At 35.5% G+C, this 71278-nt stretch overlaps 8 protein-coding genes and 1 pseudogene across 9 annotated transcripts; 3 read left to right on the forward strand and 6 right to left on the reverse strand.

Annotated features, from left to right (window-relative positions):
* Positions 1-7008: 7008 nt before the first annotated feature.
* On the reverse strand, positions 7009-7560 carry LOC125833382 (succinate dehydrogenase assembly factor 1, mitochondrial). The gene has a single exon (XM_049512520.1). The coding sequence runs from the start codon at positions 7528-7530 to the stop codon at positions 7228-7230; it is 303 nt and encodes a 100-aa protein (XP_049368477.1). The 5' UTR covers positions 7531-7560; the 3' UTR covers positions 7009-7227.
* Positions 7561-10948: 3388 nt separating this feature from the next.
* On the reverse strand, positions 10949-13026 carry LOC125833369 (E3 ubiquitin-protein ligase SGR9, amyloplastic). Its single transcript, XM_049512508.1, has 3 exons — positions 12516-13026; positions 12167-12309; positions 10949-11345 (listed from the first exon to the last, which is right to left on the reverse strand). Exons 1-3 carry the CDS (start codon positions 12908-12910, stop codon positions 11005-11007), a joined length of 879 nt encoding a protein of 292 aa, XP_049368465.1. The 5' UTR covers positions 12911-13026; the 3' UTR covers positions 10949-11004.
* Positions 13027-16012: 2986 nt separating this feature from the next.
* LOC125833351 (pentatricopeptide repeat-containing protein At2g37310) lies at positions 16013-18032 on the reverse strand. The gene has a single exon (XM_049512492.1). It carries the CDS (start codon positions 18030-18032, stop codon positions 16068-16070), a length of 1965 nt encoding a protein of 654 aa, XP_049368449.1. The 3' UTR covers positions 16013-16067.
* A 6243-nt stretch (positions 18033-24275) lies between these two features.
* LOC125833370 (protein IQ-DOMAIN 14-like) lies at positions 24276-24830 on the forward strand. Its single transcript, XM_049512509.1, has one exon. It carries the CDS (start codon positions 24276-24278, stop codon positions 24828-24830), a length of 555 nt encoding a protein of 184 aa, XP_049368466.1.
* An 8586-nt stretch (positions 24831-33416) lies between these two features.
* Positions 33417-35720, forward strand: LOC125833436 (pentatricopeptide repeat-containing protein At3g53360, mitochondrial). The gene has a single exon (XM_049512586.1). It carries the CDS (start codon positions 33417-33419, stop codon positions 35670-35672), a length of 2256 nt encoding a protein of 751 aa, XP_049368543.1. The 3' UTR covers positions 35673-35720.
* Positions 35721-37409: 1689 nt separating this feature from the next.
* Positions 37410-44152, reverse strand: LOC125833435 (kinesin-like protein KIN-5D). 2 transcript variants are annotated; one of them, XM_049512585.1, is made up of 22 exons: positions 43986-44152; positions 43372-43501; positions 43097-43255; positions 42225-42701; positions 41837-41934; positions 41591-41747; positions 41446-41515; positions 41115-41191; positions 40963-41016; positions 40795-40875; positions 40582-40693; positions 40331-40417; positions 40070-40245; positions 39823-39984; positions 39634-39741; positions 39394-39552; positions 39232-39315; positions 38881-39086; positions 38678-38779; positions 38496-38605; positions 38246-38397; positions 37410-37728 (listed from the first exon to the last, which is right to left on the reverse strand). In XM_049512585.1, exons 1-22 carry the CDS (start codon positions 44141-44143, stop codon positions 37558-37560), a joined length of 3090 nt encoding a protein of 1029 aa, XP_049368542.1. In that variant the 5' UTR covers positions 44144-44152; the 3' UTR covers positions 37410-37557. The 2 variants fall into 2 exon arrangements, with proteins under 2 accessions (XP_049368542.1, XP_049368541.1); XM_049512584.1 differs by having other exon boundaries at positions 37458-37728; positions 38246-38406.
* A 1708-nt stretch (positions 44153-45860) lies between these two features.
* On the forward strand, positions 45861-49606 carry LOC125833371 (G-type lectin S-receptor-like serine/threonine-protein kinase At1g11330). Its single transcript, XM_049512511.1, has 7 exons — positions 45861-47118; positions 47785-47892; positions 47994-48184; positions 48299-48509; positions 48587-48833; positions 48906-49056; positions 49316-49606. Exons 1-7 carry the CDS (start codon positions 45861-45863, stop codon positions 49604-49606), a joined length of 2457 nt encoding a protein of 818 aa, XP_049368468.1.
* Positions 49607-54750: 5144 nt separating this feature from the next.
* Positions 54751-55429, reverse strand: LOC125833345 (pathogenesis-related leaf protein 4). Its single transcript, XM_049512488.1, has one exon. The coding sequence runs from the start codon at positions 55365-55367 to the stop codon at positions 54888-54890; it is 480 nt and encodes a 159-aa protein (XP_049368445.1). The 5' UTR covers positions 55368-55429; the 3' UTR covers positions 54751-54887.
* Positions 54751-58740, reverse strand: LOC125833346 (pathogenesis-related leaf protein 6-like; annotated as a pseudogene).
* Positions 58741-71278: the final 12538 nt, after the last annotated feature.

Below are 71278 nucleotides of genomic sequence, written 5' to 3' on the forward strand. Positions count from 1 at the left end.
TATGAATATGGTATGAATTTTGTTTAATGTTGGCATGAATTGGTGTAAAATTTGGTATAAAAATGGTATGATGTATTACTTATATTTGGTGTGAAACTAGTTTAAATCTGGTATAAATTGGTACACAGTTTAGAGGAAATCTATTTTTTTTTCAAATTATTCTCATTATGTCTACTAATCTGGCATGAAACATGAATTATATTGGTATGAAAGCTGACTTAATATACGATTTATGAATATGGTATGAAATGTGTTTTAACATTGGTATGAAATTGAATTATTGCTGGTATGAAAGCTGACTTAAGTTGTGTATTATTTTTATCAAAAAATGGTATGATATTAGTGGTCCAATTATGTGAATTGATTGTAGTTTGTTAAATCACCCATTTTTTTTTTGTATAAATTATGACTAAAGTTGGTATGAAATTGGTATTTTCTTATAATACCTATTTTTTTTATAATAAGAAGGTTTCTTTTTCAATTTCTCCAACTAGGTTGATGGCAATGCGGAAACACAAAGAACGATGATGGCGCGATCACTGAGAGTGAAATTACTGGGATTGTTGCTAGCAAATTTGATGAATCCCGCATAGCAAAAGAACATGCTCCAAATACCAGCAATTATCCTACACCAAGACTACGAAGATCAAATTTGAGATAGTTGATTGCAGCTTAGACTCTTTTGTATTTCATGTTTTTTTAACTTTTGAACGATATATATTTGTTTTTGATACAGTTTTAGGTATTGAATGATATAGAATATGCATTGTTTTCTTCAAGTCAGTTTTCAACTACATATGAATTACAGATCGACTCTCATAATTTCAGGATACTAGTTATATACAAACTGCATATCAATTGGATATAAATTTCTGGATATCAGTTATATACAAACTACATAGCAATTGGATACATACACAGTTTAGTTTTGATATTTAATTGGAGATCAAAATGAACACCATATAATTGGTATCCAAACTGTATATAGTTGACATCCATCAGATTTTTAAATTAATTTTAACAAATTAGAGTGAATTAAGGAAACTGAATATTTTTAATTAGTTTGAGATTCCTTAATTCATGCTAATTAATAATTATCTTAAATTAATTCAAATTTAATTGACACCCCTATTTCTGTTTTTTTTTATCATTTTTTCCTTATTAATTACATATTATTAATTAATAATAAAAAACCATAAATAGATTAATCATTTATTAAATAAATGGAAATTGATTTTTAAAATCAGATTTTTGAATTAATTTTAACAAATTAGAGTGAATTAAGGAAACTGAATATTCTTAATTAGTTTGGATCCCTTATTTCATGCTAATCATTCATTATCTACACTAAATTCAAATTAAATTACAGCCCATAATTTCAATTTTTTACTTTATTATTTCTAATTCCATTTTTTTTTTAAATTTTCGTTTATCTTTTTATTTATTTTTTAAGTTTTTTCCAATTAATAAAAATATATTATTTTTTTTTAACTTGTTATAACCTGAAATTTTTAATGCTATAGCTTGAAAGTCTAAATCTACTGTTATAGCTTGAAAATAGTACTATAACATATGTCATATATGAAATTTACACTTAATTTGGATTGGGGGTATGAAAATATAATTATTTTGAATTTTATGGCTCATTTATATAGTTTCCTTAAATAATATCACAATTTTTTTACAAACCTTTTGACTTGACATGACGTTTAATATTTGACATAACACAAGAAAAAAAATTAGAAAACTTTTGAAATTTGCGGTCTAAAACACGCCTTAGACATTTTTGCGACTAAAAATCATTTCACTAAGGTAAAAGAGAAATTTTAGAACTAAATTATTTCTAATTATAGAAAAATAACATTCTTTTTTAGACAGACTAAAAGGAAAGTGGGTCACATAAATTGGGGAAAAAAAGAACATTAATTAAGTACTACAATGGTTTTTAAATATATGTGTTTGTACTATGCTTTACTTTGATTTATTACACTTGAGTTGTGTGTCTTTCGAAAATAGTTTTTCTATCTCTATAAGGTAGAAATAAGATATGCGTACACTAACCAACAAGGATTGTGTTAGAGTGGTAAATATTTCTTCATCCTTAACCAGAGATTTCAAGTTCGAGTTGTCTAAGTATGGAGTCGCCTTTGTTAGGAAGCACTTTACCCTCTAATGTGAGACTTCCTGACGCAAATGAACACCATATGAGAAACCAAAAGAAAGATATACGTACACTCTATCCTTTTTAATTTCACTTATAAGATTATACTAAATATATTGTTATATGTTTGTATTGCTAACTTTTTTAAAAACTATTATTATTTTGGCTAGTCACACTAGAATATGAACTAGAAAGTCGATCACCTATTTCCTTATTATCACACAATGGCAAGCTGTCAACCTTTATTTACAAGAAAAAAAACAAGTACCAAACTCAAAATTTGAAATGCACCAACCAATTCAAAATGCAAGCTCAACTTAAATGCTTCATTAACCTATATGTAGAACTTTTTTTGTACGACAATACCACACTCAACAATCTTGCAACATACACTTAGCCATGAGAGGCGGAGTTGAAATTTAAAGTTTATGAATTCAAGAATTGAGATTCTAATCTTTTTTCTTTCATTACTGATTTTTAAAGTAATAAGATACATATTCAAAACAAATTCAAAGTTAGGAACAAAATTATTGAATCAACATGTAAAGAGCAGAAAAAAGAGACTTTGGTGGGACATGAGCCACATTATGCATGCCATATGACACCTATAAAAAGCAAAATTAATTAATGGATATTGAAGCTTAACTAATAATGTTTATTCCGACTCTTTAAAAATATTGTTATATCTATATTAAATTTTTCAAGAATACACTAGGTTTTGGAAGAATATCCGACACAAACCTGGTAGTACTTTTGAAAAGTCCGAGTAACATGGAGTTAGGAGAGGAATTCGGCTAAACTTAGTCACTTTGGTTCCTAATATTTATATTTGAAAAATCCAGTAAATATACTCAAATTATTAATATAGAACCTATTAACTTTAAAGGACTAAAAACATAAGCTCATAAACTTCATATTCTGATTCCGCGCCTCTGCATAAAGATTAACTAGCTTTAATCAATTGCCTTCTCTCCATTTGAGTCTGAAGTTTCTCTCTAGCATGCCTCAGTGCATCAAGAACTTCTCTCACAGTAGCATCAAGAACAATTGGATCAATATTTTGCTTTGTCTTTGGATTCTCCATAGGAACTAATGCCAATGAATTGTCCACTTGATTTCCTTCATCTTTCTCTTCCTCCTCAATTGAAGATTTCAAACTAGAATCATAATAACAATAATGTTATGAGATTTTGATTGTTTTCACATGAAAAAAAAAACCTTAAAAAAGATACATTATGCTTTATTTGCAAGTTAAGTATGACTTTAACTTCTATGCATCGATGATCTAACACTATTAGGTAAGTCAAAAGTTATGTTGGTTTGATTTTTCAAAAATGCTGATGGTTGCTTTGTTGCTCGTACCCTTTAAAAATATCGTTAGGTGTATGTCAGTTTAGGATCTTTCATAAACTATGTATTTTTTGAAGGATCTGACAAAGGTTTTGCGACAAATTTCTTTAAGGTTACCAACAACATAGGTTGGTGTCTGGTGGATCCTTCAAAAGTTATGTTTTTTTGGAAGATCTAATACTGATGCAACAACATTTTTAGAGGTCTCAAGCAAACATAGTTTAAAAGATAACTATAGGTAACCGATCTATAACAAATGAGATTTATAACATAAAAAATAATGTAATTTGTATGTTAAAACAAACTAATAGTGAAAACAATTTTAACAATATCAGTGTAATATTTTCTTTGTCCCAGTTTATATGATTCACTTTTTTTTTAGTCAATCCAAACAAGAATGACACATTTCTAAATTAAGTAACAGTTTAACTTTAAAATATTCATTCTACGCCACACAAATATTTATCACTTATTTTAGATCACAAGTTTCAAAAAATAAAAATTCTTAAATTTTGTGTCGAGGCAAACTAACTCTTATAAAATGAGAGAGAGTCACAGTGAGAGTAACAAGTTGAAGAGTATACATACCTATTGCCATCTAATATTGAGAATTCAAATTCCCTTGATTTTGCACAATGTTCTTTTCCTGTAGTATTCTCATTATCCTGGCAAGAAGCTATGTTACTCGGATTCTTCAGTGTCTTTGAATACATGTCGAATTCTTTAAAAATAGTGTAGTTTTGAAAAATCTGATATGAGTGCGACAATATTTTTTGAGAATCCAAACAACATAGACTAGAACAATTGTTTCCAACATTTTCATAGCTGGATTTTGTACTCCCAACAGATTCTTGACACTCATTATCATCTGAAATATTATAAGATATACTTTTGGACTCAAGTTTCTTTATCAGAAATTTAATCTTCTTCTCAGCTTTGTTTCTTGATTTTGTCTCTTCTTTCAACTTAGTCTCTAGCTCAATCATCTGAAATTTTACAAAGAATTATACTAATGTTACTCCAAATTGCCCAAAAAAAAAATTAGTTTTTTTCTGAATTTGAAAAAAAAAAGTTTGTTTGATATTTTAGTAGGCGTTTGGACATAAAAATTGTAATATTTAAAAAATAAATAGTATTTGAAGTTGAATTAAAAAAAAGTATTTAAAAATTAAAGTTGTGTTTGGACTGTATTTAGTCATCGTTTGACCATGAATGTTTTATACTTTTTTCTAGAGTTGAATTCAGAAAATCATGTTTGGCCATAAAATTTTGAAAAATTTCAAAATTCAACTTCACATTATAAAGTTGACGTTTCACTCCAAATCACTTACAAAAAATCAGAAATAAATCTAATTTGTATTCATGATCAAACATAACTTTAATTTTTAAATATCATTTTTTTTATTTTTCAAACAAAAACTTATTATTTTTTTTTCAAATTTCACATTTTTCATGAGTTGTCATCTTCAAAAATCACTCCAATGTATGGACCAACCATTTTTTTTTTTTGGAAAAAAATATGGAAATTAATTTAGAAACCTTGTTTCCCATATTTTGTGCCTCTTGTTTTGCAATTCTTGAAGCCACTCTTTCAGCAAGCAATCTCCCTCTTAGACATTCCACTTTGCTTAAACTATCTTCTTCTTCTATTTTCTTCTCACTGAGGAAAAAAAGAAAGAATTAATCTAAATAGCCGTCCACCAAAATATTAAAATTAAACATATTCAATAAAGATATGATATATGTATATCAATTAAAAATAAAAGTACATGATAACTTTGACCCACTATTTGTGTAAAAACACTTAAAACAGTTTTAGGATAAAATCTGCGTACATCTAAAACCTCGACTATACTGAAAATGTTGTTGTTGTATTTGTGTAAAGATCTTAAACCCTATAACAGAAATGTGCACAAGAAACTCAAAAAAAGAAACAAAAATAATGAGTTTAAATTATATACCTCAATTTTCCATTTGTATTTTCTTCAAATGCCATCTTCTTATCTTTTTCTCTAAACCAATAAAATCAAGAAAGTAATTTGTTTGTACATTTGAATATCTTTTAATAAGAGGAGTAGAACATAAAAGGAAAACTGAGGGAAATAACTTCTCTTTCTTTTTTACAAAAATGGTCACACTATTAGTGACAAGTCAGGAAATGTTAGGGATGTATTTATTTTTTTCATTCAGTGTTTGGTACTTATATTAGAACCCGATTAAATTTGAATTTGCGTTGAAAAATTTCACATTGGGGAAACGCTCTCTAACAAAGGCAATTCCGTATCTAGGGATGTATTGACAACATGTTAAAGCGCTCCCTAACAAAGTCTGGATTTCGAATTTCGAGAACGATTTAAGTTTTATGTGAATTTAGACATGAAATATTTAAGTTTCTTAAAAAATAAAAATTATATACTTAGAAACTAAGTAAAAAGTATTATAAGTCACATTAGTTAATAATTTAAAATATTTAGAACGACATATAAAAAGATTGTGGTTAAAACTAAATTTATTTAAATTTCAAAATATAAGAAATACCACATAAATTGAAACGAATAGAGTAACTTTTTTTAAATTTATGATCTAAAATAAAATTTTGATATTCTGTATAAATATAAATTTTAAAATTAAATTATTTTTAAATAAAAAATATAATATTCTTTTTAAAACTGACTAGGAAATAAAACATTGACATAAAAATTGGAACACAGGAAGTAGTAAAAAAAAGAAGATTTTTCTTTCCTAAATGACTTTTGAGGTGCAGAATTTTGTTTATTCAAAAGAAAAAAAAAGTGTGCAAGTTTGAAATAATTACTGTTTAGAAATAAAAACTCCAAAAGAGTCAGAGACAGAGTTTTGTGCATTAGGCCCCCACCATAAATTGCCTCTTCTGTTAATTTCACATTAACGTTGCAGTGACAGTACACATTAATAAGTTCAGTTAAAAAAATATTTCATTCATAAATTGTTGAATTTATTCTAAAGTATAATTGCTAAACGACGATTAAATGATGTGGTGCAGTGTGGAGCTACTCCTCCTTAATCAAAATTTTCGAATTTGAGCTATGAGTATGAATAAATCCTTGATAGAACACACTTTTCCCAAATGGGGCCCTACACAACGCAACTTTAACCAAAAGTATTGTCCCTCCCTCTCGATAAGTGATCCTTTTAACTTCAGACTCCATACATACTTTGTTACTCATGATCTAGTATGTATAGAATGAAAATTTCTTGCACGAGTCTACGAGAATCATTATGAAAGCCTTTTACTTGCTTCTCTTCTATGAAAGTTTGAATTTCCCGGAATGTATCCTAATTCTTCTTCTGATGATCGATTCAACTTCTAATCAAAAAGTGTTGTTGTTGTGATGGTAAGAACATTTGAAGAAAAGTAAAATAGATAAAATGCTAACCTATACATGTTATCTTACATTATGAAACAAATCCGCTATTACAAAAACTATCATTCAAGCATGGGATATGCATGATTTTTTCTAAAGAATTTTTACACTATCAAGTCGAGCTTGAATTTTTATTGAAGAAAAGTAAATGTAATTTATTCCATCTCTCGAGCCTCGATGAAAATCCCCTTTAACGCCATATAAATGTTTCTGAATCCTAGTAGTAATACCCTACGATAATCCCAGTAAAAGAGATGTTATAATCAACCAACTCCTGTAAAAGTTGAAAAAGGAGTGGTTTCTTTACAAAATCTAGGAGGATGAACCTGTTGTTTGTGAAGAAGAATCAACACTTAATGATGACAATCCAACTGTATCAGGGCTTTTGAGTTGATCAAGTTGTTTGTTACCACGACGAAGTAAGTACTCGATATAAATAAAATTCTTACGATCAACTTGCTTGGAATTTTTGCGGAATTCACTGGATACAACTGACTCAATTTGCCTCCTCTCTTCAGCAGGCTTGGAGCGGGCTGCTCTTAAGAATCCTCTATATAGAGCAAGTGCTTGCTTCTGCATACCAGATAGCCGCCTTGGTCCACTGGAAGCTCCCATTGCATCTTCAGGACGAGCAGGGACGGATTCTGGATTTGACAATTATGGATTCCTTAAAAAATCTCAAGTTATACTACTACAACAATAACTGGATTCATAGTCAAATATGTATAGATATTTAATATATTTCTATATATATACACAGTTTCGCAAAAGCTATTGGATTCATGTGAAACTGTAACCAAGCCTCTAGATCCGCCCCCAAGGGTGAGCACTCTTATACTTGGTTCAGTTGTACATAAGGAAAGGAAGTTTGCTACTGTTTTGGCAATCAGCTATGAGCTATATACGAGAAAAAAGAGATTGTACAACTAATTACAAGGCAGCCATTATTTTCCTTTCTATCCTTCTTTGATTGCAATCTTTTGAGTCAAGGACCTGTCGAAAACAATCTATCTTCGCACAAAGGTAGGGTTAATGTCTACGTACAATGTACCCTCCCCAGGCCCCACTTGTGGAATTACACCCGGACATGTTGTTGTGGTTGCAGTAGTTTATTGAAAGAACAACTAAAGAAAACCACGATTTGAATAACTAGTCCTTAGAATCTGAACACAATTATAATATACCAAGTTTGGAAGATGTCTGGCCTCATTCCTACTGGTAAAACCGAACAACGACCATTGTTGCAGCTCCACCTCCTTTAGATATCAGGAAGGACGGGTTATTCTAATTCTAGAACTGAGGACCTCGTGTGGAATGGGCACAACCTTGTGTTTGTGAACACACTGTTCTGGATATCCAACAAGAAAGAAAACAAGAGGGCCACATGAGGAAATTAGCTTCTTCTTTTTCTAACATTGAAAAACAGCAGATTCTCTTTCCCCATTTCTCTATATTCATCATCAAAACAAAATATCTCCTCCCTTCTTTATATAAAAAACTGACATTTGGTTGTACGGATCTCTTCCAGGAAATTATTCATGTTATATAAAACTTCAACACATTGCTGGATTACCAAGGACGGTCATGTTTAATTAAAACAAAATATATGAACCGGAAAGATAGAATCAATTTATTAACACAGTAATTATATCGAATACATGGCAGACCTCTCTTTTTTTCCGGTTGTATGTGACCTAAGTTACTCAGACTCAGCACTTTTGCCTCTGTAGCCATGCCAACTCAACACTGACACTATGATATCGCACACAAGTGGATTTAGGATTTGAAGTTTATGGTCTGGTTCATATTTACAGATACAACAACATCATATCCTGTAGTGCCACAAGTAGGTCTGAGGACGATAAAATGTACATAGACATTTCCAATGACTCAGTATCATTTGATTTTAGCGTAGGTAAATTGCTTACTGCTCCGCCGAGTGAGACCTCTTGTACTCCTTAAGCTGATTAAGAGCCGGATGAGAATCCTCTCAAATCCTCGAATGAGAACTTCCCTCAAGGAAGGAAGGCATCTAGGGAAGAAGTCGCAAGGATAGTTCCATTTCACCTTTCTCCTATCTTTGTGGGATCGAGAGATGGATTTCGATTGACCCTAGCTCAAAAGAGAATTTTTCGAAGCAGGAAAAATACTATAGCAAAATAAGCTGATAGTATCGCACATCGAACTAGAACTACTAATAGAAGGGAAGGGGATGAGGCTAGTTTCCTGCCTCTCCCAGCAACACTTGACTACCAGTAACCATCCACTAGAATCATCGATTTCCATACCTTCCTATTTACGAATCTTAGCAAAATTATTACTGAGTTAACGTGAATTTGTTTGTTATAATCTAGATCCGGATCTGGATATGTACGGGATCCAGTCAATCAAATTCTAGCTAGCTTTCGCCCTACATTTTAGATCAGATTTTGAAAATTTCATCTTCAAATACCTGTTTGATCGTGAAATTAGATCAGATTATCAACAGTTTTAGGGATAAATTTCACTTTCATTCACAAAAATTCCAAAAATTATACGTCCAAACATAACATCAAGTTCTAAAAATCACAACATCGAAAACACAAATTTTCAAATTTCAACTTCAAAATCAATAGCTAAACGGAAAAAATGTACCTTTGTTTATTCCGCCATCGTTGAGGTAGAAATTCCTTCTCAGGCCGAACTGAACGAAAACCAGAAAATTTGAGGCGTTGTGGGGAAGATGAAGAAAAATAACAAAAATGGTCCCTTATTTTTAGTAGTAGGTTGTAAATAGTCCTTTAAGTATCACTTAAAATAATTTTGATCCTTCAACTTATCTAAAGTAAACATTTTTTTTTTTATCTTAATTAAATATTTTATACGCATGGTGGTCTTGTCGGTCCTTATTTAATTTTCTTGTATTTGTCGTTGTTATAAAGATCATGGTGGTCTTGTCGGTCCTTATTTAATTTTCTTGTATTTGTCGTTGTTATAAAGATCATGGTGGTCTTGTCGGTCCTTATTTAATTTTCTTGTATTTGTCGTTGTTATAAAGATCATGGTGGTCTTGTCAACTTGTATACTGATGAGATTATCTTAACCTACAAAACTCTCTGAGCATTCATGTCTTATCTTCTGTAATTAACATGTCTATTTGTGTATGTCTAGTAACATATATGCCAAGCTATGTCTGCTCAAGTTCAAGTTAATACCGGAAAACCGAAAAATTGAACCGAATCGAACTAATTCGGTTCTTCGGTTTCGGTTTTTCGATTCGGTGTCAGTGTTATTTTTTCGAAAGTTCAGTTCTTTGGTTCGATGTTCGGTGTAAGGGTCTCAAAATTTCGATGCACCGAAAAACCGAACTTTTATTTTAAAAAAATTAAAAATTAAAATATTATTTTATATGGGCATTCTCTTAACTAAAAATTAAAAATTCAATCAACAACTAATCATTCATGAACAAATCAAAGTAACACCAAATGTACAATTCAATAGTTAATTTGAAATATTAATTTCCAATTGAAACTCAAACATATTTCTACCATCTTCATACTTGTTTTCTCGATAAATTGTTGGAGGCTCAATGTTCTTGATAAAAATAAATATAGTCTCTTAGTTAGCACAATAAGTGTTCCACTGTAATACGCATCATTCCTTAACATAGTTTTAAATTTCTAAGTATCTTATACTTTATCCTTATTTTATTTTTCATTCACACCAAAAAACCGATTTAAAAACAACACTGAACTAAACCAAACCGAACCAAATTAGTTTGGTTTAACATACGTTGCACACTTTTCTAAAACTGAAAACTGAAAAACCGAACCGAATAACCAAACGCCCACCCCTAATTCAAGTAAAGTACGGAGTGCCAATCACGTCTTCCGAAATTGGGGCGTGATAACTTATAGACTTAACCAAACAAGTTTTTTCATTAATATAAGTAAATTCTCAACCAATTTTGGAACTTGAGGTATAACTGATAATGTATATAGTATTGATTTATAACATATGATAAATGTAGTGTTTTATTACTTGAAGAAAAAAAAACATAAGTAGCTATATTGTGCTAATTTTATAAGATTATTTTTACTTAATTAAAAACTAATTACAATTACTAATTCCTAAAAACTTTGCACTATCACTCATCTTGGCCACAACTTCCCACAACCGTTGGATCTCAGCGAAAACATCATCGGACGGCAGCTGAAACCGGCAACATGGACACGTGTTCCTTTTTTTCAACCAAGGCAATATACATATCCAATGAAATGTATGATGACATGGCAATTTACAAACATCTCTCCCTTCTTTCATCTCTTCTTTACATATAACACATTCCTTCCTCCCGTCGTTGTCGTTGCTCGCTTCTACTGATGGTAGTGCTACCACTATTGCTATTGATGTTGCCACCTCCTTCCTATCTTTTCCCCCAATACCATTACCTGCATTAGAAGCGGATTCAATATTTAATATATGTAAATTCAAGATTCTGATTAGTTCTTTGAAATGATAAGTTCAATTTATAATATTATTAATTAAGCTTTTGGACCATCTTTTCTAACCAGATAACGAGCAGTCACTCATTAGTTATTTTCTAATGTAAAATGACTTAATTTGCCCTAATTACTCTTCGAAGCAAAGTGGAAGAAAAAGGATTCTCGAACATGGAAAAGGATGCAATGAATTTGAAAGAATTGAATGAGAAGTCGTATGAATTGAAAATCTCATGTACGATTCTACAACGTGGCAAGGTGACGTACTTGCCAACTTTTTCACTATCAACCCAAGAAAATCAACCTCTTCTATATGTAAAGTTGCCAAAGTACGATTAACCTTTGGATTTGAATCACTGGTTATATACCCAATATTGGCCATAATTCACAAGAACCCCAGGAACTTATGTCTTACGAGAATTGGACCCGTGTCTTCGACATAAAATAAACTAATGACATCCTAACCATTGGACGAATGGGACTAAAAAGCTATACTTCATATATCTCATTTTCGAGAATAGAAGTAGTTCGTTTTGGTCCTATACGCAATTCAATCAAGACTATTTTTTTTTTACACTATCATGTGATCACCCAAAAAATATATCTACAAGCAAGCCTTCTTATTTGTAATGTTGAAAATAAGACTCGTCAATAATAACCTGTTACAATTGATAAAAATGACCTAATAATATAAAAATACCCGACGAATTCAATTCAATCCATCTCTTTCTTTAATAAATAAACATAAATATGTCACTATACATATATACCTGTATGAATCATGGCATTGACAAAATTCTTGCACTTTGCCAGCAGCTCAATAAACTTCATTATGACTTCTCTGTTGGAACAACTAATGCTAGAGAATTTTAGTGCATCTTTAGCTATGTATTGACAAATAACAACGCGCCACCTGCTAGGATAAAAATAAATTGAATCAATAGAAGTTTTTGAAGTAGGTAAAAAATCAATGTCCTTAAAGAGATATTATAGGATGACAAAAGATCTATAGATTTTTATAACCAATAACAATTTTTATTGTTTTAAACGATAGAAGTTGTCTGTTGCTAATTTCTGTTATTTTTATAACATATATATTACAAACTATCTAACACGTACCTTGATGGAGGTATATCGAGTGCTTCCGGATCATGTTGGCGTAGTTCACATAGAAGAAGGAGGAGGAGAACCGCGTCTAAATCGCGGTGTTTCATAGAGGTGGTTGATGGTGGTGGCAAGATTGTATCATTATGCATGAAATGAGTGAAAATTGCTAGTTTAGACAAAAGGTGTTTGGCTATGAGGAGGGATTTGTTGTGTAGAGAGAGAGAGTGAAGGTGGTGTAAGGTGAGAGAAAATAGCATCGGAGAGGAGAGGAGAGAGAAAATACGGCGGTGATGGTGGTGGTGGAGGGAGGAGAAGTAAAGTGTTAGATCTGAAAGTTGATGAGAAGTGAAGGTGGAAAGTGTAGACATGAGTATGGTTTCTAACGGAATTTGATCTAATTTTTCCATGATGGGAGATCATGTGCTTTGTTTGGTGGGAAAGTTTTGGGAGTTTTTTGGGATGTGTGGGATTTATAGGGACTCAAATTGCTTGGACAAATCACATAGGATTATTATTATAGATCTAAGTGAAATATGTTCTGAATTTATGTGGTATTGTTTGATTAAGTGTGGAGATTAAGAATAAACCGAGTGTTTGACCATAAATATATGTTTGACCATGAAATTTGATCAGATTTTAAAAATTCGATCTTCATATATTTTCAAGTTCCCCAAAAAACTAAAACTTTCCCTCACAAAACTTCAATTTTCTCCCAAGAAAATACAAGTCTAAATACAACTTCAAAAACTCAAATATTCATGTTACAAGTTTCTACTTCAAAGTTTATGGTCAAACTAGAGCGAAGACTTCTGAAATTGTTGTTAAAACTCAAATATTCGTGTTCTAAGTTTCAACTTCAAAATCTATGATCAAACTAGAGCGAAGACTTCTAAAATTGTTGTAAAAACTCAAATATTCATGTTCCAAGTTTTAACTTCAAAATCTATGATCAAGCTAGAGCGAATACTTCTAAATTGTTGTTTACAACAAGGCTTAGATATTTTTGTGGCCAAAATCATCTCATTAAGTATAAAATTGAAATTTTTTAGAGTTGAATTATTTTTTAAGACATACAAGAAAATATTTTTAGGGAAGGGAGTAAATTTATTGATATTTTGTGGCAAGCAACACCAAGAAAAGGAGATAAAATAAATTGTCAAACAAATCTTGCAAATTGCAATGATGGTTAGTCAATTAACAAAAGTTGTTCTTCTAAAGCTTTTAACTAAAGCAAAGAGTTATATAGAAAAGGAAAAAGTAAAGGCAAAAGAAAAAGAGGAACATGGATTGGAACCTATAGTGGTGCAATCACTTTTAGACTAAAAATAGAGTAAACACAGCCAGTGGGCTTCACACAATCAATTGAAGATCCCAAGTATTAGTACTAGTTTTCTAGTTCTTTTTTTTTGGGGTGGGGGTGGGGGTGGGGGTGGGAGGTGGTTGAGAAATGGTTCTAGTAATTTCTTTTAACCTTTTTAAGATGTCTGAGAAATCTGTTTGGAGCCGTCCAACCACAACCTTCGAAATTCGAGAATGATGGACTGATCCTCTACCCTTCTTCACTTATATACAAAAATTAGTTCATTTTACAACAATATTATCTTTTTCGTAGTAAATATAGAATCGATCAATCAACCAATTGTGCCTCAATAAAAAAACTAATCAAGATCAGCCATATAGACCTTTGTATTCATTCTGATCTGTTTAGGCTTAGTGAAAAAGTAAATGGCATTTTTGTAGTACATCAATGGATTTGACATTTTCAGCATATCATGGGACAAGAGGACAGTAAGCTAAAAAAATTGGTTAGAAAAGAAAGGTGCATGATTAAATTGATAAGAATAGAAACTATACTTGATCTTTAGCGAAATGGCCGAGAAAGGTATATTCTCATCTGTTCAAGTCTTGGTGGACATAGTTATTATATATTTGTGCTGGCGGAAATAGTCGAGGTGCACACAAACTGAACCACTGGTTATCAAAAAAGTAATAATGAAAGATGCATTATTAAGTGAATGTATTGGGGACAGAGATGTGGTTTTGGAAAAGTCTAGGGAGATGAGTTAGGTAGAGTAGAATGGAAGGGAATGACTGGGAATATTAGCCTTTGTCCAGAAGCATGTGTCCAGTTTATACAACTACAATAATTCCTTTCTTTTCATTATCTCTGTTTAACAACATGGTGAAAAACAACAAGCATAAGAGCAAAAATATCAATTTGGCCCATTCATGGAAAAATATGTACACCTTTTGGCCCTACAAACAAAGTTATAATAATTTAGTCAGGTGCAAGTTATTCCCCACTGTAGCCTGCACTTATCAAGGGCTCTTGTCACTTACCCTTTTCATCTCTCACAGCTGCTTTTTGGGCTCTGTGCACCTTCTTGTGAAAAAGAATGGTAAATACAACTTGTGAAACATTCCCTGCATAAAAAGCTGAAATCTTTATACTTGCTAGGTTGCACGTAGACAGAGCTTAGGATCACGAATTGTCTGATGCATCAGTCACTTGGATGAATAATTATAATTGTTGGGATGGGCGTGGCGGTGCAGCAACTGCAATGAAGAATTTCCAAATGTGAGATTCTGAAGGATAAACAACTTTCAGATATTCGAGTAGTATAAACAAAGGTCAAGCAACTTGGTAATTTAAACAATATAAGATAAGTCAAATCAAATAAATAAGCACTTTGATTGTATCTTGAACATGTAAAAACGCCATACGAGGGAAGAAACATAGATGGTAACAACCTTCCCCACTTCCCAACAGAGAAAATGAAAGAATATTCAACTTGCATTATAACAAATTTTCCATTAACTTACATTACTTGTGTGATCATACTAAAGGAATAGTCTCACAGAAAGGTAGTAGATGAAGCTCCTGCTTCAAAAATGTTCCCCATTAACCTAACAGTTGTAAGATCACATATTTCTAGGGAAACATAGAAAAATCATCACAGAAATTGGAGTTCATGCTAGTTTACACTGGTTTTTGTATGTTATACTTCCGTTAAAAAAAGAAATCAGGGGACACACATGTACACGCTGAAAGTATCAAAGCCCATCAGAAAAGGTAGTTACTACTCAATGTGTATACTGTATAGTACATTATTGATACCAGCATACCAGAATATCTAGTGCTAGACCTCCAAAAGGCCTTCCAGAAGCTGGTGATCCTCTCTCCAAAGTATTTCATCAACTGAACGACAAATATTTTTCCCAGGGGAGCATAAATGTGTTTACATCAAAATACCCTCTGGTTTCGATTTGTGCTTTTGAACATGTCTCTTCGTTTACTAGTTACACGCTTACACCATATTTGAATTCTTTCTTGAGCACTTCTACCGCTTGAAATGTTGCGTCTTGAGTTCCACAGAATGACTTCAGGCTATCACTACAGGAAGAGTATTAATGCTTGCTAAATGACTGTCTACTTCATCACGATAAGACAAGGCATTCTTCTGAATAATGACACAGCAGAGTTGATGGCAACCCTATAATCTTGCTTGCATGAAGCCCAGAAAACTACTTAACGGCAACCTCTTGCTCATCGCAGCAGATTTGTCACATGGTTTCCTCCTTAAATTCATCCATCATTACGTAACCATCATCCCTCATCGAACCAAGCAATCTTTCCAGTACCCCATAAACCTCTCCAGACTTTTCATTTGATTCGTCTGTTGCTACAAAGCTTTTTAAGCCTTGACATGTTTCCATCCAACTACTACCGGTAATCTTCTTCAATCCAAGAATTTTCATGTTCTTCCTAAGCTCCTGAGCTTCTTCCCATCTACCAGCTTTTGAATATAAATTTGCCATGATGGTATAGTTTCCAGTATTTTCGGGTTCCATTTCAAACAAATGACTACATGCAAGTCTACCAACTTCAAAGTCACCATAAACTGAAGCACCATTAAGTAGTGCACCCCACACCCTTGCACTGGGTTCGATTGGCATCTTTCTGATGAAATCAACTGCTTCAGATAGCTTTCCTGCTCGACTTAGAACCCCCACCATGCAAGCATAATGTTCATCCGGAGGCTGAATTCCATACTTCTCCAACAACTCAAAAATTCTCCAAGCTTCTTCAATCAGTCCTGAATGGGCACAGGCTGCCAATACGGCAGTAAATGTAATGGAATCTGGCCTTATGCAATGACTCAGCATCACATTAAATAGATCAAGTGCAGCCTTGGCTTCTCCATGGTTAGCATACGCTGAGATAATTGCCGTCCAAATAATGACACTCCGATCTTTCGTGTGATCAAAAACTTGCCGTGCTGATTGAATAAACCCCAGTTTTGCATAGGTATCAATAACTCCAGTTGCGACATAGATATTTTGATTACAATCACTCTTAATGGCATAGGCATGCACTTCTTTCCCTCCTTTTGCAAATGCTAAATCGGAAATTCCCGGAAGAATACTCGAGAGAGTCACGGCATTAGGTTGATCACCTGATAACTGCATCTTCCGAACGAACTCTAAAGCTTGCTCGTACAAATTATTCTGTACTAGACCTGTTATCACAGCATTCCAAGTACTCAGACACGGTTTCTCAATTTCTTGAAAAAGATTAACAGCTTGATCAACAAATCCATAAATCATGTAGCCTGAAATCATTGCACCATAAGTTATCTCATCCGGCTCACCCATCTCTTCGAAAAGGTTTCTTGCATAGTCCAAGCTACCACATTTTGAATACAGCGCAATAATCGAGTTATAAACTGCAATATCAAGTTCAATCCCGTTTTCTATAACATACTGATGAACTTCCATTCCTAACATAAGATCATTCGACTGTGCACAAGCTTGTAGAACACTCACTACCGTAACCCCACCAGGTCTAAACTTTTCTAAATGCAGCATTTCTCTATATAATCCTTTGCATTCCTCATAAAACCCACATTGAAAATAACCCGATATCATTGAATTCCACGACACTACATCCCTTTCAGGAATTTCATCAAACACATTTCTCGCCAATACCATATCACCCGTTTTCGAGTAAGAATTAATCAAACCATTCAATACAAACACATCCGAATCAAACCCATTTTTTAAAACATAACAATGAATCATCTTAGCCAAAACAGAGTCCCCCAACATCCCAGAAACAGCTTTTAACACACAAGTCACTGTAAAATTATCAGGCTTCACATGGGATGTCTCAAAATTCTCAGATAAAAACAAAGAAAACAACTTGAGAGTTTCTACATGGTAATTCTTGGAAGAGTAACCAATTAGAAGGGCATTCCAAGAAAATGTATTTCTCTCAGGTATTTCATCAAACACATGGTGTGCTTCTTTTAAATGTTCGTTTTTTGAGTAGAAATTGATGAGTTTAGAGGCAAGGAAGTTGTTGGGGATCGTTGAGGAAAGAACAAGACGGGCATGGAGCTGTTTGCCTTGACGAATCAAGCAATGTTCTTTGCATAATTGTAAGAGATAACCATACAATGTGTAGTCAATATTAGTATAACTTTTGAGTCTGTGGAGGATGAAGCTTTTACAGGCTTCGCCTAGCATGGCATGGGTGGTAAGCCCGAGTTTTGAATAAATTATTTATATATTACATGGCTTATCTCGTGTATAAACTATTGAATTATGTCGAACTCGTATAGCAGGTCATAACAATCCGACTTGACAACTCACAAATCATACTAGATTTATTACTTATATATTAATCGTTAATTTGACACAAAAATTAAATGATTGAAAATCACTTGGAAACATTGTGACAAACCAAATAAATCGTGCAAATGAGTTGATAGATTGCATTTTGCTCAAAAGCAACAGTAACACATTGTAAAATAACCGAAAGTTTTTTTAGACTGCCAAAATAAAAATATGAAACTAAATCCTAAGTCAAGGACTTTATATGCCAAATGGTATAAATATGATTAATTAATTTACAATCGAATTATCAGTTAACTCATTAAGAAAAAACCTCAAATCGATAAGAACTGATAACCCGAAAATAAATAAAAAATCAAAATCGTTATCAAAGTCGTTAAATCATAACCCATTATCGATATATTAATAAAAAAAAATTATATTGGAGTTATTGATTTCGATTCTTTGAACAGAGTCCTACTCGACATGACAATTGACACCTAACAAACCATACTAGATCGATTTCAACTCTTTTTTGTTACTTGTGCTACCTAGTTTAGTTATTTCATTTATTTTCTTTTATGTGTGTCTACTTGACTTACTTCATTTTATTCATTATACATTATATATTTTTTTATTTCATCCATGATACATTTTTCTTGTGATTTTAGAGTCATTAAAAAAAAACAAACTTAAGAACTATGATATACTTAACATATTTGTCATATTGAAATTTTTCTTAAATTATATATGATCGAGCTACAAACATATATAAGTTTGTGACACGTAATTAATGACAAAAAATAAATAAATATATATATATATATATATTGTATTCAACGTATTTATCATGTCCGATTGGCAAATAAATCTTATCGGATCGTCATAAATTTTGTATTTGTTGAGGAGCAAATAACATAAATTTCACTAGTGTAGGTCCTAATTACTAATATTCACAATAGTTTCAAATATTATTTTTTGTATCGCATTTCGTTGGTTGGATGCATGTACTTAACTCGACAAATACATGTATCTCAGAAATTGGCAAAGTATATTTAACTAAGGATTATAACTAAAATGCTTAATTTAAGGAGGAAATCATTCCTTTAACAACTTTTGAGTATGTCTCGTCTAACAACTTCTAAAAAATGCAAAAAAAAAAACAAACTAATTTCTTCCATTTATTTTCGAGCAACAACAAAGTTAACAACTTTCTTTTGGAAAATTCGATTTTGTTTCTATGAATTCCAAGCTTCCACTTCCAAATATACGTATGTGAGAGCTAGATACATGAAAAAATAAATCATCCTTTAATAGCTTTTGAGAATCTGTAGCATAACAACTTCCTAAAAAAAATTCAAAAAACTCAAAATTCTTTTCAATGTATACATGTAAATCAGATACATATGAAAATAGTCAGATACATTGTAATAACATAACAAATACATATGATAAAAGGTCAGATACATATGACAAGACTGAGATACATGATAGAACAAATTGTGTAAGATTAAATCTCCAATATACTTAGTCAGATACACTAATAAAAACTAGATACATATGATCGTATCTTAATAATGTGTCAAATACATTAATAATATGTCAAAATACATGCGTAAATCTCCGCTTATTAAAACTTTTTTATTACTTTCGTGACTGGTCCGAAGATCCGATTAATGTTCAGGTAGTTAACAACAACAAATTGTGCCCGAAAGCTAAATTACCAAAATATTCATGAGCGTTACTCACGAAAAAACTGATAAAATTGCCTAATTCATGTAAAGTGACCCTAGATGCCCAACTTCCTACAGAGGGTTCCGTAAAGGTTTCACCAAAAATACGCCTTGAAGACATATATATTAATGGGCATTCACACATAAAAAACTAAGAAAATCATCTAATTCTTGTAAAGCCCCCTAAATGCCCAACTCTAAAGATAGTAGGACTGAATGTACTGCTCCAAGGTCGCCCGTTTCGAGGCCCCCCTCCCATCTAAAGCAGTATGTTTCGAGTTCCCTTTCCCTTTAGGCCTGCGCCCAAGGCCGCCCCTCTTCCGGGCAAGGCCCTTCCCCACAAAGCCGCCCTCCCTCCCGTCAAGGTCCACCCGCCAAGCCCGCCCACCTCCCATTAAAGCCCTACCCCGCAAGGCATCCCCTCTTTCCCTTCTGGCAAGCCCCCCCGCCAAGCCCACCCATCTCCCGATAAGGCCCTACCCCCCAAGGCATCCCCTCCCTCTCCCCTTCCCTCCAAGGCCGCCCCCCTCTCGACAGGGCTTTACCACCCAAGCCATCCCCTCCCTCCCGAAGGCCTTCTCCAAGGATGCCTGACCCGATGATGTTTGACTGGAGGAACACCTGACCCGAGGATGGTAACCCGATGACGCCTGACCTGAGAAGCTTGACTCGAGGATGCCTGACCCGAGGATACTTGACCCGAAAAAGTCTGACTCGAGGATGCGTGACCCGAGAACGCTTGACCTGATGATGCCTGACCTGATGATACCTGACATGAAGACGCCTGACCTAAGAATGCCTAACCTAAGAACGCCTGAAACAAGGATGTCTCACCGAGGACGCCTAACCTAAGAATGCCTAACTCGAGGACGACTGACCTGAGAATGCCTGACCCGAGGTAACCTTCTCTCTGAGAACGCCTGACCCGATGATGTCTGACTCGAGAATGCCTAACCCGAGGATGTCTGACTAGAGAATGCCTCACTCGAAGATGCCTAACCCCAAAATGCATGAACTGAGAATGCCTGACCCGAAGAAGCCTGACCCTAGGATGCCTAACCTGGATGTCTGATCCCAGACGTTTAACCCAAACGCCTGACTCGAGGATGCTTGACCTGAGGATACCTGACTTGAGAATGCTTGACCCGAAGATGCCTAAGCCAAGGATGCCTAACCCGAGGACGCCTGACCCGAGAACGCCTGACCCGAGGATGCCTTACTGGAAGATGCCTAACCCCAAAACGCTTGACCCGGGGATGACTGACCCGAGGATGCCTGACCAGAGTATGCCTGACCCGATGATGCCAGACCCGAAGATGCATGACCAGAGGATGACTGACCCGATGATATCTTACTGGAGAATGCCTGACTTGAGGATGCCTGACCCAAGGATGCCTAACCCGAAGATGCCTGACCCGAGGATGCCTGACCCAAGTATGCCTGACCCAAGTATGCCTGACCTGAGGATGCCTGACCCGAGTATGCCTGACCCGAGGATGCCTGACCCGAGTATGCCTGACTCTAGGATGCCTAACTCGAGAATGCCTGACCCGAGGAGGCCTGACCCGAGAACGCTTAGATCCAAGGATGTCTTACTGGAGAATGCCTATCCCGAGGATGCCGGACCCCGTTACACCTGACACGAGGATGCCTGACCCGGAGAACGCCTTACCCGATGATACATCCAAGAATGCCTGACCCAAGGATGCCTAACCCGATGATGCCTGACTCTAGGATGCCTGACCCGTGGATGCCTGACACGAAGATGCCTGACCCGAGGATGCCTGACTCGATGATGCCTGACCCGAGTATGCCTCACCCGAGGATGTCTCACCCGAGAACGCCTGACCCGATGATGCCTTACTGAAAGATGCCTGACCCGAGAACGCCTGACCCCAAAACACCTGACCCGGGGATGCTTGACCTGATGATGCCTGACCCGAGTATGCCTGATCCGAGGATACCTGACCCGAGGATGCCTGACCCGAGGATGCTTGACCAGAGGATGACTGACACGATGATGCCTGACCCGAGTATGCCTGATCCGAGGATACCTGACCCGAGGATGCCTGACCCGAGGATGCTTGACCAGAGGATGACTGACACGATGATGCCTGACCCGAGGATGCCTGACCCAAGGATGCCTGACCCAAGTATGCCTGACCCGAGGATGCCTGATCCGAGGATTCTTGAACCGGGAACGTCTGACCCAAGGATACCTGACCCGAGGATGCCTAACCCGAGGATGCCTAACCCGAGGATGCCTGACCCAAGGATACCTAACCCGGGGATGCTTGACCCGAGAACGCCAGACCTGACGGCGCCTGACCCATGGATGCCTGACCCGAGAACGCCTGACCTGAGGATGCCTGACCCGATGATGCCTGACCCAAGGACGCCTGACCCGAGAATGTCTTACTGTAAAATATTCGCCTTACCCGATGATACCTCACCCCAGAACACCTGACCCGAGGATGCCTGACCCGACCTAACCCGAAGATTCTTGACCCCAGAATGCCTGACCCGAGGATACCTGACCCAAGGATGCTTGACCCCGAAACACCTGACTCGAGGATGCCTAAACCGAGAACTCTTGACCAAATGATACTTGATCCGAGGATGCCTGACCTGAGGATGCCTGACTTGAGGATGCCTGACCCGAGGATGCCTGACCCGAGAATGCCTGACCCGATGATGCCTGACCCAAGGACGCCTGACCCGAGAATGTCTTACTGCAAAATATTCGCCTTACCCGATGATACCTCACCCCAGAACACCTGACCCGAGGATGCCTGACCCGACCTAACCCGAAGATTCTTGACCCCAGAATGCCTGACCCGAGGATACCTGACCCAAGGATGCTTGACCCCGAAACACCTGACTCGAGGATGCCTAAACCGAGAACTCTTGACCAAAGGATACTTGATCCGAGGATGCCTGACCTGAGGATGCCTGACTTGAGGATGCCTGACCCGAGGATGCCTGACCCGAGAATGCCTGACTCAAGGATGCCTAACCCGAGGATGCCTGACCCCAAAACGCCTAACCGAATGATGCTTGACCCCGGAACACCTGACCTAAGGATGCCTGACCCGAGAACGTCTGACCCAAGGATACTTGACACAAGGATGCCTGACCCGATGATGCCTAACCCGAGGATGCCTGACCTGATGATTCCTAACCCGAGGATGCCTGACCTGAGGATACGTGACCCGAGAATGCCTGCCCAAGGATGTCTGACCCGAAAATGCCTGACCCGAGGATGCCTGACTCGAAGATACCTGACCTGAGGTTGCCTGACCCGAGGACGCCTTACCCAAGAATGCTTAACCCGAGAATGCCTGACCCGAGAATGCCTGACTCGAGAATGCCTGACCCGAGAATGCCTGACCCGAAGACGCCTAACCCGAGGAAAGAGGAAGCCTGACCCGAGGACGCCTGACCCGAGAATGCCTGACCCGAGAATGCCTGACTCGAGAATGCCTGACCCGAGAATGCCTGACCAGAGGATGCCTGACCCGAGAATGCCTGACCCGAGAATGCCTAACCCGAGAATGCCTGACCCGAGGATGCCTGACCCAAGGATGCCTGACCCAAGTATGCCTGACCCGAGGATGCCTGATCCGAGGATTCTTGAACCGGGAACGTCTGACCCAAGGATACCTGACCCGAGGATGCCTAACCCGAGGATGCCTGACCTGAGGATGCCTGACCCAAGGATACCTAACCCGGGGATGCTTGACCCGAGAATGCTTGACCCGAGAATGCCTGACCTGAGGATGCCTGACTCGAAGATACCTGACCTGAGGTTGCCTGACCCGAGGACGCCTTACCCAAGAATGCTTAACCTGAGGACGCTTGACCCGATGATGCTTGACCTGAGGATACCTGACCCAAAATGCCTGACCCGAAGACGCCTAACCCGAGGAAAGAGGAAGCCTGACCCGAGGACGCCTGACCCGAGAATGCCTGACCTTAGAATGCCTGACCCGAGGACTCCTGACCCGAGGATGCCTGACCCGAGGAAAGAGGAAGCCTGACCCGAGAATGCCTGACCCGAGGATGCCTGACCCGAGAATGCCTGACCCGAGAATGCCTGACCCGAGAATGCCTGACCCGAGGATGCCTGACCGAAGGATTCCTGACTCGAGGATGCTTGACCTGAGGTTGCCTAACCCGAGGACGCCTTACCCGAGAATGCCTAACCTGAGGACGCCTGACCCGATGATGCTTGACCCGAGTATACCTGACCCAAGGATGCCTGACCCAAAATGCCTGACTCGATGACTCCTGACCCTAGGATGCTTGACCCGAGAATGCCTGACCCGAGGAAGCTTGACCCAAGAATGCCTAACCCGAGGATGCCTGACCCCAGAACGCCTGACCCGAGGATGCCTGACCCGAGGATGTCTTATTGGAGAATATGCCTGACCCGAGAACGCCTGACCCGAAGATGCCTAACCTGAGGATGCTTGACTCGAGAACGCCTGACCCGAGGATGCCTGACCCGAGAACGCCTGACCCGAGAACGCCTGACCCGAGGATGCCTGACCCGAGAACGCCTGACCCGAAGATGCCTAACCTGAGGATGCTTGACTCGAGAACGCCTGACCCGAGGATGCCTGACCCGAGAACGCCTGACCCGAGAACGCCTGACCCGAGGATGCCTGACCCGAGGATGCTTGACCCGTGGATGCTTGACCCGAGGATGCCTGACCCGATCACGCTTGACCTAAGAATGCCTGACAGGAGGACACCTGACCGGAGAATGCCTGACCTAAGGACGCCTGACTCGAGAACGTCTGACCCGAAAACGTCTGACCCGATGACGCCTGACCCGAGAACGCCTGACCGGAGAACGCCTGACCCGAGGATGTCTGACCCAAGAATGCCTGATCCGAGAACGCCCTACTCGAGGAGGCCTCCCCGAGGATGCTTGACCCGAGAATGCCTATTTAACAACTCGAAAACAACATAATTTACCACAGAGAAATTTTCAAGCACTAATGGTTCATAGTTTTTATTAGAATTTATTTTGTATCATTTTAAGACAAAAACTTGCATGACAATTACTTGAAAATCATGTCCTGATCATTTTATGTAAAAGGAACAAGCTAGTCTGCAAACAAAGTTAACATTGTTCACGAGTTGAAAACATTCAATATGTTGACAGCCATATTCCCCAAACTTTCATCTTTCAAGCTATAGGTCATCGATTCGAGCCGTGAATGTAGTAGTTAGACTCTACATCAATCACCTTGAGGTGCGAACATTTTTCATGCTAACATTGAAATCTATATATATAGTGATAATGTATAAAAAGAGAGATCCAACAAAAATATTGACTTACTTTCTCTGTGAACCTCTAATGCAAGATCTTCCGTGATTTGTTGTGTCACAGCCATTCCATGACACAATAATAACATATTCGTTATATGCAGATACAACCTTCTTTTTTGGACCATGTATATAAAACACTTGAGCTAGTAACTACTAATCCGTATAACAAAATAAAATTAAGAAGAAGCAGAGATCGCCCAAATGTTACAAGCTTTAACCACAAAATTACCTTCTTGAGGCGGCGCTATCATGCAAGCTTTGAGCACAAATCCAAGCAGAAGTATAGATCATGTCGATATGTTATATTGCTAATTCGTATCCCAGCTTTAACGACCTCTTCCACACCCTTTGTAGTCAAAGGCATGTCTACACAACCAGTGAACAAGATTTTTCCATTCCAGGATGAAAGCAGCTTCACCTGAAGGGAAAAGAGGAAGATGGGAATCAAACATGGTGCCGCAGAGTAGCTTATAAATTCATCCTGTGAAAATCATTTTTCGAAGAGGGGAACAATTACTTCTTAATGTGATGATAAAAGAAATGATCACAATTCATCTTGTCTTATGTTGTGCTTCTAATTATTTTGAAAATAACAGTTCAAGAGTTGGACGATCCTATTTGTTTTCTTATTCACTGGTGGTGGCGCTTGATGGTGTTGAAGCTTCATCGGTACTTTCCATAACAAAAAGAAGATTCCTCTTGGAAATAGCTGTTTCTTCTAGTATGGAAGTCACTGTGGAGGAAAGCAGCTGAGTGCCTATCTTTCCATTTGATTCCATAGCACTCCTGAACTATAGCTTTATTAAAAGGTATACAACACAAAATACAGTGCAATATTTATAGATTTTATATCATCTGAAACCAACTCAACCAGCAATCGAAGTTTCCTGCTAGGCTACTCTTCCAAAATTCCAATCTAGTTGAATCCTCGATATGGTGGGCATCTGTGCTTTCAATGTAGTTTGTCCACTTTTCATAGGCAGAATTAGCACAACCTTGTATGTCTGAAAACTCAGCATTTAGATTTCTGGTTTTGATATTAGAGCACTCTCTAAGGTCATTGACTGCTGTTTGAACCTAAAGAACAAAAAAAATGAAAGTATTTGATAATTTTCTCCCTGAAAGAGATAGTCCTGCAGTAACTACATGCTTTTAAGAATAAGAAAATCCATGAAAAGGCTATGATATTGGTATGAATTCCATTCACAATATAAACCTTCATGGAAAAGCATTCTCAGCTGTGATTCTTTAGAGTAAATTCTAATTATTTAGTTGAAGGCAAACCTTGGCGTAACTGGTAAAGTTGCTGCCATGTGACCTGGAGGTCACGAGTTTGAGTTGTGGAAACAACCTCTTGCAGAAATACGGGGTAAGGCTACCTCTAATACCATAAAAGGTATGTACAAGTTGCAATGAAGAAGCACATACCAGCCTTTTCTTCTTAGTACTGGAAGCTAATATAAGCTCTGCAACTTTTTCTATAAGTTGACGTTCTTCACTTGCAGCCAGCTCCTATAGAAGTAACTCAAAAGGGTGAAAAGAGATCAAGATCGAGATCTTCATTTCTAAGGAGAGTCCAGAAATAAATACCTCAAACTTTTCTTCAAGGGTGCAGAGTTGCTGATTATTAATTGTTTGTGATTTTTCATCCATTCGTCTCAATTTTGAAATATATGTATTGGTCTTGAAAAAGTTGAGGAGAACTTCAGAGGTAATTTGAATTTCATGATATCTTCTTGTTTGATACTGATGATGGAGAAAAATAAACAAAGTTAGATGCACAAAACTAAGAGTATCTGAAAGAAAATTTATAGCATGCTTATGTACCTGTTGTTCTTGTCGCACAAAAGCATTTATCTTCACCTCAAGCTCCCGAATATTACCTTGCAGACCGTTGAGTATAGCATTAACATCTGCGGAAATCTTTCCAACAAGCTGTACAAGTATGCTGGCAAAATTGAGTGATGAAAGGGTGGAAAGAAAGTAACATCGACTTAAAGAAGTATCCACGCTTACATCCGTAAAAGCAGAAGAATGCTTTGATATTTCTGAATTCACTTTGCTAAAAGCTAACTGAGAATTTTCATGAAGATCTTGGGCTGGTACAGCCAAATTCTGGATATCGGAGTTATACTTGTCTTTCAGCTTCTGGAGCTGAACCTTCAAGTCATCTGTAGCCTGTCCGTAAATACAAGATTAGATAAGTTCCATTTTCAGGTCCCAGATTATTAAAGTACTGCATGTCAAAAAAAATTCACTGTACCCTTCTTTTAGTAGCTAAGAAGGATTGCATATCTTCTAATATTACATTCAATTGCTGCTCTTGTTTGCTTACAGAACTTGCTGTTTTTCTCTTTAAAATTTCAAGCTGCTGAGTTAATTTACTGCAGAGAGATTTGATGCCTTCAACATTTCCGTAATTAACTTGCTGATACAGAAACTCACCTTTGGATTGCTGCTGCCCCATTCAAGAAGAAAAAATTGATGAAAATTGGCAAATTCAATAATTTATCTCAATACTAATTACAAGTCAAATAACAAGGAATAAATAGCACTCTCCGTATACAAATGTATATCTACTTGGAGAAAGAGACATTAAGTCACATAACTGACACGCGAGACCCCCAAAGAAGAAAAGAGAGCAATATGCCCTGATTCAGTTATTATCAAATTCAACAAGGCAAGAAAGTGGAGAAATTTTTCACTAGAAAAAAAATCATGTTCTCAAGTATCATGCATATGCATTTGGAGAAGGGGAAATTAAACAATATATCAACTAATATGCAAGAATCACAAAGAAATCATAAACACGAAATCAAGAAAAAGAAAAAAAAACACCTTTGATTTCATCTGTTTTTCGAGAATTACATTTTTCTATAACGGCTATTGAGCTGATCAAGCCACCTAGTAACACTTCCAAAAGTACTCCTCCAACTTATATCTAAACCTTTCTTGGCCAGCAGTGTCCCAAATATGAGCTTTCCCATTAATGTCAAGAAGTTGGGTCTGAAATCCAACTCCAATAGTAGCTTTAGAATGAATTAGTATTGAGATAAATTATGTTCTCAATTAGTATTGATCATTACTCTTATCTGCTTCTGAGATTCGAGGAGCTGGTTTATAATCAATTTGATAATCACCTTTTCCCCTTCATGTAAAATATAGATGTAACCGTGTCAGTTGACCATGTTGCATTTGACACTAGACATAACAGTATGTGATAGCATGTTCAATAAGAACCACATACATAATTAATGGCTAATAAGGAAGAATGCATGAAAAAAAAGGCAATAATACTACACAAGCCAAGGAGTAAAAATCAGTTGGGTCATACTGCTAAAAGAGGGGGCAGAGTTTACTCTCCAACACGTGTACTGTTGCATGAAAAGATCTCAATTTCTTAAAGCGCGATCTATATAGATACAAATGAAATTAGGCCATTTTTACCACCATGTACTTTTTCTGAAAAGAAAGTACAGTTTTTAAATTGTAAATGGCCAGCGCCAAGATAGTAATGCTCATTGCTCAGTACTAAAGGGTATTCTCCAAGTTACAGAAACTGCTCAATTTCACATGGGACCAAGTTACTATTATTTCTTTTTCTGCTTTTGTGTTAAGCTTATCAATTTTTTCCAATAAATGATTGTCTACAAAGGGAATTTTTTTAAGTGAACCGGATGGGGTATAATAGTAGATTAATGAGATTCATGCATATGTTTAGGAGGGGTGAACAAGAAAATAATTATAGGTATAGCCATCTTTATTATGTTCCCTAGCTTCTCATGTTTTGATGTGCTACGTTTTCCATGAAAATAATCATCACAAATTTGAAGGAAGAGAGGACCACAACCGCACCTTGGAGTACACTATGTCATTTATTCTTTTTCTGGAGTCAACAAGAGCTTAACGCATTTGTAAAAAAATGCATATTTTTTTTTAAAGTTTAATCATAGAGTTGTTGCACAAAGGAATTCCCAAAAGTTTTCAAACAAGAAAACAGTAAAAAGGCTAAAACGCCAACAATCTATTTTTAACTTTTGTCAGTAGTGGAAGTGACAATTATTCATGTCTTCCTGCAGTGAATTATATTCTACAATCTATGGGGCTGATAGGTTTAGAATGCTTGACAACAGTTTTATGGATTAACGGCGGAGAAGTCCAAACTGGAAGAAAGGCATGATTGTGCAAGATGAATCAGAAACTGAGAAGATTAGTTTCTGCAGTAAAATTAGACTTCAGAAAGAGTAAAATATTGGTAAAATAAGGAAAACCTTGAAATCTCTCTATGGCCAATTGTGCCATTAGTTTTTGTGAGCCATAATGAATGTGAATTTTGACAGGTTCGCTCTCTTTTTCCTCAACTGTTTTACCCACTTCTTTATTCAGTTGTGACTTGTGAGTACAAATCCTTCCTTTTAACAGTTAATTGTAGTTAAAAAAGAGAACCTGACCTAGAAAGAATATTTTCCCAGATTTTCAAATTCAGGAGTTGTAAAAACTAGCAAAATACAGAGCTCTAGTGCTCGATTCCAGAACTTAAACAGTCTACAGAAAACAAAAGCAACACTAATATTTTTCTTGCAAAATTTATCACCCATCCAAATTTTGAACTTACAGTTCATTTCTTTGTAATTGTCACAACAATTTCACTAGTCTATTATTATGTTTAAACTTGCACACTTTTGATACCATTCATCAGTTCATATAGTTCACAAGAAAAGGTATTAAATGGCGAGGTGTAATTCAAGCAATGCAACAGAAACGTACCTGATATCCGACTTCTTCAGAAAACTTTCTGGATACTCTTGCCGCCGATACTGCTGCCTCCAACGGAAACCTATTAAACCAGTTAAAACTAACATTACTGTGATCAACTAAAAAATTGATTTCAATAATTTTTTGACTCGAATCCCTTGAATCTCAATAATTTATCTCAATACTCACCTCGAATTTCTTGCTTATCTCGACAACAAATTTGATTTCTCAACTGATGAATCCCCTATTTTTACGCCAATGGAGCTTTGTATAACGGCTATAACTCGTTTTGTATTTCAAATCTCAAAGTGTGGGAGGTGGGACCCATCATTATATTATAGTTTATTTTAGTAATAAAAGCATTTTATTGAACTACTAGTATAAAAACCCTAAATGGAATGAGTAAAGTAAAGGAAGAGGGAGAGTGGAGCTTTGAAACTCTAATCACGTTTGCTCAATTATATTCTTTTATTTCATTTTTTTTTATGTTTTTGCACGTTTCTTCATACATAATAATTAATATTAATATTTATATTACAAAAAAATGCTTTGAAAAATAAGTAATTGATATTGAGAGTATATTAAATTAATTAACTTTGGACATAACTCATCTTAAGAAAAAACTAATCCACAGTTATTCCAAACCTTTAATCTTTGATAATTTGATTCTTTTATAATGAAAGTTCAACCTCGTACATTTATAAAAGTGACAATGATATTACTAAAATTTGCTTGAACATGAATAACTCTTTTTGGCATTCTACGTGCACTCTTACGTGAACCAATACGTCTATTCCGATGCGAACTAATTATTGGTATAGCTTTTCTCATACTTTATCATCTTGTAAATATGAGTCAGAGATATATGAATATACCCATTTCATGTCAAAAAAAACTTGTTAGATACTGGGGATCCTAAATTTGAATTTTTGGGTGACTTGATGTTATTTTTAAGGTGTTTTTTTTTAATGAATTTGATGTTTGAATTCAATCAATGTAGTTCCTACATCCTTTTTAATTTCCTTTTGTATTGTGTGGTGCTTATTTTTTTTTTTAGGTTTCATTTATTTTTTACTCCTTCGATCTGAAATGTTACTTTTTTCTATATCATTTTATGTTAATATATTTAACAAGACATGAAATTTGAGATTTTTTTAAAATAAAAATTAGTCTTAAATATATTATAACATTATTAAATAATTATAAAATCATGTCGTTGAAGTGAAATAAAAATTTTAAAATTAAATTATTTTTAAAAATAAAATTGTGACGTTCTTTTGGAAAGATTAAAAAGAATGTGATGAAATATTTGCATGAATATGTGATATGCATAGATAGACAATATACTTAATTAGCTATTTTTAATTTGTAGCTATACATGTTATTAAATTTTATGATATGAAATATTTAGGAAGACTTTGCTTATGGATATTTCATAAAGAAATATATTAATATCACCAAAAGGATATAATAATTGAGTTAAATTGGACAAATTGAGTTATCATTCATTCTTTAGCTCTGATTCAATCTATTTTAGCCAAAGCAAGCTTTGGACAAGATTAAACATTAACATTAAAACACTCAAATTTTTTGAACATTTATTTTTTGATGAATGAGACTAAGGCCAAGCGATAGAGGAGCGTATACAAAAATATATTTATTCTTAATCTTTGCGTTACATTATCAATAGTTTGAGAATTCTCTAAAACAAATAGATATCTCAATCAGCTTCCTAACAAGGATCTATAATTTACCTTTTTATTGTCGTATAAGATGGAGTGTCCAATTCTTTCGAATATTAAAATAAAAAAGACTCTTCTCATATTTTAGATAGTGACCATCTAATAAGCATATGTAGTCTACTTTATAATCTCCTTTTTCTTAGACCGTTTTTTTTTATCACATTTTCAATTGTAAAGCTAGTCTCGCCTTCTAAGGTAAACCACCCCCCTTATATGTCCTAACAATGATAGGATAAATTTCATCTCCCGTATAACCTCCACAAAGACTCAAGACGAAATGAAGGGTGGACTGCTTTTAAACATTGTAATCAGCAAGTGTACGATCATCTTTAAATTGTTTTCCAGCAAATAATAATATTTGTTGATACTGGGGAATTCCTTCTTTGTCTTGGATCTTTGTTTTAACATTGTCAATGGTGTTGAAACTCCTGACATCGAGAGTAATTGATAATGGCGAGGTTAAGGGGATCACAAATATAGAGTTGTAAAGTAGAATGCGGAAGCTGTTATAGAGTATAATTGATAACACTTCTCATTTCCTGGATGTTGACCATATAATAACATGTGTAGCCTATCTTTTTTTTTTTTTTTTTTTTTGGAACCCTAGGATAACCTGCAGCCACTACAACCTCTGCCCTTCAAGTGAGCACTTTGTGCGCACTGGGTAAACCCTCCATTGTGTAATAGCCTGCAAACCACACAGGGGATGTAAACCACACTAGGCAACCCTATGCGACAGGCTCGACTCAGAAGACATTGAGAGGGGATCGATCCGGGGTCATCCGTGTGGATAACCACTTTCCAAACCAACTGAGCCATCCCGAATGACAATTTCTCCTTTTTTAATGTATTGTTTTTATAATATTTTCAATTGTAAAACTAGTCATGACTACTAAAATAATTGTTTTCGCCTTATATGTCCTAATAATGATTGGTTAGACTTCATATTCCCCATAACCTCCATCTTGACGCAAAACAAGATATATCGTGTCAAAATTCCTTCTTATTTTTAATTTTGCCTCGTTGCTATCCTTACTCATAAAGCTATGTAAATTAATGAAACATATATATATATATATATATATATATATATTGTACGTTATATTCAACATAATTATCATGTCCGATTGACCACAAATTATATTGGATCGTCATAAATTTTGCGTTGATAGAGGACAAAGAAGTGGGCTCATATACAATGGGCCAGTTATTTAAATTCAAATCACCAGCCCAAATGCCTCATAACCCATTGGGACCTAGAGACAGTTTGGCCCGCCAATTTCAAACGATGCCGGAGTAGCCGTATCTGGTTCGCCGGCGACATCTCATTGTAAGTTATTTCGTTTCTCTCTCTCCAGATTCCATGCTCGTAAAGTTTATATCAGTTCCTGGTCACAGCCATTTTAGTAAAAATACGAACTATGAATTGAGCTGAATTCGTATATTCTCAAGAGTCACATATGAGTTCAGAAATTGTTACACATTGCGTGAGATTTACAAATTTTAAGCAGACTTTCTGTTTACATTTGTTCGAATTGCTATTCACTTTAAAACATGCAAATTGTCTTGTGTGGTTCATATATTTCATAATGTATTTGCTATTGCAGAAATGAAAAATTTTGGGATGAAGATCCGAGTAAAGAGGAATGGATATAGATGATTCCGACTAGTTTGGGAGTGATGCGTAGTTGAATGATTGATTGATTGTTTGTGGGAATTCTTTCACAATGATAAAAAGGTTAGGATCAATCCGGAGCTATGTCAATCATAGGATACAGTCTTGTTTCAGGAATGAACAGTCTAGTAATGATCATATAATCTTGTTGTGTAAGCAAAAGTTATTTAAACAAGCTTTAGAGTCATTTGAGTTGTTAGAAAGGAACACAACTTATAATTTGTATCCAAGCACGTATGCTCAGCTAGTATCTGCGTGCTCATCTCTTAGATCCCTGCAGTATGCAAGAAGAGTTCATAGTCATATTTTAGCATCAAATTATCAACCAGACATGATTTTTCAAAATCATTTGTTGAATATGTATGGGAAGTGTGGGTCATTAAAGGAGGCTCGTAAGGTGTTTGATGAAATGCTTGAACGAAATTTGGTTTCTTGGACTTCGATAATTGCTGGGTACTCACAAAATGGTCAGGAGAATGAAGCATTAAATCTTTACTTTCAAATGAGACAGTTTGGTCTTATACCTGACCAGTTCACATATGGAAGCGTAATCAAAACATGCTCAAATATGAAAAAGGTAGAGTTAGGGAAGCAATTGCATGGCCATGTCATTAAATCGGAACATGGTTCCCACCTTATTGCTCAGAATGCACTGATTGCGATGTATACGAAGTTTAATCAAATTGATGAGGCATTGACAGTGTTCTCCCATATTAAATCAAAGGATTTGATTTCGTGGAGCTCAATGATTGCTGGATTTGCACAGCTTGGTTATGAATCAGAAGCTCTGTCCTGCTTCAGGGAGATGCTTAGTCAGGGGATTTACAAACTGAATGAATTCGTTTTTGGAAGCATTTTTAATGTCTGTAGAAGTCTTGGACAAGCAGAATATGGAAGACAAGTACATGGTCTAAGTATAAAATTTGGGCTTAGTTTTGATGCTTTTGCTGGTTGCGCTGTTACTGACATGTATGCCAGATGTGGATGGTTGTATTCTGCAAGAACTGCATTCTACCAGATAGGAAATCCTGATCTTGCATCCTGGAATGCTCTGATTGCGGGGTTTGCATACGGAGGTGACCGTGATGAATCTGTATCTCTCTTTTCTCAGATGAGAGCTTTGAGGTTGACCCCAGATGATGTCACAGTTCGTTCTTTACTTTGTGCCTTTGTAAGTCCATGTGCTCTCTTCCTAGGAAAGCAAGTGCACTGCTATGTTATTAAGAGTGGCTTTGATTTAGAGATTTCCATCTCTAATACATTACTTTCAATGTATGCCAACTGTTCAGATCTCCTGGATGCACATAAAATTTTCAATGAGATAAAAAATAAAGCAGATTTAGTCTCATGGAATGCCATTCTTACAGCTTTTCTACAACAGAGAGATTCTGGAGAGGTCTTCTCATTATTTAAAATGATGCTTCTTTCTTCTAATAAGCCTGATCATATTACATTAGTTAATATGCTTGGGGCTTCTGGAAAAGTAGCCTCTTTGGAAATCGGAAGCCAGGTTTGTTGCTATGCCATGAAAAATGGGCTAAGTGAAGATATTTATGTCATGAATGCTTTAATTGACATGTATGTGAAATGTGGACATATGACAAGCGCTAAGAAGCTCTTTGATAGTATGAAGAACCCTGATGCGGTTTCATGGAGTAGTTTAATAGTGGGGTATGCTCAGTTTGGATACGGAGAAGAAACTCTAAACCTCTTCCAAATGATGAGATATTTAGCTGTCAAGCCAAACCAAGTTACCTTTGTCGGGGTTTTGACTGCTTGTAGTCATGTTGGACGAGTAAAAGAAGGGTGGCAGTTGTTCAGAGCCATGGAAACGGAGTTTGGTATTGTACCAACTAGAGAGCATTGTTGCTGTGTAGTTGACATGCTTGCCCGAGCTGGCTGCATAGAGGAAGCAGAAGCTTTTATCAATCAAATGGAAATGGATCCTGATATTGTGGTGTGGAAAACTTTGTTAGCTGCTTGTAAGACGCGTAACAATCTTGATGTTGGCAAACGAGCCGCAGAGAAAATTTTGGAGATTGATCCGTCCAATTCTGCTGCACATGTGTTACTCTGTAACATTTTTGCTTCTACGGGCAGTTGGAAGGATGTTGCATCACTTAGGGGTCAGATGAGACAAAAAGGTGTCAAAAAAGTTCCAGGTCAAAGCTGGATTGAAGTCAAGGACCGGATCCATGTCTTCTTGGCTGAGGACTGTATGCATGCAGAAAGGGACAGAATATATTCCATGCTAGATGAACTATGGCTGCAGATGCTGGATGATGATTATTTGCCCCTTCAGATTTAAGTTTTAGGGGTAAAACATTTGGACAAGATGAGTATTGGATATACGCTTCTTGCAATTCCATTATTCCACATTGTGGACTTGCACCTTTACAGAACCACATTTTGCTTGTGCAGATGTTTGAGTTGGTTTTCTAGATATTAGGAGGTCATGAAACAAAAATTTGCCCAATAGCTATCCAGAGACATGCTTGACTAGAGAGACACTGAAGCAGCAGATATTCTTGTACAAATGGTCAAAGCAGTTTGCTGTTTTCCAAAGAACAAGTTGTTGTTTCATATAAAGATGTATTTCAAATTTCAGATTGCCGATTAACTGAAGATTGCTGCCAAATAGAGAGAGATATGAAGATAGCATCAGGGAAAAAGTTAGAAATGCAATCAAATTTTGGAACTCAAATTTCAGGATGGCTCTACTGCTTTTAAGGAGTGAATGAGGAAGCTATTTACTGTTTTGATGTGTAGACACACTAGAAACTGCAGTCCACTCTTGTTACTCCCAGTATCACTTTTCAGTGATACATCTTTTTTATGTTCAAATTGCACTGATTGCACGCCTGAAGAAAGCTAGCCTGGTGATTGAGAAGTATTATTACAGCGTCTGAAAGTTCACTGCGTGTGAGATCAAGTCCTCGAGACTTCAGTATTCTTGAGAGGATCCACTTCAGGATATGGTAAGTAGAGTTCTGAGAGTGTTCTCATCAAGAATAGCACGGAGAAGGGTCTTGCACTGAGTGAAAGGCACAGCAAAATCTAGTAATGGGTAGGCAACTCCTTCCTCAGTAAATGGTCACCTTGTGGAGGAAGAAGCACTGCCTGAGGCAGCCTTCATGCAAAACTCATGTGATTTGTTTATTCTTTGCTTTACTGGCTTAATGAAAGGCCACGAGACACTTCCATAAAACTTGTAGCTTCTTATACCACTTATGGAATTGATGCAGTGTAACCAACTAAAGCGGCAGATTAAAAGAATCACCAGTTGTATCTCTCTGAACCATTAGCTCCCTTGAAGTGAGGAAGTAAAGCTTGTATTTCAGAAAGCAGGTCTACTTGATGCCTGATAGGGCTTTCTCGTATGCAGCCCCGGGTGGTAACCATATTCTGAAGCCCAAATGACCGCCTCATTACTAGTGAAGTTCACTAAACTGTAAGTGAAGCTTTGGACCATATGCGCTAAGAAGTGATTACTGCATAGGATTTCAGAAATAGGTCTTTGGGCCTATCTTAATGGTCATCGACAAGGAAAACAGATTTCCAGTATGACACTATATTGTCCGTAACGAGTAGTCAGAGGGCTAATAATAAGCGAACTCTTAAATTTGAGCGCTGCATTGCAACTAGAAGGCATAAATGGAAGCCAGCTATGTTAGAAGGAGTTGCTTAAAGTGTTCTGAGGAGATTGCAACATAGGTCTTGGACTGAACCGATCTAAGGTGGCTATATGGGTTTACGCCTTTGCATCAGTCATCACTATGCTTTTGTGAGTTTTTGCCCATTATATTATTTGTTTTGTAGTGTAATGGTTCAGAAACCTATGTAGGAATGCTATTAAAGATTCACGCATCAGTTCTAAATTTCAAGACCCTTGTTTATCCTATATCAAAGTGGAAATTTCAAGTATAATGCACTGAATACTAACATATTGTATTTTGTTGTACATATGAGTCTGCTGTTTCTAATATACATATTTTAATATGACTAGAACACTTAGATGTAAAGAAACATTGATTTTATTTTCTGAGGCTCCAATTCACATGATGACATGCCTTAGTTCTTTTACTAAAGCGCTACATCCGGTTACCAGTAACAGATATAAACCTCGACTGATCAATCTCTAAATCAGTTATCCTACTTCGAAATATGAACATCTGGAATCCAATTGAATATCCTCATCCACCTTTGGTTGCATTTACATTTCTGCTAGCTCGGTTTGCTATTCCATTGCCTTGAAATGACTTGAGTGACTCTTCGAGAAAAGGAGTTCTGAGATTTTCAATAGATTCCCTACTTGGCACGTTAACTCTTTTCCTCCTCAGAGTTGAGCTTGACGGTTCATCAACCTAGTTATTGAGGAAAAAGAAGAATGCATTTTAGTATCCCATTCAAATGGCTGTAAAATTCCATAGGAAGCTGAAAAAGGTCTTAGTTGAAGGTAGCTTGTGAAGAGTGGTAAAAGAATAAGATCAAGAAAACCAAGAGTTCTTAACAGATGACAAGTAATTGGTACTTTTTCTTCTGGCGGAGAATTCTAATTTATAATAAAAAAGGCAAAGAAAATAAACTTATCACCCTGCTACAATCGAGTCAAGAACTTGAAAATGAAATATTGTCCTATTCAGGTATCTCATGGAAATTTCATACGTGATAATTTCCATTGACGTGGTATTCTTGCTATACAGGAGAAAGAGTTGGCGTTAGATTTTCTAAAGTGAAAGTCTGTTTCTGAATGATGAAGAGAGAAAATTTAAACCATCCTAAAATGCAGATTGTAATAATATTGTGCAAATTTGAGTATTATACTTTTTAGTTCTAATTCGAAGATCTTATTTATAGTTGCATAGTTTTATGAGCTTTTACCTTATACTCATCTGTCAATACTTTTCCTGCATTTTCCGCTATCTCTGATACTTCGGATGAATGTCTGTCTTTCATCTGTTTCATATCCTCAACGCAAGGTTGAATAGATGAACAGATCTTCTCACATTCATCATGATCAAGTTTCAGCAAACCTACAGCAACTTTAACTCTATTAGTCTGTGGCAATAAATCCCGAGCTTGTTCACTTGCAACATCAGAGGAAGAAACACTATGTATCCAGGCAACATACTTTCCATAACAAAAAGAAGATTCCTCTTGGAAATAGCTGTTTCTTCTAGTATGGAAGTCACTGTGGAGGAAAACTGAGTGCCGATCTTTCCATTTGATTCCATAGCACTCCTGAACATATCGAGGTAAAAATGTAAGAGAAGTTCTCAGATGGTAGTTGATTCATCTGAAATGATAACTCACTTAACAATGCAATCGATTGAGTTGATGGTTCTTGTTTCTTGGGAATGAAGGGATTCTTGGGCATTTCTCCATCCATCTTCGATCCCCTCTGATTTTGTCAAACTGAAATTTAAGATGAAAACTATAATTGCTTGATTAAAGGTATACAATACAAAACACAGTGCAATATTTATAGATTTTATATCATCGGAAACCAACTCAACCAGCAATCGATGTTTCCTGCTAGGCTACTCTTCCAAAATTCCAATCTAGTTGAATCCTCGATATGGTGGGATTCCGTGCTTTCAATGTAGTTTGTCCACTCTTCATAGGCAGAATTAGCACAACCTTGTATGTCTGAAAACTCAGCATTTAGATTTCTGGTTTTGATATTAGAGCACTCTCTAAGGTCATTGACTGCTGTTTGAACCTAAAGAATGAAAAAAATGAAAGTATTTGATAATTTTCTCCCTGAAAGAGATAGTCCTGCAGTAACTCCATGCTTTTAAGAATAAGAAAATCCATGAAAAGGCTATGATATTGGTATGTACAAGTTGCAATGAAGAAGCACATACCAGCCTTTTCTTCTTAGTACTGGAAGCTAATATAAGCTCTGCAACTTTTTCTATAAGTTGACGTTCTTCACTTGCAGCCAGCTCCTATAGAAGTAACTCAAAAGGGTGAAAAGAGATCAAGATCGAGATCTTCATTTCTAAGGAGAGTCCAGAAATAAATACCTCAAACTTTTCTTCAAGGGTGCAGAGTTGCTGATTATTAATTGTTTGTGATTTTTCATCCATTAGTCTCAATTTTGAAATATATGTATTCAAGGTCTTGAAAAAGTTGAGGAGAACTTCAGAGGTAATTTGAATTTCATGATATCTTCTTGTTTGATACTGATGATGGAGAAAAATAAACAAAGTTAGATGCACAAAACTAAGAGTATCTGAAAGAAAATTTATAGCATGCTTATGTACCTGTTGTTCTTGTCGCACAAAAGCATTTATCTTCACCTCAAGTTCCCGAATATTACCTTGCAGACCGTTGAGTATAGCATTAACATCTGCGGAAATCTTTCCAACAAGCTGTACAAGTATGCTGGCAAAATTGAGTGATGAAAGGGTGGAAAGAAAGTAACATCGACTTAAAGAAGTATCCACGCTTACATCCGTAAAAGCAGAAGAATGCTTTGATATTTCTGAATTCACTTTGCTAAAAGCTAACTGAGAATTTTCATGAAGATCTTGGGCTGGAACAGCTAAATTCTGGATATCGGAGTTATACTTGTCTTTCAGCTTCTGGAGCTGAACCTTCAATTCATCTGTAGCCTGTCCGTAAATTCAAGATTAGATAAGTTCCATTTTCAGGTCACAGATTATCAGAGTACCGTATGTCGAAAGAGTTTCACTGTACCCTTCTTTTAGTAGCTAAGAAGGATTGCGTATCTTCTAGTATTACATTCAATTGCTGCTCTTGTTTGGTTACAGAAATTGCTGTTTTTCTCTTTAAAATTTCAAGCTGCTGAGTTAATTTGCTGCGGAAGCTTTGCACAAGGATTCTGTTTCTTTCCTCTCTACTGTTGCCTTTTTCTGTTTTATAATAAACATATGTTAGAAGAAGAAACTGATCTTAACCAGATAAAGACTAAAGACCAGAAGAGATAGTAGTGCGGACCAATTTTGGCGAACAAGCTGGATATCTCTGATTCTGCATTCTCTACTTCATCTCGAAGCTCAAGTGCTTTATCAGTCATTTCCTTTTCTGAATAACCAAAGGTAAACAATGCAGATTTCAATAATTTCAAGAATAAACTTCTTTCCAATGAGCCGTTAATGGATACATATTTATTCCTACATGGTGTAGGATTCAGGAAAGGTTTGGATCATCTTTGTATTTCAATTACATGTTTGGGACACACTTCTTACCAGATTTAATGACATCGGATACTAGAGAATCCTTCTCTTGAATCATTTCTTTTGCTCGCCTGTTTTGAGCTTCTAGATCATTGAAAGCTTGTTCAGCTTTCTTTAGTTCTCTCTGCCATAAAATAGAGACTGGAAAGTTTACTTATCTTGTAGGTTCTTGCTATCATGGTAAAAAAGAGACACAGATAGTAACTTGTTCAAGTAACATTCTACCTGAGTTCTCTCAAGTTGTTTGGTTGAATCTGCTGTCAGTTGTCGCTGATTATCATAAAGATCCTGAAGCTCTATCAGTTTCTGCTCAGAATGTGTACCTTCTCAATCATCTTGGAATAAATTAGGACTTGCATAAGCTGCCTACATGATAGACCAGGTGATACTTACCTTGTTTTTGGACTCTAAATCAAGTTCCGTGAACTTCAGTTTCCCAACTATCGCCTAAAAAAGGGAAAAAAGAAGAAGCATTCGAGTTATAAAGTTTGTTACTATTTTACAGATCAAGAGTAGCTTTCCAGATATATTGATGGTAATAGCACCTTATGAGCTGCTTCTTCTCTCAGGTAACGATCTTGTGGTATGTAGATTCCATTCTTCTCCCTCATTGCATGTAATTCTGCAGAGCAAAGAAGAATGCCTACTGTTATAAAGTGCATGAAGCATCCTGCATTCACACAAGGTTCGGGGACGGGCAACACCCTAAGGGGTGTGATGTAGGCATCCTACCCTGATGCAAGCATCAGTGGTTGATTTCCACGGCTCAAACGCCTGACCTATAGGCCACACGGAGACAAACCGTATTCCTTCAATGCCTACTGTTATAATACCACATAAATTAATAAATTGTCAAACTACAAATCTCATTTTAACCTTGCTTTAGGCAGTCCATCTCCACATACAAATCTTTGATTAGGGCAGATTTTGTCAGCTTCTGGTTAACCTGGAAATAGACTTGAGAATGAAATATATGGTCATCTAAAATCATAACAAGTCTCCAAAGAATAAAATTGACTACCTCTGGCCTGTTTTTAATTTGCTTGGCACGATTAGCATATTCGAGAGTACTGAGAGTCTCTTCCAAGCACTGGATGGACGGTGAAACTGTGGCAATTATGCATGTCTTTGTTTTTCCTCCTAACGAATCCCTCAGAAACCTTGTCAACTTGCTATCCCTGATATCCCGAGACTTATTTTACAATGGTTGCTTCTGTATTATAACATCTGTTGCAATGTATATATAATGACTGAATAAGTTCTATACCTGTATGGAACATGTCCAGAGTGATCAACCAAAGCATTGATGACCCTGCCCAAGGTAAGCAAGCTCTTATTTATCTCCCCTGCCTCTCTTGCTCTTCCCTGTATTTTAGAGAAGTAAATGTGCTTACGAACCTCAAATTTCACTATAATAAACTGAACGATTTAACTTATATACATTGACGATGTAAAGAATCTTTATACTGTCAGTGTAATTTAACGTGTTATAGCAGGTAGTCAGCATTATTTTCCAGGTAAGTAGTTCCACTTATTATGAGCCACCTGCAATTATCTTTAAAGTGACGTGATAGTGCATTTTATGCAAGTTAAACTCGTTTGTGAAATGGTATAATAACTAGTTTCGATTATTCTGAGAAGTTCCATTAGTGTACCTCTTTTGCACCAGAACGTAAAATGTTCTCGGATCCAGCTAGGTCAACAAGATTCAGTTTTCCACACTTAATCAGTTCTAGTCCCTCATGAGTACATTCCTTAACATGTAAGGTGATGGAAAATATCGAATGAGACCTATTGCTTTGTTTATTAAGAAGCGTTTCAGCTGTATGCTTATTCGCAGACCCTTTCTCCAAAATTTTGTATATTTCATCTGCAGTTGATACTGTCACCTCTTCTAAACCTCTAATGAAAACTGCGCCTTTTCCATCCTCCATAAGAGCTAATGGCTTTCTCTGCTTCTCATCTATCGGTTTTGATTCCTCGTCCAGGGAAAGAAGATCTGTTATCTCCTCGTTATAAATCTCTATATATGCAACTTTCATAGTGTACTCAGCCTTTTGAGACTCCAAAATGTCAAAAATCTCTTGGACTGCTCTAGGTATTACTCCAGCATTCTTGTGAAACTCCCCATTCTACAAGCATCAACATTGAAATAGGATATAAAAAATGATAAAAGCCAACAAAATCAGGGGCGGAGCTACAATATAAGTTAAGGGTTTTGACGAACCTAATAGCTTTTGTATTAGGGAACTTCATTAAATATGTATAAATATTTAATAACAAACTTAGTAACTCAAATGAGCTTCAAGTTCGAAACCCATAAACTTCAAATCCTAGATCCGCCTCTATCAATCTTTTAGGGAGGGGAAGGGGAAATGGGGAGGGATTACTAGGTGGGGAATCGAACTCTCACCAACAAGGTGAAAGATCAGGTAGCTAACCAACTGAGCTACTAAGATTTTCCCGCCTCTGTCAAAATGATGGTTACATTTGAGGGGGGAGAAATGAAGAAAGAATCAGAGAGAACCTTCTCTTTAATTGCTTCCCCTTCCATTGTGTAAGTTTTTCCTGTTCCAGTTTGTCCATAAGCAAAAATAGTACAAGTATATCCCTCAAGAGCCTCATTAACAAGAGGAGACACAGACTGATCATAAAAGTCCTTTTGCTGAGATGATGGACCACAAACCTAACAAATATTGTGGCATCAAAGGGGTTCAAATCAACGTTACTTCACAAAATTTTCGTAATTATGAAAAAAAGATATAGAATAGATTAAACTTATTGACATTATAAGAAGATAACCTTGTCAAATAGAAAGGTTTTGTTTATTTGCTTAGTAGTTGTGTTCAAAGTTGCAGTGACTTCTTGTTTCAGCTCGTCGCATGAGATCACCAAAGGGCCTTTCACCTGCATTTCATCCTCATTTGGAGGCCTGAAAGACAAGTATGTCACTAGCTTGTAAGTCTCAATGGTAAATTGATGAGTCGATCTGCCTACACGTCTTGCTTTTAGTGTTAAATACTTCTAACCTCTCAGTTACAAATGATCGTGAAATTAGTTTGGTAAAAAGAGAAGAGGTAGGTTTCTTGATTACTCAGACCTAAACTAAACTACATTATCTTTAATATTAGAACATAACAACAATAAACCCACTGGAATCCCACAAGTGGGGTTTGGGGTGGGTGGTGTATAATAGCCTTACCCCTACCATGTGAAGGTAGAAAAACTGTTCTGATAGACCCTCGACTCAAGTAAAACAAATATTAACATGTAGAACTCCAAACATGTGACCTTATTGCCAATACACTTATATGGATCAACATGGACAATGAGGATTCCCAAGCTGCTTGAAATTAAGGCATAGTTATCGTATGAACGCGTAGAATTAGCAATGGAAAATTTTAACTGGTTCATACCTGCAACGCAGTACAACTTTCACATTTACCCCTTTTTCATCATTTGATCTGGTCAATCCTGATCTGCATGTTTTTTCAGTTGATGACCATAGTGTTTGAGACATCAAGAAAGGAGAAGAACTCCTTCTTCTTTGATGATTCGATTTCGGAGTATCCATCAAAAATGCCCTGTAAATCTCCCTGTATTCTTTTTGTTTGGTACTTCAATAGTACAAGCTGTTTGATTGTGACTTCTTTTGTTTGGTCACCTTTGGAGAATCGTTTTCTAGTAACCAAAGTCTCACTTTGATTATGTTGACTGGCCGGCCGGTCGGTCGAATATTACAAGGTTTTGGATATCTAACACAGTAAGATTTTAGTTTGTATATAAAAACAAGAAGAGATGAACAGAAAATTTAATGTATGGCGTTACACTTGTCTTGCTTAATAAAGAAATACTGTTTCTTGATGAGCTTTAACTACTTTTATTGACGTTTTGAGTCATTAGTCAATGAGGCGTTAGAGAAAAAAAGACATTAACTTGTGTTTTGGACATATTTTTTTATATAAAGAAGACATATAGTAATAGAAGGATGGATTATAATTTGAACTTTTGTCATTTTGCTACATTATTGGTAGCATATTGTAGGTACACCTAAAATATTCCATCTTTCTATGTATTAACAATTTTTTTTTTTTTATATATATAATAACTAAGTTGTAATATTAATAAGATGTCTATTTAAAAGTTTCTACAAAGATGACATACAATTCATTACTACTCCATCTAGTTTTGCTACTAATCGTCTTCCACCATTATTAATTACCACCTATAACCACCATCTTCAGTCACAACTATCACCACCGCCAATCAAATATGTCAGTTGTCACCCGTCACAACTATTAGTCACCATTTACGATCATCTCCACTAAAATTATTAGTCACTAACAACAATCAACCACCACGATATATATCACCAATCAACGTCATCTATCACCATCACCATTAGCTGTTACTATTATCCATCACAATTATTAATTGTCATCACCAACCACCATGATCAACAACATCCACTGTTAATTACTATTTTCAGCCACCGTTACCATTAGCTATTAACCATCACCATCACCAACAAAATCATCAATTGACATCCAGCTATTAAAAAATAAACAGTCTTAATCATTCAAAATTTGAATCTTAATTCACATCTTAGTATTCAAATGTATAACTAGATTCAGATTTTTTAGTTTTAAATTAAGAAAATATTTTGAACCAAGAAACAAATCAGACATTTGGTTAGGTTATTTTCCTTCTCCTTAAATGGTCTGTACTATTGATGATTTGAAGAAAACTCTACTTCAATGTCCATTTTTGGGGTTGATTTCTCAAATGGTCACTTATAGTTATTATCTCAGAAAATTGAATTCTTTATTGAGAAAAATTGGAATAAAAAAGAAAGGCTTGGTTTTCTAATATGACTATTAATTAATTGAGTGACTATATGAGAAATGAACTCTCCATTTGTGAGTTTGCCATCACTATGGGGTGTAGAATGGGTTTTCTAAACTAAAGCAAAAGTCTTTCATCAAATAATTAAAGGTGTAAGGGAAGAGTTTGACTTTCTGTTGTTATAAATTATGATCATGTTTCAAACATAAAATAGTATCATTTGTTGATTTAACTATTTTGCATGTCCTTTTCACACTGGTTTATGTAATAGACAAGCTAAGCCTGATCAAATTCTGTTGACTTTTTGTGAAATGCTTCAAAGAAAGTTTTTGTTTAACCACTATTTGTCGTATTGTTTTCTGAGTATTATGATCTGAAATAACATGGCTAGAATTATTAGAAAGCTAATCATAGTCCTTGTAATTTCTTATCTATGTCCTTTAATAATGAATGCGATTTGCGTAGCAACAGATACTATATCAATGAACCAACAAGTTGTAGATGGTGAAACATTAGTTTCAGCAGGAGGTATCTTTGAGCTTGGTTTCTTCAGTCCTAATGGATCCCAAGGGCGATATGTCGGGATATGGTACAAGGGATTACCAGTTGAAAAAGTTGCATGGGTTGCAAACCGCGAAAGAGCAATTGGATCATATGGAGTTCTTATGATTAATGCAAGTGATGGAAATTTAGTCCTTGTGGATGATAAAAATATGCCTGTCTGGTCTACAGAAATTAATCTGGTATCGAACAATAACACAATTGCTGTGCTGACTGATCAGGGGAATCTTGTTCTCCGCGATAAGAACGAGTTGAATGAATCTGTACTGTTATGGGAGAGCTTCAATCATCCATCCGATACTCTCTTGCCTCGTATGAAGATTGGGCAGAATACTAGAACAGGGGAGCAAATAGTCGTCACGTCGTGGAAAGATGAGAAAAATCCATCACTGGGAAGTTTTAGCACTGCTGTGGTGGATCCTCATGAACTTTTACAAGTACTTATTTTGAATGGCTCATCGAAGCATTTCAGATCGGGGCAGTGGAACCGGAGAAGTTTCATAGGAGTGCCTAGCATGACTAAAGACTTCCACAATGGCTTTCAACTACTTATGGATAATAATGGGGAGGAACTTTATTTTACTTATGCTATACTCAATTACTCTGCTCCAACATTGATATACTTTGATTCCTACGGAGCGATAATTCAAATGGATTGGGATGCAGAAGAGAATAAATGGTTAAAGGTGCAGGTAGTACCTAAAGGTCAATGTGATTTGTATAACACATGTGGTCCTTTTGGAAGTTGCAAGGATAATGATTCACCAATATGCAAATGTTTGAAGGGCTATGAACCAAAGTCTATCGGTGAATGGAACGAGGGGAATTGGACTAGTGGTTGTGTCCGGAGAGCACAATTTCAGTGTGAGGAGACGATCACTAGTCCGAATTCTGATGATGAGAGAAAGAGAGGGGATGTGTTTTTATCCGTTTCAGGGATGAAACTACCAGATTTCTCACATTACCTACCTACTTGGGATAAAATGGAATGCGAAAATTCTTGCTTGAAGAATTGTTCTTGTTTGGCATATGCTTATGTGGATGGAATAGGCTGCATGATTTGGGGAAAAGAACTTATTGACCTCCAAGAGTTCACCCGTGGTGGAGAGCAACTATACATTCGCCTCGCACATTCCCAACTTGGTAGATACAGATACACCAATTCTATGTTGCTCGGACACTCCAAAAACGTTGTTGCACCCGTATCGGATCCTCCAAAAAACACACTATTATTGGAGGATCCGACATGCACACGACAATACTTTTGAAGAGACTGAGCAACATAGCACCAATTTTCTCTATAAACATCCCATTTTATTACTACTCGAACAAAACTTCACTTCATTTTGGATTTGTTTTAGTAGTTTGCCTATGTTATTTGTCTCTAATCATTTGTTGGATTCACATTCTCTTTTTATGACTGTAGTGTTCGGGCCAAATTTAGTGCGCCTGAACTATTCTCAGAGACAGAGCTAGGATTTTGAGTTTATGGATTTTGGATTCTAGAAAAAACAAATTACTGGGTCTTGACTAAATTATTTATACTTATTAAATGGATTCTTAAACACAAATAATATATGGTCTAGCCCAAAGCTACTGGATTCTACAGACTCTGTAGACAGGCTTGTAGCTCTGCCTATTCCATCGAGTACTTGCTACCTCTCACCAATAGGGATACTGAGTAATTCTGCTCACTAAGGCTTAAGTAGATGTGAAAAAACACCTAGCATGGTTTTGCTTTCATCAGAATCTGAACTTGAGACCTCATGTTTTAGTTGTTTTCTTATCGAGTTGCCTTTTGTCATGCAGATAAGAGGAGGATGCTAACGGGAGCCCATATTGCAATTATTGTCTCAGCGACATTCGGCCTGATTCTTATTGTTTGCACTATATATGTATTGAAGATCAGGAAAAAAGGTAAAAAAAAAAAAAAAAAAAGAGTCAATTTTTACAGTTGTTAGAGGCACAACTTTTCGCTATCTTTTGGAAAGACTTTAATTTTTACTAGATTTTATCAGGCATTGGGAGTTTAGTCCCTTTTCGCATAGCTTCAAAACACTCTTCAGCAACAAATTTGCTTCATAACAGTTTTACTCAAGGTAGAAGTACAGAATTACCAGTTTTCAGCTTCAAGTGCATAGAAACTGCTACTAAGAACTTTTGCTATCGAAATAAACTTGGAGAGGGGGGATTTGGACCTGTATACAAGGTATATATATATATATCACTCGTGTGTGCTTTAATCATCGAAAAAGTAGAGCAAATTTCACATGGTTTATACTCATTTGCTTATTAGTTGAAGTCATGTGTGATTCATATATAGGGGGTATTAGCAAATGGACAAGAGGTTGCTATTAAACGACTTTCGAGGAGCTCAGGACAAGGCATTGAAGAGTTCAAGAATGAGGTTACACTGATTTCTGGACTTCAACACAGAAACTTAGTCAAACTGATGGGGTTTTGCGTTCACGGGGAGGAAAAGTTGCTGATCTATGAATACATGTCCAACAGAAGCTTAGACGTTTTCATATTCGGTTAGCTAATTAACAAGAGTACTTAAACAGTACTTTTCTTGATGAATTATGATTAAATTGCTCTTTGTGCTTGGCAGGAGGATCAAGATCTAATGATAAGGCGGCATTGAGTTGGAATCAACGATATAGTATCATTGAAGGGATAGCTAGAGGTCTTCTTTATCTGCATCGTGATTCACGACTAAAAATCATTCACAGAGATCTTAAGTCAAGCAATATTCTGTTAGACGAAGATATGAATCCCAAAATCTCAGATTTTGGAATGGCTAGGATTTTCGGAGGGAATCAAACTATAGCAAATACCAACAGGATTGCCGGTACCTAGTAAGTATTGATTGTTCATATATAGCAGTGAAATTCATCATAACTAAATTGTATATTTGTGTATCAATGCAGTGGTTACATGTCCCCTGAATATGCAATACAAGGAATTTTTTCCGAGAAGTCGGATGTCTTCAGTTTTGGTGTCATATTGTTAGAGATTATCAGCAGTAAAAGAAACAACAGCTATTGTCACTCTGAAGACTCTCGCAACCTCCCGGACCAGGTGAAAAAAGAGAAAAACTGAAAGAATTTCTCATTTTCTCATATACAGTCAAACCTCTTTATAATAACGTAATTTCTTGTCTAGCTGCTATAGCGAAAATGTAGTATAAAGAACATATAAATATAACATAATATGGAAGTTCGAGAAAAATTTGGCCGAGGATGATTGTTATCGAGAGGTCTGAATGGACTTGAATATTCTTCTATCCTATACTACTACTATTTTCACATGACAAAACTAATATCAATGGATTTTATAGGCATGGCAACTGTGGAATGAAGGCAAGATACTCGAGTTTCCGGATCCAAAGGTGTTTGGTTCACTTGAAACACCAACACAAGTTGTTAGATGCATCATTGTGGGATTGCTTTGTGTGCAAGAACATGCAAGTTACAGGCCAAATACAGCTACAATTGTTTCCATGCTCTGCAGTGACACACTTCTTCCTCCGCCTAAGCGACCGGCATATAGCAGCAGAGGCTCTGATGATCCAAATATTTCACCTTGCTCCAGAAATTCCATTTCTATTTCAAATGTTGAAGGACGTTGACTTCAATTTATCTGTTTGGGACCTTCAATGTGATTTACTATCCTTGTCCCTTGTCCTAGCATAATACATGAATAATATATACCATTTAACTTGACATCAACTGACATCTAGGCTCTCCAACCTGCAGTGTACACAGGGGCGGCTCAACAGATTTCATGGCCTAAGGCAAAATCATATTAAGAGGCCCTTAAATTTATTTTATAAAATTTATACACTAACAAGAAAATTTATTTTCTACACAATAGATTAATTATTTAAGACAAAAAATAGCAAATTTCACACAAAAAAAAGAAGGAAGAAGAGTAAAAAAAATAAAGTGATGGATTATCGATGTTAAGCTTCAAACCTCAAATTGAAATTTTAATTTGGCTATCATCAAATAAGAAAAATAAAAAAACCACTACATCAAAAATGATCTTTAGCAGCAATTAATTAACGACAATAGCTCAATTGCTGCTAAATATGTATTTTTAGCGGCAATTAACACTCTTTGTATATGTCCCTAAAGCCTTTAGCGACATTGAATCTAATGACACTTAACTAATGCCAGTAAAAACTTTAGCATTCTTTATTAATGTGTCTATTTATCGCCGCTAAAAGTTGTTTTTGTTGTAGTGAACATTAACTTAATAGTTAAGGTTTTAAGTATGGATAGTAAGAAAAATATATACACCTTCTTATCAAATTTATGATCAATTTAAATGATATAATATTTTTAAAATGATATAATTCATTCCATTAAGTAGCATTCATTGGTGAATATCTAAAATAAATTATAAACTTTCATATAATATATTAAATTAAAGTTAATAGTTAAGGTTTTGAGTATGGATAGTAATAACAAAAATATATACACCTCCTTATCAAGTTTCTGATCAATTTAAATGATATAATTCATTCCATTAAGTAGCACTTATTGGTGAATATCTAAAATAAATTATAAAACTTTCATATAATATATTAAATTAAAATGAAAAGGAAACTTGTGCATGAATGTTTTTGTGTTCACGCAGTTTAAGAAAAGATTGAAACAAAAATTCATTATGTTATCACATATATAACTTAGTTCTTATATAAAAAGGATAAAATTTAAAATCGGAAGTTAAAACAAAGATATCAAATAATGAGGTGAAAAGATTATGAGATTTTATGAATTTATTGGTAAAAAATACTCTCAAATAAATAATAATAATAAATATACCATAAAAATTTTATTTATATAAATTATATTAACATATAATAAAATCAATAACGATAATTTAAATAATTTGGGGCCTTCAAATTTTTGAGGCCTAAGGCAATGGCCTCACTGGCCATGCCTTAGAGCCGCCCCTGAGTGTACACAAGTAGGTACTTAAACTTGTATAAAGTTGAGCAAGTAGACACACATGTCGTCCTACATTGTGTACACGTAGGACGCCACGTAGGACACGTGTGTATATAAAGTGTAAGTGTCTATTTATGCATACACAAAGTTTGAGGGCATAAATGTCAGTTGAGGCCAAGTTGAAGGACACATTTATGTATTATGCCATCCAACTCTGAATCCTTCTTTCTTTAGAATGTGGTCATTTGTGTTGGTGGAAAAATGCATTTGATGTCAATTTCTATAGTAGTGACTTTATATCCAAGGATGATCACATGGCGTATTCGAACCAATCACGTACTTTATTGAGATAGACGAAATTCTCCCTCTGAGAATCGTGTATGAGACTTTCATTTCGTACAACTCGAGCAAAAACGCCCAAACACTAGTTGCAACGGATATGGGGTTCCTTGGTGATGGTCTTGTATAGCTGGTTAGAACAGATGTATGTATGTAGTTTGCAGATTTTATTTGATGTTATTGGAGTTGATTGGCTGTTTATGTTGTTAAGATGTTGACTATTAATTGCGTATCTTGAATATCAGAAACAATCTCTCTATCCCTATATTCTATTTTTTTTTCAAATCTCACTTGGGCACTATTCTCGTTCTACCAACCTTGTGATCACAACTAATTGATACAGTCAAACCTGGTTATAGTGGCAGTGTTTGTCTAAAAATTTCATGAATATTATAGTGTGGTGTTGTTATATGTGTATACTGATATTTGATGTTTAGATCTCAATTAATTGTTATAAACAAGAACACACAAACAATATAAAAGTTCGGAGCCAAAAGGGCAAGTTTTTTCTTCAAAAAAACATTAACGGTATATCAATTTTTTTAAAAACCAAAACGGCAAAATCACTACTGAAGGAGCGATATATTTTAACGTTGTGCACACAGTTAAAACCTTTATTTAAAATCACTGCTCCAACAGCGATTTTGGCCAAATTCTTTTTTTTTTTTTTGTAAAATGTCCAAAAAAAAATTTTAATCTTAAATCGCTGATTAAGCAGCGTTTTTTCAAAAAAAAAAAAAAAACTCTAAAATCACTATCCAACGTTTTCTTTAAAATAAATTAAATTTGTAGCCATTTTAATTTAAAAACTGAATTTGCTGCAATGGCAGCAATTTTCTAATTTTTTGTTTAAAACTATCGCTTCTTTGGCAGAAATTTTTCTTGATGTTTAAAAATTGCCAATTTTCCTTAATGTTTTTTTTTTTTAAAATAAATTGGATAACGCTGCTGATGCAGCGATTTACAATAAAACGCTGCTGAGATAGCGATGTTACGAATTTAACTTTTTTTTTATAAGTTTTTGACGGCGGCATACACGGCGTTAAAAAATATGGCTCCCTAGGTAGCCATTTTTCCCTTTTGTGTTTAATTTTTTTTTGGTATACCGTTTATGTTTTTTTAGGAAAAACCTTGCCCTTTTGACTCCGGACTCAACAAAATAATGGGTTAAAAACTTAAATATACAATTTAAGCACCTAAATAACCCCTATATAACCATAGTTTTAACTAGGGGTGTACATGACCGGGTTGGTTCGGATTTTTCAAATATCAAACCAAACCATTTGTGTCGGATTTTTAAATCTATAAACCAAACCAAACCAATAAAACTCGGGTTTTATCGGATTTTTTCGGATTTTTCGGATTTTTTTGGGTTTTTCCAGTAAAGTATTCATACAAACATATAATTTACTTGTACTTCAAATATTTCTTTAGTCCTACCAAAATACAACTATTTAAGGTGTTTCTTAAGAAAATAACACAAAATATGATATGAGTAATGACACTAAAATATCCAACAAAATAATAATAATAATAATGAAATCACGTAAAACAAATATTGCAAATTAACAAGTCATAATAAAAATGATCATAATTTAAAAGTACTAAATCATGCTAAAATAAGTTTAATAAGTATTAGTTACATGACTAAATATTAAAGGAAATTAAAATTAGATTATGTATTTGAATTGTCTAAACCAATGTAAAATCCATATTCAATATTATTTTCATTTTTAGTGTTGAATTGATTTCCTTTTTGCATTAGTATTAATTTGATTTTGATTTAAGCTTTATTATAATTATCAACATCTGTGGACTGTGATCTTTATTGAATCATCTAAGTTTCAAACTTGAAATAATATATTAAAAGATAAAAATTATGAAAAAGTATAAGAAATATTTAAAAATTATATCAAAGTAAATATTTTTATGTATAAAATAAAATTTTAAAATTATATTTACAATGTCGGGTTGATTTGGTCTCGGGTTGGTTTTTGTTAGTTAAAACCAAACCAACCCAAATATAGTTGGGTTTTTTTTTTCAATACCAAACCAAGTCAAACCAACCACTAGTCGGGTTTTTTTTCTCGGTTGGACTCGATTTGCGGTTTGGTTCGATTTTGTACACCCCTAGTTTTAACTTTTCACCTACATAGCAATAGCATTTTACAAAACAAAACAAATAAAAGATAAATCGGTAAATTAGAATACAACAACACACGTTCCCATATAAATAAGATTTCAGTCCTTAATTATAAGACTAATTATGGACAAGATAATATATTTCTATGATTGTGGCATTACTATTTTTATAAATTATTAATTATATCTAAGTTATAATTAGAATTTTATTTTAACCAATCAAATCTCATCTATTAATTCTTACCTATGCTACGTGTCTCATATCTAAACAAAAACTTAGGAAAAATGGAAAGAAAAGAAATGGAAAGAAGCCGGATCTCCGACAAATGCCCAATATGTTTTTTTTAGCTATTTATACTCAAATTTTACTACAGAGTCAATACTAATACTAATAATGATTACCATAACCTACCTAACTGGCTAACTCCTTGAATTCTCAATAAAATATTATTGTATTTATTTGACTGCATTTAAATTAAAGTAAATTATTGAGCTTGGAATTATTAATTATTCCCCAATACTTGTTTGTTTTGGAGAAAGCTTGCAACTTGCAAGTCTAGGTCAATCAAGTTGCAGTATCATTGGGTAACTAAGGGATTAATTAACTTAATCTAAAATTGTTCTAGAAATATTACGATTTCATGCAACCCTAAATTGGACATATATTAATTAATGGTTTTGGATTATTTTGAAAAGTAATTCTCTCGATTAGCATCATAAAGTCTGTGAGGGTAAATTGTTTTCTATCAAGTACGACTCTACATATATCTAGGACTCGACTATGAGACCTTTCGTTAAGAATAATTTGCTTAAATTTAAATTCGCATCGAAAAATCTCACATTAAAAAGTAAAATAACAAATGCTGCTTTGTATCAGAAGGACTCACAATGTTAACTTGTGTGCCACATACTTTACAAATATTTTAATTCAAAATTTAATTTAATACAAAGTTGCTCAATAATTGATTGAAATTTCCACAATTGACTCATCGGTCCACCCAATGGTAATTTATGTGTCTAACAATATAATTATTTGGGGAGTCAAAAATATATTCTTTTTAATCACATCTTAAAAAAACATTTCAAGTTATTAACTAGTACATTTTATTTTAAACCATTTTAAGCAGTTTTTAAATATATAATTCATTTTATAAGATATAAAGAATCTACGCTCAACTTTACACTAAAAAATTAATAATTTAACTCTCGTAATTTGAATCTTGCCACGTGCAGAAGACAATAATTATTTTACTTATACAATCATTATGCCATGTATTTTAATCTTATTTAAGAAAAGATTTTTTTTTTAAAACAAGGAAAAACTTTATGTATTTCCATACTTAATTATCAACTTAAGCCCACTATACCATGAACATATGGTACGTGGAATTATTCACACTAGCAACATCGAAGGGAAATAATAATAATTATAGACGTACATTTAATCCCTTGCACATCATAAGTAAACACATTTTAGTAAGGACGTTGTCCGACGTAGTTCCCAACAGGATCATAGTTACAAGAAATGAACCACCACCCATTGTTGCAAAGAGCCCGACCACAACCTAGTCGGACTGAGTTACGCCAGACTACTTGAGTATAGTGTCCGCACACTTGTCCGCTTGCACATTGGTTGGTACCATAGTTGTAGTTTGGCTTCTCCCCCACCCACAATTCCACAGCTGCCCTCCCCGTGAAATCACCACTTCCCTTGGCAAGGTTCTCCCCTGCACCAGAATGAATCAAGTTACAATCACCAGTTCTTGAATTGGCATAATTTTGTGCTCGGGATGCCAAACCGGCATCCCAAGACATTGGGCCGACCCCGACTTGGGCACGGGCATCGTTGTGAACCGCAAGATAGTCTTGGGGTGAATTTTGGGCATCACAAGAGTGAAATATGGCTAATACCATGAGACAAGTGAGTAACAATGAGATGTTAAACAACCCCATTTTGCTTTAGGTTTAGTGGAGAGAAAATAAATCTAAGTTATTGTGATTATAAATGTGAGATAAGTAGTGTATTTATAAGTAAAATTAATTGTGGAATTTTTTTTAGCCTGTGTGAAGAAAATTCAAAGGAAATTAGTAGAGGAAATGATAAAAATGGTCTCTTATCTTTAATAGTAAGTTCAAAATAGTCTCTTGTGTATTTCGTTGAGCCATTTTGTTCCTTCAATTTCTTGGAAGTAATTACTTTTGGTCCTTTAAGTTTTTCAAAATGAACATTTTTTATCTTGATTAGATTTTTATCAAACTTTGATTATTAAATTTTAACATTGTGGAATTTTATTTTTCATGTAAAGAAAATTCAAATGTGTTTAGTACCTCGCATGTCGTGTGATTTAGGGAATACTATATGCTTTAAAGAATAGTCATACTTTAATCTAGATAATTCTTGTTTTTTTCAAAATCATATTATCAAAATAAGGTTTAAACAAGACTAATTAAGCATTTTTGGGTGGAATAAAAAGTCTATAGAACATAAGAAGACTTGAATTATTAAAAAGATGTATATTTTTTTTTATTAGATGAGGCTCACACATGTTCTACAACCTCGTGAAGCATAAAGATGTATATTTTTTTCCATTAAATAGAGGCTCACACATGTTCTACAGCCTTGCGAAGCATGGACGTGACTAAAATAAGGGTTTTAGACTCCAAAATTATAGGGGTCTGAAATACAATTTTTTTTTCTTATACAATGTCTTGAATGTGTGCTAGAGTCCTAATTAATTTGATTTGGATCACGTAAGTATCTTTAAAGGGAAGTTCTATCTAGCAGTATTTATTTTCATTTTAGGATTCGAACTTGAAACCTCTGATCAAGAGAGGGTGCGATTCAATTTTTACTTATAAAATATTTTATGAAAATTTGATTTTAAGACATCGATATTATTGAGCCTCCCTCAATCTATTGGGAGAAAATTATTGTATGAGAGAGAGAAAGAGTGATGGACACTTAAACCAGAACAAAAATTTGGTCCTTTGTGTAGAAATTAACTGCCTCACATCCTGGCAACTTCAAATGAGAATTATTAATTTTAAAAACGTTTTGAAGGGTTGAAGTTGAATTTACGAATAAATAGTTACGTGTTTAGATAAGTATTATAAAGAGAATAAATTGTTTGATATGCTTAATAAATATATGGCGCACCTAAAATAGTTTTTAAGGTACGTATTTCACATAATTTTTTATATATAAAATTAATTTTTTTGATGAAAGATGTTCAACTGACCACCTATCTAGCTTGTCACTATGTTGAATTCTTGTTCCATCACGTAAGTGTAGAGTTTTATTTTGAATTTTTTTAAATTATTATTATTATGGATTTTCTACATAGTTTAATTCACTGATTTTGATTTGGAGAATGACAATATGCTAACTTTTCCGTAATTTGGTGATAATACTATTATATTTATTTGACTGAATTAAATTGTTTGGAATTACTTGTTTGTTTTGGGAAAGACTTGCAAGTTTGAGTCAGTCAAAATTACACCGTGGTTAATCAACCTAATTTGAAAATCAAATATAATTATCAGGGGCGGATCTACCTTAGAGCGAAGGGGTGTCGAGCGACATCTCCTTCGTCAGAAAATTACATTATATATATAAGTCAAATTTAATTCAATGAATATATATATATATATATATATATATAAAGGTTTAGTGTAGTGGTTAAGGGGTTGCAAAACTTATAGAAGGTTGTGTGCTCTATTCTTGGTAGTAGTCTTTTTTTATTTTATTTTTTTACCCTCCCTAGGAGCTCCCACCTCTTTTTGCTCCCTTGGTGACTCGAACTCGCAACCTTCGGGTTGAAAGCGATGGGTGCTTACCATCTGAGCAACTCCCTATTTGGCATTGCCGCTGAACTCATAACCAACATTATATTAATTAGGGAAAAAAATACTTATATCCCCAAAAAAGTAAAATATTTATCTTTAAATATTTTATTACTTTCATACCCCTTTTTATTTTAAAATGACATATATCTATATTTATTCGCGCGTTGACGTCATGTTGATGTCAACGTTCACTTTTTTTTTCCTTTCTGATACCATTACAATATAATAAAGTCGTATATGAATATACTCTAATGGTATCAAAGAGTAACCGAATAGTTTCTTCATTAAAGGACTATTTCTTCCTCTTTGATATCATCAAAGTATAATATACTCTGGTGGTATCAATGAGTAACTAAATAGTGTTTTCATTAAGTTTTGCTTCAGTCCTTTGATGAGAATATTCAATCATCCACGATACCATTACGGTATATCTACATGCTATCGTGGTATCATTGAGGTATGTTTCAATTCTTTCAATATTTTAATTTTAAAAAATATAAAAATATATTTTCTACTAATTTAGAGTTTAATAAATAAGATTGTGACTTTAATAATTCTCTTAATTATTTCTTTTAAAAAAGTAAATCCTATATGATACTGATAAAGTATCAACATACAAACAGAGTATCACAAAAGATTAATTCATAGTAGTGATATTGATGTCATATTGATATCATGCACGAAATAAGAAAGAAGAAAGTGAGGTAAGCGGGTAAATAGTTTGAGGCATGGTCCATTAATAAGGGTAAATAGTTTGATAATTAATTTGCTTATACAATTATTCTATTAATTTACATAGAATCAATCATTTTTAATCTTATTTAAAGAAAGACAAAATTTTAGAAAGGTAAAATAGGAATAACTTTATGTAGTCATGTTTAATGGAAACAAGTCGCACTATACCATGAACATTTGGTACGTGGAGTTATTGATACTAGCAACATCAAAGGGAAATAGTAATTTTATTTAATACTAGCAACATGCCATAAGTTAACACACTTTAGTAAGGACGCTGTCTGACCCAATTGCCTATAGGATCATAGTTGCAAGAAATGAACCACCATCCATTGTTGCAACGAGCCCGACCACAACCTAATCGAACTGACTTGCGCCAGACTACTTGAGTATAGTATTCGCACACTTTCCAACTAGCACATTGGTTGGTAGCATAGTTGTAGTTTGGCTTTTCTGACACCCACAATTGCATGGCACGCCTCCCTGTGTTGTCTCCCCCACTCTTGGAAAGGTTCTCCACAGCACCAGAATGAATCAAGTTGCAATCACTAATTCTTGAGTTGGCATAGTTTTGTGCTTGGGTTGCCAAGATGGCATCTCATGACATTGGCCCAACCCCGACTTGGGCACAAGCATCGTTGTGAACCACAAGATAGTCTTAGGGTGAATTTTGGGCATCACAAGAGTGAAATATGGCTAATACCATGAAACAAATGAGTAACAATTAGTTGTTAAACAACCCCATTTTCCTTTAGGTCTAGTGGAGAGAGAACATGTAACACCCCGCAACTAGAAAGAGCTAGAATTAGAAAGAGTCATTTTTTAAAAGAATGAAAAATCTGGAAAATTGGTTAAGTTATGTTAAGTTTGAGTTTTGGGTCAAATTCAAACGACCATAACTCCTAGCTCAGGATGATTTAGGTGTGCTACGAGATATCGTAGAAAATATCTTTGATTTATCTTTCCAACGCCGCCGAGTTTACTCAATTCCGAGTTCGTATGAGGGAGATGTGTCTATTTGAAGTTGGGTTGTCTAGATAAGGAAAGTCAAAACCGGATTTTAGAAGGGTATTATGGTCTTTTTACTACCCAATTATTTAATTTCATTTTTGGTAATTAAGATGGGGTCTAAACTGATTTGGTTCAGTTTACGTTTCATCAAAAAGAGTTAAGGTTTTGAGAGAAGAGAAAATAAGAGGAGAAAAGAGGAGAAGAGACAAGGAATCATCAAGTTCTTGAAGTTAAGATTGTGGATTTCATCAAGGGGTGATCCCTACGAGGTATGTGAGATCACATAGCGTTGGGTTAGTTCATCCACGCGCCAATCATGATTTATTTCATCGAATTTAGATTCTTGAAGGTTTAGAAATTGAATTCTTGATGGATTTGTTTGAAGTTTCTATTGGGTTCTTGATTTTGGGAGTTGTTGAGGAGTTCTTGATTTAGATTCATGAAATTAGGTGTCATTTTGAGTATATTCTTGCATATTTTGATTATGTAGTTGAATCTAAGTGTTTGGGGAAAGACCCAATTGAGTTTAGAGGATTTAGAGTTGAAAAACGACCAAGAAAAATCGTCAGAATTCTGGGAATGGGGGTAGGGCGCTGCGCCAGCTAGTGCGCCCCACATCAGTGTCTGAAGTTAGGGCCCTGGGGTGCCGCGCCAGCCAGTGTGCCCCAACCCTGCTTCTGAAGTTTTAGCTTTGGCGCCCCGCGCCACTCAGAGCGTCAGGGAGGCCAGGTCTTCTACTTTTTCCCACTTCTTTCCATACTAGTTTCCTTGTAACGTACCTATGTTTCCTAGTTGATTTCTATACTCTAAGGTACGTCTAAACAACATGAAATCATCCATAACATGAGATCATGGGCCTTGAATCCATAATTCAATTCAAGGAAAGTTAAGAGTCAAGTCAAGAGAAGTTCATAGAGTTTTCCAAAAGTCTTTTACAAACGTTTTAACTTTGTTTCAAGACTTGAGTTTTGAGTTGAGTAAAGAGTAAGAGTTGAAATTCATTTCTTCAAAAGAGTATATAGGAACTATGTATTCCCAAATGGATAAAATGTTTTCACATTTAAACAAGAGAGGAAACTTTGATTTCCAAAAGAGCATTTGAGCTAGTTTTTCAGTTAAGAGTAAATGTTTTCACAATTAAGCAAGAGAGGAAACATTGATTTTCAAGAGAGTCTTTGAGCTAAGTTTTGAGCAATTATCTCAAACCACAGAGTTCTGTTTTAAAACATATTGAGCTAGTATATTTTGGGAGTATCATTGAGCACTCATATGGGGGGGGGGGGTTCAGACAACTCCCAACCCTCATAAATCATGTAGCCACCAAGGGTAGAAAAGGGTCATACTTTTTAGATGATTCCTTAGTGCTTTTTAGCATAGACTAGTAGATCCACTTAGTAGTCAGTTTCTATACCCTTGCCAAGGTATATGACAGCCCTAGCTGCGTGAGGCAAAATGTTGTATCATCACAATAACTCTTAAGTGATGATTATCGGTTAGAGAAACTCCCACAACAATATTTTGTATTTTTATATATATTTCAGAGTTTATATTGTATTTTCGCATACATACAGAGTCACTATTGTATTTCTAAATACACAGAGTTGTTATCCATGTTTTAAAAAACTTTTCTTTATATTGCACTTGTTTATTATTGTTTTATATTGAAATGAGTTCAGTTGAGTTGAGTTGAGTTTAGACCAGGTTTGTTCTTTCAGTTCCTTTCAAGGTTATGTCTTGTTTAGATTTCCCTTCGCATGCTCGTACATTCAATGTACTAATGCTATTTGCCCTGCATCTTTTTATGATGCAGATACAGGTAACCAGAATCAGCATCCAGCACACCGTTGATTCTAGTTGAGCTCCAACGTTGTTGGTGAACCTTCTTGCTTCCGGAGGATCCCTTTTATTGCTTTTAGTATGTTTAGTTCATTAGGATGTCGTGGGTCTTGTCCTGACATCCATCTCAGTTTTAGAGGCTTCATAGATAGGCAGTCAGATGTTAGTTTTTTAGTCTTTTCATTTTCATTCTATTATGTTGAGACTTGAGTTTGCCTTATTGGCCAGTTGAATGTTCCTTTATAACAATTTTGTTTATTACATATATTTATCTTTGTTGAATAAAAGTCTTCCGCTGAGTAAGTAAGTCATGACAAGGGTTCGCTTGGGGCCAGCAATGGTTTCTCGAGTGCCAGTCCCGCCCAGGGTGTAGGCTCGAGGAGTGACAAACTTGGTATCAAAGCCCAGAGTGCAAGATTCCTAGAGAGTCTATGAAGCCGTGTCTGTAGAGTCCTAGTTATCGGTGAGAAGCGCGCCACATCTATAATTAGGAGGCTGCGACATTTAGGAAACTATCTCACTTCTTTCATACTCATTTCGTGTGATATAATGTATCTATATAAGAGTCTCTTTCTAACTCGTGCTTGCGCGTGTCTTTCAGATCATGCATCCACGAGGAGTTGTCAGAGTTCGTCTGGCTAGAAGAAATATTAAGCCACAGGAACAAGGGATACCTAATGCACCAAAAGTTCAACCCCAATGAGAGGTCACCAATGTTGAGTTTCATGAGGCCATTCAGATGTTGAGCCAAGTTGTAACCAACCAAGCTGGGCAACATCGAGAGAATCGTCAGGAAACGGCTGATACTTCGAGGATCCGTGAGTTCTTAAGGATGAATCATCCAAGCTTCATTAGTTCAAGTGTCACAGAGGATCTATAAAACTTTGTTGAAGAGCTTTAGAAGGTTTTTGAGATCATGCATGTTGTTGACGCTGAGAGGGTGGAACTAGTTGCATACCAAATGAAGGGTGTTGCTAGGATCTAGTTTGATCAGTGGAAGAAGAATCGAGTTGAAGGTGCACTACATGTGAGTTGGGATTGTTTTAAGGAGGCCATCTTGGGGCGTTTCTTCCCCCGAGAGCTAAGAGAAGAAAAGGTACGATAGTTCCTTACTCTTAAGCAGGATTCGTTGAGCATTCATGAGTACAGTCTGAAGTTCACACAAATTTCCCGCTATGCTCTGGAGATGGTTGCTGACATGAGGAACATGATGAGCTTATTCGATGTTGGGTTGTATGTTTGTCAAGCAATGAAGGCAAGGCAACTATGCTGATAGGGGATATAGACATAGCAAGGCTAATGATACAAGTGCAACAAGTTGAGAAGGACAAGCTAAGGAATAAAGAAGAGTTTAAGAATAAGAGGGCTAAGATATCAGGGAATGAGTTCGGGCAGCAAAAGAGCAATGTGAACCAAGTCTTCCTTCCAATAGAAACAAAAATGACCTGCTCCATCATCTGCTAGTGCACCTGTACCAAAGAACAAAGGTGAGTACAATAGTCAGAATTTCAGAGCTTAACCTGTCTATTCTCAAGGTAGTATGGCACAGGGGGGTAGTAAGCCTCCTACATATGCTAAGTGTGGTAGGAACCACTGAGTGATGTGTTGTGAGGGCTCCAATGGTTGCTTCAAGTGTGGATAGAATGGTCATTTTATAAGAGAGTGTTCTAAGAACAGGCAGGGTAATGGTAATAAGGACAATAGGGCCCAGTCTTCTTCAGTTGCTCTACCAAGCAGAGTTACATCTTGAGGAGCTACTTCAGGGGCAGATAGAGGAGGAAATCGTCTTTATGCTATCACTAGTCGCCTAGAGCAAGAGGATTCGCCAGATGTTATCACTAGTATAATACAAGTCTTTAACTTTGATGTTTATGCTTTGCTAGATCTAGAAGTGAGTCTATATTTTTTGAATCCTTATGTTGCGATGAACTTTGATGATCTTCCTGAAAAACTTAGTGAGCCTTTTAATGTTTCTACATTTGTTGGTGATTCTATTATAGGAGAGGGAGTCTATCGTGATTTCCCGTTTCCGTCAATCATAAGAGCATCATGGCTGATTTAGTTGAGTTAGACATGGTAGAATTGATGTCATTCTAGGTATGGACTGGCTTCATGTATGTTATGCCTCAATTGATTGTAGAACTCGAGTTGTCAAGTTCGAGTTTCCTAATGATCCAGTTATTGATTGGAAGATTAGTTTAGCAGTGCCTAAGGGTCGTTTTATGTCGTAACTTAAGGTAAAAAAGTTAGTTTCTAAGGGATGTGTCTATCACTTAGTCTGAGTTAATGACTCTAGTGTTGAGATACCTCATATTCAGTCAGTTCCAGTAGTAAAAGAGTTTTCAGAAGTCTTTCCAGATGATCTCTCTGGAGTCCCTCCTAAGGGAAAAATAGACTTCGGTATAGAGCTCATTCCAGATACTCGTCCTATATCTATTCCGCAATATAGGATGACACCAACAAAGTTAAAAGAGCAGTTGAAAGATCTCCCTGAGAAGGGTTTTATTCGACCAACTGTCTCACCTTGGGGCACTTCGGTCTTATTTGTAAGGAAGAAATATGGTTCCCTTAGAATGTGTATAGATTACCGTCAGTTGAATAAGGTTACCATCAAGAATAAGTATCATCTTCCGAGAATTGATGACCTTTTCGATCAACTACATGGTGCCACTTATTTCTCTAAGATAGACCTTAGATATGGCTACCATCAGTTAAGAGAAAGGGAATGTGATATTCCAAAGACAACTTTCAGGACCCGTTATGGTCATTATGAGTCTGGTCATGTCGTTCGGTTAAATTAATACATCTGCAGCGTTTATGGACCTTATGAATAGAGTATTCAAGCCTTATTTAGATATCTTTGTTATCATATTTATTGATGACATACTAATCTATTTGAGGATTGAGGAAGATCATGCTAGTCATCTCAGAATAGTTCTTCAAACTCTAAAAGATAGAGAGTTGTATGCCAAGTTCTCTAAGTGTGAGTTTTGGCTCGAGACTGTGGCATTCTTAGGTCACATTGTTTCCGGTGATGGAATTAAAGTTGACACTTAAAAAATAGAGGCAATACAGAATTGGCCTAGACCCACATCTCCAACTGACATTAGGAGTTTCATGGGGTTGGCTGGATATTATAGAAGGTTCATAGAGGGGTTCTCATCTATTTAGTCCCATTTGACCAAGTTGACTCAGAAAACAGTGAAGTTTCAATAGTCTGAAGCTTGTGAGAAAAGCTTTCAAGAATTGAAAAGGAGGTTGACTACTGCCTCAGTATTGACCTTACCAGAAGGTACGCAAGGCTTTATTGTATGTTGTGTTGCATCCATAGTTGGTTTGGGTTGTGTGTTAATGCAGAATGACAAAGTTATAGCTTATGCCTCCAGACAATTGAAAGTTCATAAGAAGAATTATCCAACCCATTATCTAGAGTTCGCTGCCGTAGTATTTGCTTTGAAAATATGGCGTCATTATCTTTATGGTGTTAATGTAGATGTATTCACTGATCACAAGAGTCTTCAGTATGTGTTTAGTCAGAAAGAGCTTAATCTCATATAAAGAAGGTGGTTAGAGCTACTCAAAGATTATAACATGAGTATTCGTTATCACCCAGGTGAGGATAATGTTTCTGTTGATGCCTTGAGTAGATTGTTTATGGGTAGTACCACCAATTTTAAGGAAGATAAGAAAGAGCTAGCTAAAGATGTCCATAAACTTGCACGATTAAGAGTTCGACTAATGGATTCCACAGAAGGATGAGTAGTAGTGATGAATGGGGTTGAATCATCATTAGCGTCAGAAGTGAAAGAGAAGCAAGACCAAGATCTTATTTTGCTTGAATTGAAGGCAAATGCTCATAAGCAAAAAGTAATGGCTTTTGAACTAGGAGAGATAGTGTATTGGGATATCAAGGTAGATTGTGTGTACCAAGGGTGGATGAACTCCAAGAGAGGATCATGGAGAAAGCTTATAGCTCAAGATATTCTATCCATTCGGGTTCCACAAAGATATATCGTGAGTTGAGGAAAGTTTATTGGTGGAGTAATATGAAGAAGGGCATTGCAGAGTTTGTTGCTAAGTGTCTGAATTTTCAACAAGTTAAAGTAGAGCGTCAAAGGCCAGGTGGTATGACTCAGAATATAGAACTTCCAGAATGGAAGTGGGAGATGATCAATATGGATTTCATCACAGGATTACCACGGTCTCGCAGACAACATGACTTGATTTGGGTGATTGTAGATCGAATGACTAAATCAGCCCATTTCTTACTGGTAAAGACTAATCATTCAGCAAAGGACTATGCCAAGTTGTATCTTCAAGAGGTAGTTAGACTTCATGGGGTGCCAGTTTTGATTATATCAGATAAAGGTACACAATTTACTGCACAATTCTGGAAATATTTTCAGAAAGGCTTGGGTTCAAATGTGAACTTGAGTACTGCTTTTCATCCTTAGACAGATGGTCAAGCAGAGCACACTATTCAGACTTTAGAAGATATGTTGAGGGCCTGTGTGATTGATTTCAAGGGTAATTGGTATGATCACCTACCTCTCATTTAAGGCCTGTGTGATTGATTGCAAGGGTAATTGGGATGATCACATACCTCCTTATGAAGCTCTTTATGAGAAAAGATGTAGATCTCTTATTAGATGGTTTGAAGTTGGTGAAGTTGGGTTAATAGGACCAAACTTAGTTCATCAAGTTATGGAGAAGGTGAATGTTATTCAATAGAGGTTGAAAACAGCGCATAGTCGTCAGAAATCCTACACTGATGTTAGGAGAAATGAGTTAGAGTTCGAAGTAGATGATTGGGTCTACTTGAAAGTTTCATCCATGAAGGGTGTTATGAGATTTGGTAGAAAGAGAAAGATTAGCCCGGGTATATTGGCCCTTACAGAATATCCAAAAGGATTGGTAATGTGGCTTATGAATTAGAGCTACCACAAGAGTTAACATCGTCCATCCGGTATTTCATATTTCCATGTTCAAGAAGTGCATGGGCAATCCTTCATTGATAATACCAACTGAAAGACATTGGAATCAAGGGTAGCTTATCTTATGAGGAGATTCTTGTTCAGATTCTAGATCGTCAAATTAGCAAATTGAGAAAAAAAGAGGTAGCATCAGTCAAAGTTCTGTGGAGAAATCAGTTTGTTGAGGAAGCCACTTGGGAAACTAAGGAGGATATGAAGAGGAAATATCCACATCTCTTCGAATCCGGAGAAGTTCCAAATTAAGGTATTAATCCTTTTCTTGGTATTTATTTATAAGTTGGCAAGTTATTTTTGCATTTTTCTTATTTGGTGTTTGAATTGAATGTTAGATGTTACGCCCTTAGCCTATTAGAATTGATCTCATTCGAGGATGAATTTTCCCAAGGGGGAGATATTGTAACACCCCTTAGAAAGAGTTATTTTTGGAAAGAATGAAAAATCTAGAAAATTGGTTAAGTTATGTTAAGTTTGAGGTTTGGGTCAACTTCAAACAACCATAAATACTAGCTCAGGATGAGTTAGGTGTGGTACAAAATACCGTAGGAAATATCTTTGATTTACCTTTCCAACGCCGGCGAGTTTGCTCAATTCCGAGTTCGTATGAGAGAGATGTGCCATTTGAAGTTGGGTTGTCTAGATAAGGAAAGTCAAAACCGGATTTTAGAAGGGTATTATGGTCTATTCACTACCAATTATTTAATTTCATTTTTGGTAATTAAGATGGGGTCTAAACTGATTTGGATCAGTTTACGTTTCATCAAAAAGAGTTAGAATTTTAAGAGAAGAGAAAAGAAGAGGAGAAAAGAGGAGAAGAGACAAGGAATCGTTAGTTCTCGAAGCTAAGATCGTGGATTTCGTCAAGGGGTGATCCCTACGAGGTATGTGAGATCACATAACGTTGGGTTAGTTCAGCCACGCGCTAATGATGATTTATTTCATCGAATTTAGTTTTTGAAGGTTTAGAAATTGAATTCTTTATAGATTTGTTTGAAGTTTCTATTGGGTTCTTGATTTTGGGAGTTGTTGAGGAGTTCTTTATTTAGATTCATGAAAGTATGTGTCGTTTTGATTAGATTCTTGCATATTTTATTATGTAGTTGAATCTAAGTGTTTGGGAAAAGACCCAATTGAGTTTAGAGATTTAGAGTTGAAAACCGACCAAGAAAAATCGTCAGAATTTTGGGAATGGGGTTGGGGCGCCGGGCCAGCTAGTGCGCCCCACATCAGTGTCTGAAGTTAGGGCCCTGGGGTGTCGCGCCAGCAGTGTGCCCCAACCCTGCTTCTGAAGTTTCAGCTCTGGTGCCCCGCGCCACTTGGAGCGCCAGGGATGCCAGTTCTTTTACTTCTTTTCGTACTAGTTTCCTTGTAACGTACCTATGTTTCATAGTTGATTTTAATAATCTAAGCTGGTACGTCTAAACAACATGAAAGCATCCATAAATGAGATCACCCCCTTGTATCCATAATTCAATTCAAGGAAAGTTAAGAGTCAAGTCAAGAGAAGTTCATAGAGTTTTTCAAAAGTATTTTACAATGTTTTAACTTTGTTTTAAGACTTGAGTTTTGAGTTGAGTAAAGAGTAAGAGTTGAAGGTCACTTCTTCAAAAAGAGTATATGGGGACTATGTATTCCCAAAAGGATAAAATGTTTTCACATTTAAACAAAGGAGGAAACTTTGATTTCCAAAGGAGCCTTTGAGCTAGTTTTTCAGTAAAGAGTAAATGCTTTCACAATTAAGCAAGAGAGGAAACTTTGATTTCCAAGAGGGCCTTTGAGCAAAGTTTTGAGCAATTATCTCAAACCACAGAGTTATGTTTTTAAATATATATTGAGTAGTATATTTTGGGAGTAGTATTGAGCACTGATATGGAGGAGAGTTTAGGCAACTGCCAGCCCCCATAAACCATGTAGCCACCAAGGGTAGAAAAAGGTCATACTTTTTAGATGATTCCTTAATGCTTTTTAGCATAGACTAGTGAATCCACTTAGTAGTCAGGTTCTATACCCTTGAGGCAAAATGGTGTATCATCACAATAGCTCTTAAGCGATAGTTGTCGGTTAAAGAAACTCCCATAACAGTATTTTGTATTTTTATATACATTTCAGAGTTTATATTTTATCGTTGCATACATACAGAGTCACTATTGTATTTCTAAATACACATAATTGTTATCCATGTGTTAAAAAGCTTTTCTTTATATTGCACTTGTTTATTATTGCTTTATATTGAAATGAGTTAAGTTCAGTTCAGTTCAGTTGAGATAAGGTTTGTTCTTTCAGTTCCTTTCAAGCTTATGTCTTGTTTAGATTTCCCCTCGCATGCTCGTACATTCAATGTACTGATGCCATTTGGCCTGCATCTTTTTATGATGTAAATACAGGTAACCAAGATCAGCATCCAACACACCGTTGATTCTAGTTGAGCTCTAGAGTTGTTGGTGAGCTTCCTTGCTTTCGGAGGATCCCTTCTATTGCTTTCAGTATGTTTAGTTCATTAGGATGTTGTGGGTCTTGTCCCGACGTCCATCTCAGTTTTAGAGACTTCATAGATAGACAGTCAGATGTTAGTTCTTTAGTCTTTTCATTTTCATTATGTTGAGACTTGAGTTGCCTTATTGGCCAGTTGAATGTTCCTTTATAGCATTCTAGTTTATTACATATATTTATCTTTGTTGAGAAAAAAGTCTTCCACTGAGTAAGTAAGCCAGGCCACGGGTTCGCTTGGGGCCAACAATGGTTTTTCGAGTGCTAGTCTCGTCCAGGGTGTAGGCTCGAGGCGTGACAGAACAAATCTAAGTTATTGTGATTATGGATATGAGATAAATAGTGTATATATAAGTAAACATTGTGGAATTTTTTTTAGATGTGTGAAGAAAACTCAAAGGAAATTATTTGAGGAATGACAAAAATGGTCTCTTATCTTTGGTAGTAGATTCAAAATAATCTCTCGTATTGTATTTAGTTGAACGAGTTTGGTCCTTAAGTTTGTTAAAAGTGAGCACTTTTGGACTCGATCTGATATTTATCGAACTCTAAATGTCAAAATTTAATTGAAATTGTGAAAATTATTAAATTTCAAAAATGTAGAATTTTGTTTGCATGTGAAGAAAATTCAAAGGAGATTGGTACATTGCATGTGGTATGAAACAAGGAATACTACATGCTTTAATTAAAGAATAGTCATGATATATTCTGTAATCTTGGACGTTCATTTTCTTGAAAATCATATTATCAAGATGAGGCTAAAACTTAAACAAAACTTAATATGAGGTGGTTTGATTGGAAACAAGTTATTTTTAAATAATTAATTTTAGAATAAATTGTTCTATCATGTATATATTGATAACTTATTCCATCACTATGGCAAAATGGTGGGATTAATCCAAGAACTACCTAATACCTCCAACCAAACGTGGAATAAAATAATCCTATATTTTATTCTGAAATTATTATACCTTATACTTCACACCAAACGACTCCAAATATTTTACAATAGGTAGAGTATTCACTCTCAGTAGTTACATACAAGTCTATAATATGTCAAATGATCCAAATCCTAATTAAATTTCAGTTTTTTCAATAAATGGGGCTCGCACGTATTCTACATGTCCTTAATCCTCGTGAATCATGGCTTACTATGTCTTTAGTCTCCAAAATTTTAGGGGTCCAAAAATAAATTATTCTTTCACACTATGTGTGAAATCTATGTTGATTGATTTAATTTCATGCCACATAAGGTTTTTAAGGGGTCGTTTGGTTTGAAAATAAGTTATAACGAGATTAGTAATGATGAGATAAGTTATGCTGAGATTAGTTATGATTGAATAAGTTATGCTGATATTATTTCTTATTGAGTGTTTGGTCTGTTGTATTCAAAATAATATGGATTGCATAAATTTTAAGAACAAGTTGTTTATTTACAAAATTACCCTTCACTTTATTTATTTTTTTATATATTTTTTCTTTGCAAGCTTTAATTATTCATTTTAAAAATAAAACTTTCATTTTATTTAGCTCAAATATTTTTGTGTGTGTATTTCCACGATGATATGGCATGTATTTAAAAATAATTATTTTTCCTTATTTAGCTTAAAAATAGAATATCCATCTTAAGTTTGTTAAAGTAAAAGACGATTTACGAGAAATCAAAATATAAATAAACATAAGAATTAGTCAAATAAAAATTATATTTATACAGTGTAATTTTTTAATAGAAAAATATAAAGATTATCATAAAAATAAGGAGTAGTGAATATTATTATAAATGATATTTAAAATAATGGAGGGAGGGTGGGGGTGGGGGAATCAGGAGGACATGTGCTAATATTTTTGTTTAGTGAAACAAATTTATAATAAATTTTGTACTATAATTTTGTATTACATAATTTTCTTTAGTAATGAGTTTTTTGTAAAAGAATTATTTTAGTTTAAGGAGGTTGAAGACTTTCAAAAATAGTTATACATGAATGTGAAAAGTGAGGTATAAATAGAGTTTAACGGGATATATTTGTCATTTATGTATTTTATTTTGGGATAAGTTATCCCTGAGATTACTATATTATCAAAAGGGAGGGATAACTTATCCCAGTACTAATTATTAATCCTAGGATAGGTTATCCCAAACTTTGCAACCAAAATTAAAAACTACTTAAAATTTATCTCGGAATTAACTCTCCTTATCCATCACACCAAACGACCACTAAAGGTAAAGCTCTCTCTAGCAATATTAGATTTTATTTCATGGACTCAAATTCAAGACTATGCAGGTTAAGAGATCGAGGATGAAATCCAATTTTCACCTTTAAAATATATCATGAAAATTTAATTTTGGGCCATCAATATTATTGAGCCGCACTACCATGAATCTATAAGGATAAAATTATTCTATGAGAGAGAGAAAACTAAGTATTTGTTAGTCAATGAAAGCAATAAATAGTTACATGTTTAAATAAGTGTTAAATGAACAATAAATAGTTTGATATGCTTATAGAATAGTCATACTAAAAAGATGTATATTTTTTCCATTAGATGGGCTCACACATGTTTTACAGCCTCGTGAAGCATGAAGATGTATAATTTTTTTTCTGTTAAATGTGGCTCACACATGCTGTACAACCTCGTGAAGCATGGACATGACCAAATGGTGAAGCAACTAAAATAAGGGCTTTAGGCTCCAAAATTTCAGGGATCTGGAAAAAAAAATTCTTATACGATGTCTTGAATGTGTGTTGGAGTCCTAATTAATTTGATTTGTGTCACGTAAGTTCCTTTAAAAGGAAGTTCTATCAATCAATATTTGTTCATTTCAGGGTTCGAAATTGGAACATTTGATCAAGAGAGGGTGCAATTCAATTTTTACTTATAAAATATTTTATGAAAAATTGATTTTAGGTCATCAATATTATTGAGCCGCCCTTAATCTATTGGGAGAAAATTATTGTA

Source organism: Solanum verrucosum, unplaced genomic scaffold, assembly GCF_900185275.1.
Source record: "Solanum verrucosum unplaced genomic scaffold, falcon-dt-bn FXZP01000142.1, whole genome shotgun sequence".
Taxonomy (NCBI): Eukaryota; Viridiplantae; Streptophyta; class Magnoliopsida; order Solanales; family Solanaceae; genus Solanum; species Solanum verrucosum.

What these genes read in the sequence shown, in the direction of transcription:
- LOC125833382 (XM_049512520.1), bottom strand. Translation starts at nt 7,530, where the DNA reads ATGGGAGCTTCCAGTGGACCAAGGCGGCTATCTGGTATGCAGAAGCAA.
- LOC125833369 (XM_049512508.1), bottom strand. Translation starts at nt 12,910, where the DNA reads ATGGAAAAATTAGATCAAATTCCGTTAGAAACCATACTCATGTCTACA. An exon ending in CTCGATATACCTCCATCAAG is followed by an intron (nt 12,310 to 12,515) that starts GTACGTGTTAGA and finishes TTATCCTAGCAG; the next exon opens with GTGGCGCGTTGTTATTTGTC. An exon ending in CAATGCCATGATTCATACAG is followed by an intron (nt 11,346 to 12,166) that starts GTATATATGTAT and finishes CTTCTAATGCAG; the next exon opens with GTAATGGTATTGGGGGAAAA.
- LOC125833351 (XM_049512492.1), bottom strand. Translation starts at nt 18,032, where the DNA reads ATGCTAGGCGAAGCCTGTAAAAGCTTCATCCTCCACAGACTCAAAAGT.
- LOC125833370 (XM_049512509.1), top strand. Translation starts at nt 24,276, where the DNA reads ATGCCTGACCCGAGAACGCCTGACCCGAAGATGCCTAACCTGAGGATG.
- LOC125833436 (XM_049512586.1), top strand. Translation starts at nt 33,417, where the DNA reads ATGATAAAAAGGTTAGGATCAATCCGGAGCTATGTCAATCATAGGATA.
- LOC125833435 (XM_049512584.1), bottom strand. Translation starts at nt 44,143, where the DNA reads ATGGATACTCCGAAATCGAATCATCAAAGAAGAAGGAGTTCTTCTCCT. An exon ending in AAACCTTTCTATTTGACAAG is followed by an intron (nt 43,256 to 43,371) that starts GTTATCTTCTTA and finishes AATATTTGTTAG; the next exon opens with GTTTGTGGTCCATCATCTCA. An exon ending in TTGTGCGACAAGAACAACAG is followed by an intron (nt 39,553 to 39,633) that starts GTACATAAGCAT and finishes CTCCATCATCAG; the next exon opens with TATCAAACAAGAAGATATCA.
- LOC125833371 (XM_049512511.1), top strand. Translation starts at nt 45,861, where the DNA reads ATGAATGCGATTTGCGTAGCAACAGATACTATATCAATGAACCAACAA. An exon ending in ATTGAAGATCAGGAAAAAAG is followed by an intron (nt 47,893 to 47,993) that starts GTAAAAAAAAAA and finishes AGATTTTATCAG; the next exon opens with GCATTGGGAGTTTAGTCCCT. An exon ending in CTCGCAACCTCCCGGACCAG is followed by an intron (nt 49,057 to 49,315) that starts GTGAAAAAAGAG and finishes TGGATTTTATAG; the next exon opens with GCATGGCAACTGTGGAATGA.
- LOC125833345 (XM_049512488.1), bottom strand. Translation starts at nt 55,367, where the DNA reads ATGGGGTTGTTTAACATCTCATTGTTACTCACTTGTCTCATGGTATTA.